The sequence below is a fragment of the Vipera berus genome, assembly GCF_964194415.1.
Source record: "Vipera berus genome assembly, chromosome: 2".
NCBI lineage: Eukaryota > Metazoa > Chordata > Lepidosauria > Squamata > Viperidae > Vipera > Vipera berus.
This window is the reverse complement of record NC_138203.1, coordinates 264,386,220-264,457,632: the sequence shown is the minus strand read 5'-3', so window position 1 is coordinate 264,457,632 and position 71,413 is coordinate 264,386,220. Positions and strand designations below refer to the sequence as shown.

The 71,413-nt window shown below is 43.4% G+C and overlaps 3 protein-coding genes across 6 annotated transcripts; 1 reads left to right on the top strand and 2 right to left on the bottom strand.

The window, feature by feature from the left end:
- Positions 1 to 12,171: 12,171 nt before the first annotated feature.
- Positions 12,172 to 16,155, bottom strand: LOC308664673 (uncharacterized protein). Its single transcript, XM_081322114.1, has 2 exons — positions 15,745 to 16,155; positions 12,172 to 13,445 (listed from the first exon to the last, which is right to left on the bottom strand). Exons 1-2 carry the CDS (start codon positions 15,769 to 15,771, stop codon positions 12,414 to 12,416), a joined length of 1,059 nt encoding a protein of 352 aa, XP_081178240.1. The 5' UTR covers positions 15,772 to 16,155; the 3' UTR covers positions 12,172 to 12,413.
- Positions 16,156 to 21,407: 5,252 nt separating this feature from the next.
- On the bottom strand, positions 21,408 to 24,660 carry TMA7 (translation machinery associated 7 homolog). The gene is made up of 4 exons (XM_081320485.1): positions 24,475 to 24,660; positions 23,895 to 23,950; positions 23,685 to 23,772; positions 21,408 to 21,609 (listed from the first exon to the last, which is right to left on the bottom strand). Exons 1-4 carry the CDS (start codon positions 24,488 to 24,490, stop codon positions 21,575 to 21,577), a joined length of 195 nt encoding a protein of 64 aa, XP_081176611.1. The 5' UTR covers positions 24,491 to 24,660; the 3' UTR covers positions 21,408 to 21,574.
- Positions 24,661 to 24,866: 206 nt separating this feature from the next.
- Positions 24,867 to 60,193, top strand: CCDC51 (coiled-coil domain containing 51). Of its 4 annotated transcripts, none has more exons than XM_081316802.1 (4): positions 24,867 to 25,135; positions 33,098 to 33,424; positions 35,241 to 35,405; positions 59,373 to 60,193. In XM_081316802.1, the coding sequence occupies exons 2-4, from the start codon at positions 33,182 to 33,184 to the stop codon at positions 60,150 to 60,152; spliced, it is 1,188 nt and encodes a 395-aa protein (XP_081172928.1). In that variant the 5' UTR covers positions 24,867 to 25,135; positions 33,098 to 33,181; the 3' UTR covers positions 60,153 to 60,193. The 4 variants fall into 4 exon arrangements, with proteins under 4 accessions (XP_081172928.1, XP_081172927.1, XP_081172925.1 ...); XM_081316801.1 differs by lacking the exon at positions 24,867 to 25,135 and adding an exon at positions 25,520 to 25,605; XM_081316799.1 differs by lacking the exon at positions 24,867 to 25,135 and adding an exon at positions 25,537 to 25,646.
- The last annotated feature ends 11,220 nt before the right edge of the window (positions 60,194 to 71,413 follow it).

The window sequence follows — 71,413 nt, the reverse complement described above, 5'->3', positions numbered from 1 at the left end:
GCCAGCAACTGATCTAATTTCAGATTATTTCCATGAGTGTTTTCTCTCTCCAGGGCCCATCTAAAATCAGGAGTGGAGTACACCCATAAGTGTCTCTCAATGTAATGCAAATATTCTTCAAATTTTTACTGAAGTAGTGTGCTTCCAATATTAATATCTGACCATAAAACTATGCTGTACATGCTGGCTAACCAAGCCAGTGTGGCACGGTGGTTCAAGACAACCTCAGCCATGGAAAATCACTAGTGCAGGGGTCTTCAAACTTGGCCCTTTTATGACTTGTGGACTTCAACTCCCAGAATTCCTCAGCCAGCATGGCTGGTTGAAGAATTCTGGGAGTTGAAGTCCACAAGTCATAAAAGGGCCAAGTTTGAAGACCCCTGCACTAGATGAATTTGAGTTAATTACTTCCTTGACTTACAACCATTTGTTTGTCTCAGTTTTCTAATAGCAGCATTGAAAAGTTCCCCAGCCCCCCCAAATGAAAAAAAAATCTTGAGGTGATCAGGTGGTGGGGAGGCAGTGGTGGATTTCTGTTGGTGTAATATTCCGATAATGAGATTATTCCTTCACTTACAAAACATACAATGCACGGTCCAATCTGTCCTCATGCTTTTGCCTAAAAACTCTTCCTCTCCCGCCATTTTTTTTGTTGCAACTTTTGTGTAATGTTGACTACTATGTGCTGTCCTTCACAATGTGTTTCAAAGTTGTCACCCCGATTGCTGTACATCATGTGAGATGTTACTGGAGCAAAACACTTGCTACTTATGTAATTTGGGACTTTGGGCCTCTGTTTTTTTTCCTGTCTCATTGAAACTCTTGTGCTCCACTTAAGCAGAAGGGAGTCTGCATTCCTTTTGGCAGGAGTTACCGCCAATTCTCATCTCCTTAAATGGCTCTCCCCACCTCTTTCCTCAAATCCTTGCACCCCATGCTGCAGGCTTTTTGATAATACAGGTAGTCCTCGAATTACAACAATTCATTTAGTGACGGTTCAAAGTTACAACAGTACTGAAAAAAGCGACTTATGACCATTTTTTACACTTACAACCCTTGCGGCATCCTCGTAATCATGTGATCAAAATTCAGAGGCTTGGCAACTGACGTGTATTTAGGATGGTTGCAGTATCCCCGAGTCATGGGATCACCTTTTGCGACTTTCTGACAAGCAGAGTCAATGGGGAAGCCAGATTCATTTTACAACCTTGTTACTAACTTAACAACTGCAGTGACTCACTTAACAGTTGTGGCAAGAAATGGGGCAAAACTCCTTTAACAACCATCTTGCTTAGCAGCATAAATTTTGGGCTCAATTGTGGTCCTAAATCAAGGACTACTTTTAATACTGCATTAATAATAATAATTTAACAGACAAATTATTTTTGTTCCTTGCTTTAAAATAACCCATTGAGATTGACTGGAAGTATACAAACTGCCTCTCGTCATTTTCACACCTGCTTCTTGCAAGAACAGTTTCAGGAATGAAGGGATTATTTGGGGAGGCAGTGGCAGCTTTATGAAAATGCCCTTTATGTTATGTCTCCCTGAAATAAGTTTGCATCCACCTCAGTGGGTTAGGACGCTGAGCTTGTCGATCAGAAGGTCGGCAGTTTGGCGGGTCGAATCCCGAGTGCCGCGTAGCAGAGTGAGCGCCTGTTACTCGTCCCAGCTTCTGCCAACCTAGCAGTTCGAAAGCACGTAAAAATGCAAGTTGAAAAATAGGGACCACTACGGTGGGAAGGTAACAGCGTTCCGTGCGCCTTTGGCGTCTAGTCATGCCGGCCACATGACCACGGAGACATCCTCAGACAAGCACTGGCTCTTCAGCTTTGAAACGGAGATGAGCACCGGCCCCTAGAGTCAGAAATGACTAGCACGCATGTGCGGGGGAGCCTTTACCTTTACCTATTTAGAGAATGAAGTTTGGATAAGGAAAGGGAAAACTGTCAAGAATATTTCCCCATCTAAAGTATAAAGCAGGGGTCTTCAAACTTGGCCCTTTTATGACTTGTGGACTTCAACTCCCAGAATTCCTCAGCCCGGCATGCTGGCTGAGGAATTCTGGGAGCTGAAGTCCACAAGTCAAAAAAGGACCAAGTTTGAAGACCCCTGGTATAGTGAATAACAGTTTCTATAACATTCAACTCACACAACTTATGCAGGTGGTCCTTGACTTATCACCATTTGTTTAATAATTGACTGTTTAAAGTTACAACAGTACTGAAAAAAGTGACTTACAACCAGTCCTTGCACTTACAATTGTAAAAGCTTTCCTACAGACACATGATCAAATTCCTGGCACTCAGCAACCAGCATGTATTTACAACAGTTGCCGCATCGCACGATTGTGTGATCACCATTTATGAGTTTTCCAGTTGGCTTCTATTCTAACCTTTAAAGCAGGGGTGTCAAACTGCCGGCTGCAGGCTGGATGTGTCATCCCAAAACCGTGGCCACCCCATTGCCGGCAATGGAGAAAAAGCTCTGATGCGTTGTGCGACATCACGTGACGTAGTGGTTCGACATATCTGCTTTAAAGTCAGTCTGGGAATCTGGATTCATTTAATGATCACATAATTCATTGTACTGCAGTGATTTGCTTAAGAACTGTGGCAAAAAAGATCATAAAACTGGGCAAAATTTGCTTAACAACTGTCTTAGCAATGGAAATTCTGGTCTTAGCTGTGGTTGTAAATCAAGGACTACGTGCATGTAAATTGCAACTTGTTTCTATGCTTCAGTTATTGAGGAAAAGGAGCCTGGGATAAATCGTCTTAGAGATAAAACTAACGTATCAAAGGGGCTCAGAGCTCAGGGAATTTGCCCAGACAGTATTTCATAAAGCCACTGGAGGATATAAATCTGTCACTACATTTCCTGAGGAGCAATTGGCTTCATCACCTTCAGACCACCAACCTATCTATAGCCTGATTAGATCAGACACATTTGCTGAAGCGTTTTGTAGTGGCTGAAGGGCTATGGGAAAGCCTGCAAGCCTAACTATCTGAAGATTATAACCTGGAGCTGCCAGGCCCTATCTTTCATTAGTTTGTTTAATTCTTTCACAGCTAATGGTCACCAGCAGACCATGAAGAAATAACTCCCATGGTTGGATTATAATTCTCCATAAAACAGCATCAGCCAAGGGGTTATAAAACAATGCTACAAATGCAGAGCATAGAAGAGATCTCAAAAAACATTGCCAGTGCTCTAAAAAATGACTTGGATTCAAACCAGAGCCAAATTTAAACAAAAGAACAATGTCATGGATACAAGTAAGCATAACAGCCAAACATCACAATTCTGCTTACCTGCTTATCTTTTTAGAAACCATTTTTCAGGGGTTCCACCAAAAGAACCTTAGATGTATGACAAGATTTTGTTATGGAGTCTAAATTTATTTTTCCAAAATGCATCAGAAAAAGTACAGAACATACTTGCAAGGGTAGAAGTTCCCAGTCCAGAAAAAAAACAATAAAACTTCTGTCTCAGTTCATGCATCAGGATAAATTATGGGTACTTTGCTGATTTTGGCTTGTTGCGCTGAATGCTTAGCTTATTGGAGACCACAGTTTAAATTTCATGCAGTGTGTAAATATAGCGAACTCTGGCTTGTTTAAGTGACTCCCAAGCAAGCATCAGGCTTATTATAAAAATGTTCACTCGGAGAGGGAGAAAAACATTCCAGGTTTGAATATTCTCCTCACAATTGGTCTGATTAAAAACAGCACACAGTGCATATGAAGTTGAACATAGTGTTTGAACATGATTTTGAATACGGAAACAGCCGGTAAGGATTCTTTTGCATGTATTCATCCAAAACAGAAGGACATGGCTTAAGATATTCACCAGACCACCAATTTCCTGAAAGGAATATCAAGAAGTAAAGTGGTCCTCGACTTACAACAGTTCATTTAGTGACACTTCAGTTACAACAGCGCTGAAAAAAGTGACATGATGATACATGAATGTTGCAGCATCTCCATGGTCAGGTGATCAAAATTAAAATGCTTGGCAACTGATTCATATTGATGACAGTGGCAGTGTTCCTTTTGTGACTTTCTGACAAGCAAAGACAACAGGGAAACCAGATTCATTTAACAACCATGTTACTAACTTAACAACAGCAGTGATTCACTTAACAACTGTGGCAATAAAAGTCGTAAAATGGGGCAAAACTCACTTAACCAGTGTCTCACTTAGCAACATAAATTTTGAGCTCCACTGTTGTGGTAAGTCGAGGACTACCTGTATAGCACCACACTCCTTCTCCAAAATAGAAGCATTTTCAAGAACCAGAAGTTAGTGATGAAACCTTTGCTGTAGATCAGGGGTCTTCAAACTTGGCCCTTTTATGACTTGTGGACTTCAACTCCCAGAATTCCTCAGCCAGGCACGCTGGCTGAGGAATTCCGGGAATTGAAGTCTACAAGTCATAAAAGGGCCAAGTTTGAAGACCCCTGCTGTAATGATCACTGAGGCAGAGATAAGATTTATATATTTTACTTTTTTTTTTTAAGTTGGAAACAAAGCATAGAGGAAACCTAAGAATGAGGGGAACAAAGCAAAGCTGGTGTTGGATGTTGTTCTTTTCTGAACAATGATTTCCTCTAATCCTTCCTTTCAAGAATATTTTTATTTCATTATTTCATATTTTGTTAATTTAGATTTCGTTGATCTGACCCTTGTGTCGGCTTCGGCTCTTCTTCCTGTCCCTCAGGGTACAGGCAGCCATCCACTCATGGCCGCAATGGAGCCTGCAGACTGTGGTCACAAGTTGTAACAGCCACTAAGTGAAGTGTCCGCGTGATCACCTCACTTATAAGCCCCATCCCTGTTCTCCCCAATATGGTTGTTAAATGAACACATGGGTCATTAAGTGGAGCATCGGGTGCCTCCAGGAGAGCCCCTGGGAGGCCTAGCATCGGCCCTTCCCAGGCCTCACAAGGCCTCTCCTACTTTGAGGCACCCGGTGCTCAGCTTTGAACCCTACAGGCCTTGGACCCACTTCCCACCCCTCTGGGTCCCACAACCTCCTCCTCATCCCACATCACCCATTACACACTTACCCCTCTCGGGCGCTGGCATTGGGGAAGCCTCTTTGTTTCTGGTTTTTATGGTGTGATCCCAGAAGCAGCTGCTGTTTTGGGGGGCAGCCTCACTGAATTTTGGGTGCTTTAAAAATGGTGGCCACTTCCGAGATCATGCCATGCAACCCAGGGAAGAAGCTCAGCTTCTTTTAACACGAGTTCTGGACTGCTACAAATCTCTGTGGACCTTTCTGGAGCGACCATGAGGTGACTGGGTTGTACGTAACGTGTTTGGGGGTCCTCCCTAATTTTGAACGGTCACTAAATGACTGTGCTACCTGCAATTCCTTCTGCCCACTGCAGAGAGTCATCATGCTGCCCTTTAGCATTGGTGTGATGCAAACACCAGTGTATTGATTTCCAGGTCACTGTCTAAATTCAAGATCTCAGCATAGAATAAGCCAGGGCTTTTCAACCAGTGGTACGGGTACCACCTGTGGTACATTGGCACCTGGCAGGTGGTACACGACCATCCTAGAAAAGTGGTAGCAGGGGAGGGGAATGAGCTGAACCGGTGGCAGCACCGCACAAACCTGAGCGAGAGATGGCTGGAGCTGCAGGGCTGTCAGGGTTCAGCGGAAGCACCAGGATCAGCGCCAGGCTCCAGCTGGAGCCCAGTGCTGATCCTGGTGCTTCTGCTGAGCCCAGAAGCACCGATCAGCTGGAATGTTGCAGCATCTCCAGGGTCTTGTGATTTACATTCAGATGCTTGGCAACTGATTGATATTTATGACAGTCAGTGTCCCAGGGTCATGTGAAGTGACCAAAACCTGCTGCAACCACCCAGCAGACGGGGGGGGGGGGAGGGATAAAAACCAAACACCCCCCCACCCCACCCCCCACTGCCAATCCTCAACAGAAATGCTCACAACAATGAAAACCTCGGACAGGAGGAAGAGCGCCACCAGGCGGGCAGGGAGGTGTCTTGCTCGGTTGTGGCTTGGGGGGCACTTTTTTCAATGCCATTGTACAGTTGCAACAAAAAGTATGTGAACCCTTTGGGATTACGTGGAGTTTTGCATGAATTGGCCATAAAATGCGCTCTAAATGTCATGTAAGTCACAACAATAGAAAAACACAGTCTGCTTAAAATAATACTACACAAACATTAGCTGTTGTCATGTTTTAATTGAACATAAGGTGGAAACATTCACAGTGCAGGGTGGAAAAAGTATGTGAACCTTTGGACTTAATAACTGGTTGACCCTCATTTGGCAGCAATAACCTCAACCAAACATTTCCTGTAGTTGCAGATCAGACCTGCACAACGATCTGGAGTAATTTTGGACCATTCCTCTTCACAAAACTGTTTCAGTTTAGCAATATTCTTGGGATGTCTGATGTGAATCACTCTCTTAAGGTCATGCCACAGCATTTCAATCGGGTTGAGGTCAGGACTCTGACTGGGCCACTCCAGAAGGCGTATTCTGTTCTGTTGAAGCCATTGTTTTGTTGAATTACTTGTATGCTTTGGGTCATTGTCCTGTTGCATCACCCATCCTCTGCGGAGCTTCAGTTGGCGGACAGATGGTCGTACGTTTTCCTGCAAAATGTTCTGATAAACTCTGGAATTCATTTTCCCATCAATGACAACAATCCGTCCAGGCCCTGAGGCAGCAAAGCAGCCCCAAACCATGATGCTCCCTCCGCCATGTTTTACAGTGGGGATGAGGTTTTGATGTTGGTGTGCTGTGCCTTTTTTTCTCCACACATAGTGTTGTGTGTTTTTCCCAAACAACTCAATTTTGGTTTCATCTGTCCACGGTATATTTTGCCAGTAGTGCTGTGGAACATCCAGGTGCTCTTTTGCAAACTTCAAACGTGCTGCAATATTTTTTGGGACAGCAATGGCTTCCTCCGTGGTGTCCTCCCATGTACTCCATTCTTGTTTAATGTTTTCCTTATTGTGTCAACAAAAATGTTAGCATGTGCCAGAGATTTCTGTAGGTCTTTAGCTGACACTCTAGGATTCTTCTTTACCTCATTAAGCATTAGCTGACACTCTAGGATTCTTCTTTACCTCATTAAGCATTATGCGCTGTGCTCTTGCAGTCATTTTTACAGGACGACCACACCTAGGGAGAGTAGCAACAGTGCTAAACTTTCTCCATTTGTAGACAGTCTGTCTTACTGTGGACACATGAACATCAAGGCTTTTGGAGATACTTTTGTAACCCTTTCCAGCTTCATGAAAGTCAACAATTCTTGATCGTAGGTCTTCTGAGAGCTCTTTTCTGCGAGGCATGGTTCACATCAGACAGTGCTTCTTGAGACCAGTAAACCCAAAACATGTGTGTTTTTAAAGGGCAGGACAGCTGTCAGCAACACATCCAATATCATCACACTGATTGGAGTCAAGGTTGGCTCACTCCTGGCTCCAATTAGCTCTTGGAGAAGTCATTAGGCTAGGGGTTCAAAATACTTTTTCCACCCTGCACTGTGAATGTTTCCATCTTATGTTCAATTAAAACATGACAACAGCTAATGTTTGTGTAGTATTATTTTAAGCAGACTGTGTTTTTCTATTGTTGTGACTTACATGACGTTTAGAGCACATTTTATGGCCAATTCATGCAAAACTCCACGTAATCCCAAAGGGTTCACATACTTTTTCCTGCAACTGTAACTTCAAACAGTCACTAAGCAAACTGTTGTAAATTGAGCACTACCTGTACTTCATCACTTTTTTCCTTTTTTTTTGGTCATCAAGTTTTTGACACCTTGCTAGGCAACTGGTGGTACTCGGATGTTGCCATATCCTAAAAGTGGTACAATGGGTGAAAAGGTTGAAAAGCCCTGGAATAAGCTACACATTCTTCAGTTGCATTAGGGGGATCTGGGCCAAAATATGCAAAATTGACTTGCCTTGTTATTTCCATTAGGAAGAAATGGTGCACATGGCATAACTGACTGATGCTGGTGCCCTTGCCTACCATTTCTCTGGGTTGCAAAAAGGACACCATCGTTTCTCCCCTTTGTGTAGTGTTACTTACCCCAAAAGGGAGTAGCATAAAGGTTATGTATGTACGGCTTAATTAACCAAAAAGTGAGCCCCTAGTACATGGGTGGGCAATAAATTTTCCCAAGCGGCCAAATAAGAAATTGGACTGTTAAGGAGGGCCAAATCAAGAGGGCTGTGAAGGTTCGTATGTATGCACACACACAAATACATAAATTGAAAATAAAAAGCAGTCATCTTCAAAATACAGTAAAGGCAATGCAATTGTACTTATTTACATTTAATTTCTAATTTCCAACCGAAATTAGAAGGGGCCAGACAGGGACAGCCAAGGGGCCAGATGTGGCCTAGGGGCTGTAAAATGCCATCTGCCCTAGAAGTAGGATCGGTGGTGGAATTTGGAACAGAAAAGTAGAAAGAGGCAAACAGAACATAATAAGCTGGATTTTATTTTATTTTTTAATTTTCATTCACCAGGGAAATTCTTAGATACTATGCCAAATTAATTATTATAAGTCTCCATTCACTTTAACAGCATGATTGCTTTAAAATTATACATCATTACCTTTTTTTGGGGGGGGGGGAAATGACTCATGTGGACACATACACACACACACCGAGCTGTGTTCTAAATTAACGGTAGTCACTATGGGGAGTAGGTTTCAATACCCACCAATCCAGAGCCCTAGGTCCCCCCACTGTTTACTTGTGAGATCCAGTAAGGTAACCCTCCCGGTGTAGGGAAAGTTATTTCCTGTGTAGAGATGTATTTATACCTGAAATTAATGTGAAATCTTGCCTTGGGAAACAGATGGACAGACTGTGGGAAAACTCAGTGCACTGGGAAAGATATGGACCATAAACACCTCATAGGTGCCCGATGACATAGTTCGTTCAAGTTCCATCATTAAGCTTAGTGTACCAACTATATGTAACACTGTGTGAGTATTGGAGCAAGCAAGAGAGTGGGAGGAAACATTTGGTAATGACCTTGCTGATTCAGACTGAAGACTCATTGAATCTGACAGCTGAGTATCTGCTGAGAATATTGGATTATCTTTGCAGACCAGCCTAGTTAGTAATATAATGCAAAACTTTTATTATGAACCATCTAGAAACTGAGAGATTTTAATTAGTTACGGGATGGAACATAATCACCTCTTTGCCTTCAACATTTGGTATTTAGTTATACTGGCACTGAAGCTGAATTTCTCACAACTAGCAGGCCTTGACTGATCGGTCAGGAATGGAGCATGTCATCTTCCAGACCACAGTTTTCCCCCAATCTTAGCAAATTTATGAAGTCTGGACTTCAATTTCCAGAATTTCCCAGCCATCCCTGATGGCTGGGGAATTCTGGGAGTTGAAGTCCAGACTTCATAAAGTTGACAAGTGGAGAAATGCTACTCTAGACAGAGCAGCGGGGACTGCTACGAACTGGAGACGAACCAAATTTGGAGGGAGAAGAGTTCCCTACCACTGATGCATACCCCGTTTTTTTAAAGAAGTGAACTAGGCCACAATCCGCCTCTGTGAAACTGATCTTCAGGAGGTGGGCCTGGAACCTTTCATAGTTAACTGACCTAGAAAAACCCCATTATTCTTTCAAATGAGCTTCTGGGGATACAAAGGTTCATTGCCTTGGTTATCCAAGAATGCAAAACACAAAAGGAAATGGTGCTCTGGGCACTCAAGACACTCTGCCATTGCAAACATACTTTGGGGTAGAGTTGTGCCAAGTGCTGCAATGACCAACGTAATGAATGTTAGACTGCGGGCAGCACTGCAGTGATATTTCAGAGATTATGTTGGCAGACAAAGCAGCAGAAACATTTGAGGTCAGGTTGTACCAGGCCAACTTAAAAACAAAGAAAACAAACCCACACAAAGAGCGCAAAACCAAAATTCTTACAAATAATGTGAAAACATTCCAAGTGCCCCTGTGTTAACCAAGTTATTGCTCTCTTGAACATAAAAAAAATGCAAACTGAAACAACTGGAATGCTTTGTGGGGGTTTTTTGTTGTTATTCTTTTCCCCCTCGATCTGTAGAACTAGGATCTTACCCCTTTCCTTCTCAGAATCATCAATAAAAACTTAAATGTCTTAATTAACCTGTAGAATCAACTGCTACAACAGGTCAAAGATCCTATCGGATTCTATTAAGTGACAAATATTTTGATAAAGGATATCTACGGAAAGGATAAAAGGTAGCCACAAAAATTATTTCGCTACAGCAAAAAAACATTCTTCTATGGACAGCTAATTCCAAACCTTCCCCACTGTGTTACTTATTTTTCATTTTCTGGCTACTTCTGTTAGATCTAGATATACAGCCCCACCTGACTTCTAAAGTTCAACATTATTTGCCTTCTTTTCATTAATTAATCAAAACAACTCTCACTACATATTCCTGATGGATCTTTTCTTTCTCTCCATTTTTCTTTCTTTCTTTTTTAAATTCAGACAAGAACCCAAGGCACAGAGGGAACAACTCTGCCTGCAAAGTGCCAAGATTCAAACAATATTTTCTCCAGTCTGAGTTACAGGGATTGCTAGATGGATCAGAACTGGTGAGAATATGTATCTGAACATAAGTTGGAGTTAACAAATGGGACCATACACAGAAATTAAGGGATCAGGTGACTGCAGCTCTTCCGGATATCCCAACTATGTCCTGAAGGCTGCGATACTTCAAATAAAATAAAATAAAAAAGCATCAGAAAATCAGGACTCCGGGGTCCACTAAGAAATTTGGTAAGATTCTTCATGGTGGAATAAATGCTATCTATATATGAGCTGCTCACCACAAAAAAGTACAAATATCCCCCGTTTTGTTACATATTGCATTCATATGTTTAGTGGTCCGCTAATCCAGGTGTGCTGAGTTACTTTCAGATCCCACCTTGCTTAGTTTGGTTTTTAACCAGTCTGTGTGTAAATGTGACACACAGCCACACAGACATATATATATACACACACCTCTTCAGTCTCCTGGGTGAGCAACTGATGGAGTCTGTGGCCTGGGGAAGTCCAAGCACAATAGCCACACAGTCTCTTAAAATGCCAACGCACAATTTGTCTTCCTGTCATTAGAGAATTCTGACCATCTTCAGCCGCTGGATGTCCATTCCTAATTGCCAAAATGCTGAGATTGAGAAAGAGCAACAAAGAACAGATCCAAGATTTGGGAAACATAATTTTTAGAGAGGCCTCAAGGGAACTCAACCCACTCAACTCAACCACAACAAGGATTCTGGGGGTGGGGGTGGGGAAGATTAATCTCAGTCCATCAAAACATAGCTTTCACGAACTTGGGCCTCCTAATTTAGCAGATGCCTGTAGAGAGTGCTCAATGGTCAGGAATTATCATTCTCCCCTAAAGCCAAAGATTTATTCAGGCAATTTTATACCTTGCCTAAATTACTCCACCAAGTCTTTGCACAAAGATTGAGAGCCTTCCTATCTCTCTTCACTTATGGCCTAGTCCGTGCAACCCAGCTTCTCTCAGTCCAGTATATCCAGATGTGTGTGATTACAACTCCCATCTTCCCCAAGTTGAAGCAAAGGAGGATGAGAGCCATTATCCAGCATACCTGGAGATCCCTGGCTGAGAGGAAGGATTGTGTAGGTGAGCCAGAAACAAAGAAAATCAAAACAATGGAATTACCAGGAAGTTCACTCATAATTAAATACAATTAGATTATCAATAAATAATTTGATAGTTTTCCATACAAAAACAGAAGTAATATATATATACAGGATTTCAAAGTATGCCCAATATTCCTGTGAAGGATCTATCTGAGAAATAGCCGAATATCGATATTCTGAAAACCCACCTGGAACACTCTGAAGCTCTTACCAAAATTCAGCACGCTTTGAGCATTCAAACTTACCCAGCAGTTTTCTCTGAATCAGTGTGCTCCAGATGTATCGAACTGAACTACAGTCTCATAAATTCCCAGAAAAGCACAACCGCTGAAACTGCAGTTCAACAACCCTAGAGCAATCTTCCTCAACCTTGGCTGCTGGAAGATGTGTGGAGTTCAACTCCCAGAATGCCCCAGTCAGCAAGCTACTTGGGAAATTCTGGGAGTTGAAGTCCATACATCTTCCAGCAGTCGAGGTTGAAGAACGCTGCCCTACAGCATTTCAGGCGGGAAAAGGCTGCTCTGTATCACTTTTGAGCTTACAACATCTTTAGACACTGCTAAGTTATATTCAGCTGAAAGCAAACTTTCTGGGGCAGCCAAAAGATGACTGAAATCAATCGAACATGTCCTACACTCTTCAGAAACAGAAACAAAGGAAGTTCCCCAAGACACAGTTATCTCTATCCTCCCATCCAATGGGAGCAACCTGTTAAAACAACGGGATCGGGTAGGCAAACAGGGGATTCTCTCGGTTATGGATCTTCTCGTGTCTCTTGTGGTGGGAGCTGTGGCTGAAACATTTGCCACAGAACCGGCAAGCATAAGGTTTCTCTCCAGTGTGGATCCGATGGTGCTGGACCAGGGTCGATTTGTCAGTGAAGCAATTCCCACACTCGGAACACACGTACGGCTTTTCACCGGTGTGGATTCTCTGGTGTCGAAAGAGGTTAGAACTGACGTTGAAGCTCTTCTCGCAGATGTTACACTTGTAGGGTTTCTCCCCCGTGTGGATGCGCATGTGCTTGATCAGGTCAGCGTTGTGGCCGAAACTCCGCAGGCACTCTGTACACGTGTTCAGCACTTCCGCTTTCTGTTTCGCTTTGGGCTTCTCGTCAACGGCACTGGCGTTGGCCCTGTCCACCGGGGCGCAAACGTCTTGGGGCTCTTCCACCATCTCCTTCGAATGCTTCTTCTTGTGAGAGCTGCGGCTGTAACTTTTGCCACAGTCAATGCACTCGTAGGGCTTCTCGCCCGTGTGGATCCGCTGGTGCTGAGTAAGGTTGGACTTGTCATTGAATCGCTTGCCGCAGTCAAGACAGATGTACGGCTTTTCCCCGGTGTGGATTCTCTGGTGCCTGTTGAGGCTGGAACGGACAGAAAAGCTTTTCCCGCACTCGGAACACTTGTGTGGCTTATCATCGCTCTGGACAGGCCACGGGCTGATCAGGCTGGAGTTCTGGATGAAGACCTTCCCACATTCAATGCAGATATCCGGGATCTCTTCTGTCTGGGTACCCCGATGCACTAAGAAGGCTTTGCGTTTCTTGATGGTATGCACTGGTTTCACGGGCCATGCCATAGATGGCATTTTCTTGTCCCTTGTTTCAGACCCACGGGCTTGGCTGTGACCAGGGCTTAAGCTTAGCATCTTAAGCAGTTTTCTTTTGGTCACCAGCTGTGAGCGAGCATCCTCAGGACTAAAGTTCTCCTCCATATGGCTCATCCTGTGACCTCCTCTCACCTGGTGGGGAGTCAATATGTTGTAGGTTTAAGGTTGGAGAATTCAAACAACAGGAAAAACATCTACACTTTAAGCCTGCCCCACCCTCCCAAATCTAAGCCCACAGCATTCATAGTTCAGTGTTGTTGTTCTCATATCTGGAAAAGCTGCATTCCTGGAAAATTTTCTCTGTGACCTATTATCTTCTGACTTCCATTTTTTAAAATCATTTCCCACCAATTCACCTACTTTTCTGCTAAAGTCCTTAATTATCTACAGACTTGCAACACAAGCTACCTCTTCAAAAAGTACACACTGAACGACTAGTTGGAGTAAAATCCGCAGGACTCCTACCAATTCTATGCAGGAAAATCTGTGCTACAAGGTTCAAAGAATAACCGTGCTCTATCAATTAAAAATAACCTGAAAAACTTACCTTTGGAGTTCTTGGTGCTCTCTGTTCTTGGTTATTTGCTTACAGACATTTCATTACCCAACTTGGTAACATCACAAGGCACAAGGAGGTTACTGAGTTGCATAATGAAATGTCTGCAAACAAACTACGGTAAGTTCAGAGAGTACCAAGAACTCCACAGTTCAACTCTGAGCTACAGATATTTTCTCTTATTGGATTTTACCTGTCTTTCTATGGTCATTTACATATTTTATCACTAGGAAAACTGCTTGGGAGGCCACAGTATTTTGAAATTTGGAATGCATGTGCTAATTTATATGATCCCCCCTCCCATTATTTTACTATGTTAACTTAAATGTTACTAATAGCACAATATATGTGTGCAAGACATGTCTGGTTCAGTAGGATAGTTGGAAAGTTTGGGTTTTGTTCTACTTTTCTTTTTTACACGTAAAATAATATTCTGAATTTAAAATCCTGCATTGCCTAGAAAGGGTCAACGGGACTGAATGGGTGGTGCAAACATTGGAGGCTGGACTAGCTTCTCATGTCTGCAAGCAGCAATTTGCAGTACTTATAAAGCCAAGAAATTAAAAGACGCTTGCTCCTGGGGAGGAAAGCAATGGCAAATCTAGACAGCACACTAAAAAGCAGAGACATCACCCTGTCAACAAAAGTGCGTATAGTCAAGGCTATGGTCTTCCCAGTTGCAATGTATGGCAGTGAAAGTTGGACCATAAGAAGGGCTGAGCGCCAAAGAATTGAGGCCTTTGAACTGTGGTGCTGGAGAAGACTCCTGCGAGTCCCTTGGACTGCAAGGCGATCAAACCAGTTGGTCCTAGAGGAGATCAACCCTGACTGCTCTTTAGCAGGCCAGATCCTGAAGCTAAAACTCAAATACTTTGGCCACCTAATGAGAAGGAAGGACTCACTGGAGAAGAGCCTAATGCTGGGAAAGATCGAGGGCAATAGAAGAAGGGGACGACAGAGAATGAGGTGGCTGGATGGAGTGACTGAAGCAGTAGGCGTGAGCTTAAATGGACTCCAGAAGATGGCAGAGGACAGGAAGGCCTGGAGGAACGTTGTCCATGGGGTCACAATAGGTCAGACATGACTTCGCAACTAACAACAACAACAAAGCCAGACATATTTCCCTAAGTTTAGATTGGGCAGTCCTTAATGTCCTGTAACAGGAAAAAAAAACTAATAAAATGAGACAATGTCCAATAACAGGAAAAAAAAACTAATAAAATGAGACACTTCCCACTCCCATAGATCTTCTACTAGGAGCCATCCTTTATAAACTCTACTTCATTTCTTCCTCAAACAATCCATCCAGCAAAGCCCATCCTACACCGGACCTTATTCCAAAACATTTCATTTACTCACTACATAGGCAAGGGTCGTTTTCTAATTAAGAAACAGGAAGACACCCAGAATACAAAGGCGTCCACTCACACCTGCTGTCACTAAGAAAAGAGGAAGGCTAAGCCTAGAGTACAGGGGTAGGCAACCTCGGCTCTTTTATGACTCATGGACTTCAACTCCCAGAATTCCTGAGCCAGCACAGCTGGCTCAGGAATTCTGGGAGTTGAAGTCCATGAGTCATAAAAGAGCCGAGGTTGCCTACCCCTGCTATAGTACAATATCATCTACAAGCGACAGTTTGTTTGCATTACGCCTGGAACGGGAGAAGGGAACCCAAGACAGTTCAGAAAGGAAAGGCATTTTGCTTATGCTCAGAGACACTACGCTTCCTCGCTTGCTCGTCCCGACTTCCCACCCTCGGAGGTGGGCGGGGAGGGGGGAGATGATCCCACCCTGGGTAGCAATGCGAAGACCTGCAACTCGAGGCGACGCTCTCCACCCGATTCCACTCCCGGGGGCTTGGCGGGGACACTCTACCTTGTGCTCCCGGACGCCCGAGCTCATAAAGGCGGCAGCGGCGGGCGCCGTGTCCCGCGGAGGGCGCAGACGGGTTGGCGGGGGCGGGGAAGCCGCGGAGCCGCTTTGTGCCACGCGAAGTCGGGGTGCAAAAGGTCCGCGCGCCCGCCTTACATCGCCGCCGGGCTTCGGGGGAAGGACGCGAGAGCAACCCCCCGCGCCTGCAACTCGCCCGCCTCGTCTACAATGGAAGAGCCGAAGGAGGCGGCTGCTTGCAGCCAGGGCTACCTCTGACCCAGGAAACTCAACGCTGCCAAGCGACCCCGTTCAAACAAAGCCAAAAGCCTCCCGATGCAAACGCCAGAGCCCCCTGCTGGATGTCGGGGGATCTCGCAGCGGCCTGCTGGGAACTCCCTGCCTGAAAGGCAGGGCGATGGGGCTTAAGGGCTTCTGAGCTTGTGCAGAGTGTCTTTTGAAGCAGGGGGATTTCCTACCAAAGGCCTTCCAGTGGTGAGAGTCTGTGATCAGACGCAGGGAGGTGCGGTTCCTGAAAATTCCTCTTTGCGTTCACGCATTCCACACAAATTAGTCCATTGTGTGGGAATGCAGACTTTGGAGACAGGGTTATGATTGAATATAAACTGTATAATTAACGTGCGATTGCAGCATCACACATTCCTTACATTTGGGCAAGGAAGCCATTTGTACGTTGTTGTAGGAAGGCCACTGCGGTTGTTGTAAAATGTTTCAGAGTAAACATTGTTTAGCTTCAACTGGTAGAGTTTACACACTGTATGCGATGATTTCTCCTTCCCTGCATCCCTTATTTTTCCCAGGTTGTTGGTTTCTGATTGCCATTAAGTGCAGGGTTATGTATTAATTTGTTTGCATTTTTAATGATTTAAATTATTTTAGCCACTTTAAGTGCTTTTTTTTATTGAAAAGTTTTTCAGTACATTTTATCTTTAACAAAACAAAACCCCTCCCAACCCCCTCCCCTCTTCCCAACCCACCCCAACACCTCCCTCCCTCCCCTTCCCCCCTCCCCGACTTCCCAGAGCTAAATACAAGGTATAAAAGTAAAAAAACAATCATAAACTACCATATGCTAACAACAATAAACTATTAGGTCTATCGCCCTTTAGCTCTTATAAAATGACTACAAGCAATATAAATGTCACATCGATACTTATTCAAATGCTAAATGAAACTTTTTAGTCCCATATTTATTCTGGATGTAATCAATCCATTTTTTTCCACTCCAGGATATATCGTTGTTGCGAATGGTCTTTCAAATACGCCGAGATCTTAGCCATTTCCGCCAGGTTAGAAACTTTTAAAGTCCATTCCTCTATAGTCAGCAGTTCTTCCTTCTTCCAATATTGCCCTACTAAAAGTCTTGCTGCCGTAATTAAGTTCAACATCAGCTTAATGTCCACAACAGTAGTATCAGTAATAATACCCAGTAAAAACAATTGCGGACAAAACTTTATCCTTTTCTTAAATATCTTCTGCATATTCCACCAGATTTTAATCCAAAATGCTTTAACCTTTTTACAGGTCCACCATATGTGAAAATACGTTGCGTCTTCACCACCACACCTCCAACATTTAGGCTGGTAATTCGGATACATACTTGCTAGCTTTTTGGGATCTAAATGCCACCTATAAAACATTTTATAAAAATTCTCTCTTAGATTTTGGGCTTGCGTAAATTTGTGCAGAGTGTCTTTTGAAGCAGGGTGATTTCCTACCAAAGGCCTTCCAGTGGTGAGAGTCTGTGATCAGACGCAGGGAGGTGCGGTTCCTGAAAATTCCTCTTTGCGTTCACGCATTCCACACAAATTAGTCCATTGTGTGGGAATACAGACTTTGGAGACAGGGTATGATTGAATATAAACTGTATAATTAACGTGCGATTGCAGCATCACACATTCCTTACATTTGGGTAAGGAAGCCATTTGTACGTTGTTGTAGGAAGGCCACTGCGGTTGTTGTAAAATGTTTCAGAGTAAACATTGTTTAGCTTCAACTGGTAGATGACCTCTTATTTACTCAGGACATGTCTAGGTGAGTTAATCTGAAAGTAACTTTTCTGGCTTCTAGCTATGGATGAGAAACTAGAACTGCAGTGTCTCCTCAGTTTTTTTTTTAAATGATCTGATGCAGGCAGGAATAAAGTGTGGCTCAGGGTACGGTTGAAAAAGTCAAGATGGTGGCCCCAGCAGCAAACTGAAACTTTGCCTTTGGCCATAACTTGCACACGCCCCAATATTGGCCAAAATGCTGAACCAGCAAACCAGAATTGGTCTCACTATGCTGCTTGATGTGGATTGTACATCAAATTGTTCACCTGTGGTCAGTTTCATATGTGATGTGCAAATATGCAGTCTGCCAATGAATATAGAAAGATTAAAAGTACCGTAATTTCTGAGGGAGATGGGCACTTAAGAAATATGAAATATAAACAACAAATAAATTTCCTGACATAAGAACTCCTTCAATATTTCCAGCAAATGCAACAATTAAAATATGTTCATTTTGCCCTGCTTTAAAAATTGTACATCAAAAAAAAACCCCGCAGCCAAAAGGTAGGTACTATTATTAAAAAGCAGGCTCCTTTTAAGCTGAGCCATGCAGACGACCAAATGCTGCAAGGAAGTGAAACAACTGGCCTCCCTGGGCAGTGCCTCCTAGTGGCTGGACCTCATTTATCCCTCTTACAGATCAGACTTCACACCTGAGGACCAAGTATTTCCCATAGGAAATACCAGGCAGCACAGCCCTAAAAATCAAAGGATACTTTGTGGATTTGAAAGACAATCATTTTAACACAACATTTTTAAGGGTTAAAGAAGACAGTGATGTGATTTTTATTTTCCAGCCCCCTATTTAGACATGCTGAACAGTGATGGGACTGCTAGCAAGCGTTAATTGGAGAATTTGCACTGTTTTGCTTGCAAATGATCGTCAGGATAACATATGGACATTTAAGCATCACGTACTTTCTTTCCTTCCTAACTTTATAATTACATCAAAGTCTTAGCTCTTGATGAACTAATCTCTGAAGTAGCTGAGGAACTCAATATTAACTAGCTACATTTAGTGCTTCAGTTGGTGAAGGAAACGTATTAAAAGATTTTGGTGATTCAAAAGCTAAGTTTGTAAAGCCGCCCTGAGTCTTCGGAGAAGGGCAGGATATAAATGGAATTAAAATAAAATAAAAAATTTGTCCTTGATGTTTTTCAGGTGGGCTGGAATTATGTCTCCTAGAATTCCTGACTAATGTGGGAATTTTTTGCCACCCAACAATACCATGTTGTACTCATGGTACAGAAGAGCGAGACAACAATATGTAATTTATGGAGTCCTTGGTGGTCTATAAGGTTGGTGGTGGTTTGCTTGCAGACGTCTCATTACTCAGTTAGATAACTTGCATGAGTCTATTAATGTCGCCTTACAATAAAGTAGAATTAGTTTATCTTTTTTTTTAATCCCATTTATATCCCGCCCTTCTCCGAAGACTCAGGGCGGCTTACAAGCTTAGCAGTAGCCTTCATTCTATGTATATGCCTGCTTATTAGGGCTTTCACACACACACCCCAAGCGGCATTATTACAAAGTCAGCTTAATTGCCCCCAACAATCTGGGTCCTCATTTTACCTACCTCGGAAGGATGGAAGGCTGAGTCAACCTTGAGCCTGGTGGGACGCGAACCTGCACTAATTGCAGGCAGCTGGTGTTACTTAGGAGGCATTAGCCCACTGCTCCACCAAGGCTTATCTGGTTGTGTTTCCTAATTGGTCTACCTGGTAAGGCTGATATCACTCTTGCAAGTCTGAAACTATCATTCTCTCACCATTTTTTTTACTGCCGGAAGAACTAGGGAGGGCCCCTTTTGAGTGTTTTGCTCCACTCACTATCTCTGAGCTGTGGTCTATGCTCCTTCTTATCTGACCATTCCCTAGGCCAGGGGTCCCCAATCTCCCAGTCTGTGAACCGGTACCAGGCTGCGGCATGCCAGCAACCGGGCCTCACAAATAAGCAAAGCCCCACCTGCGGAGTGCAGGCAGCGCACAAAACCATGTCCCCTCCGGTCCGTGGAGAAACCTCTCTCCATGTAACCAGTCCCTGGTGCCCAACAGGTTGGGGACCTCTGCCCTAGGCAGCACCTCTTCCCCCCCCCCCCCATCTCCCAAGGTCTTTCCCACAAGCCATCACAGGAAGTGCTTTTAGACCTAAAAGATTGTTATTGTAACCTTACAGTAAGGTAGTGTTTAGTATTCATGGTTTCAGTTTCTTGTCTGGACTACCTCAAAGGGCTGACGCATACTGGCTGTGCTTATGGAGCTTCTCTCCCAGGTGAAAGTTTTGGCTACATTCAAGGCACCTGTAGGGTTTTTCATCAGAATCTGTCCGCCAGTGGTTGACCAGGGTTGAGTTCTGGCTGAACGTTTTCCCACATTCAGAAGTTTGGTTTCTCTTCTGCCCAAGTGCCCCGGTGTATGATAAAATTCTTGCATTTCTTGATCCCCCAAACAGTTTTTCCTGGCCTTCATCTTCTCACGCTTTAGCACTGCTGTTGTTCTGCCGTAACTACCTGACATCAAGACTGGTGGTCAGCATCACATCTGAGTTTTCAGAGCCTTTGCAATGAGCCTTCAGTGTCCCAGTGTTTATCCTGTGTGATTTGCTCTTATCTAAGGAAGCAACATTTCCACTAACCTGAATAATTGGAAATACACCTTTAATATACTGTCTAAAATACTGTCCAGCTGCTTTCAACAAGAGAGAAGCCCTCTTTGCATGCTCCCACAAACAGCTTTCTGAAGCTTGATCAGAGGGAGAGGGAGAAGGGGGGGGATAGCTAGTTTGCATGAATTCTTTAAACTTCAGGCCTTTTATTGTTGTTTTCAGGATCTCATTCACTCCAATCACAACTTTTGGGCCTTCCCTTCTCTCTTAGCCCATACTCTTTTCCTTCCTATATTTGTTCCACTATTCAATTCTGATTAATACTCTCATTAAACTACATCAATATTTTTAAATAGTGATTTCAGCTATCTGTCATGGCTTTGGTCTATTGAAGCTTTGACATATTCTATCTTTTTAGTAAGATAAAGTATAGAGTAGGTTACTAGCCTCAGTCATACCTGTTTTGTATGCAACATTCTTTGCTAAAGGTAAGAACAATGCCAGTCAATCAAATCTCAGTTTTATCCCATCCATGCTCATGTTGCTCTATGCAAGCCAGCATTGTTAATCTAGAGATTAGCTTGCAAGCCCACAAATTCTGAGATGCGTGCAGTGTACTGAGATAGATGCCAGATACCTCTAAGTTTATCTAGCTTCAATAAAATGCCTTTTGAATAATTTCCCAATTTACAACTATGCAGGATTTCAAGTATAACCTAAATATCCAAACATCACCAACCATTCCCTTTAAGGTGATAACCTCAGGCAGCGATTGCTAGTAAACACTATCAACACACTGCAATTAATACAATCTCTTTCAAAATATATTAAGACCTGGGGAACCTTATTCTAAAACAAGAAGCTACAAAAGTTTCCCCTCAATTTAGCACTTCCAAATATGCAGTTCCCATCACCCCTTGATCCCCTTTTCATATTCTGCATTTTCTGACTATCAGAAACAACAAAAAAAGAAACCATGGCTAAAAGAGTGAGCAGTCATTAAAACAAACCAATACTTTATTTTGTTTCAACAAAATGTACAAAGGTGCTCATATTAATGTTTCCCGCAACATTAGCTTGGAAATTCTTCCTACTGCTAAGCATCAAGGAAAGGAACTCATTCTCTTTTTTTTGCCACAACAGTCCAAAGAACTCTCTACTTCTTCCCAGATTTTTTAATCCCGCCTCCAGCTGCAAAAAAAAAGGGGGGGAGGGAGATATATATATATCACCAATAGATTTAGACAGACAGCAGTAGACAAAAAAATTATACCTTATTTCTCAGCCTGAACTTTAAAGGGTAAATGCTGCCTCAAATTGAGCTCAATTGCTCACGGGTAAATGGACATTATATAATGTTCTTCAATTTACTTCAGAAGTGATTTGCTGCTGCCTCCTTCTCAGATGGTTTTATGACCTGATAATCTCTACCGAAGATTATTTCTATGAATCCACCTAATTTTTTTTTTAGATTTTTAGAAATGTTGCTATGTTTTCTACTGCCTTTCCTTTTAGGAATGCTGCACATTTGGAAAATATGCCATGTTGTCTATCCAGGTTACATTCAGACAAAACATGCTTCCATCTAAACATGATCAACTTAATACCCTGAACATGCAAAATAAACCAGGAGGTTCTTTAAAAGAATTAAGGAAGTCTTTAAAAGGTAAGAAAATTTTATCAAGATACAATTAGAAAGATTTCTATATTACTTAGCTTTATCATCCAATAAATTCCAATGACCAACCCAATTAAAAAATATATTATTACTCTATCCTAGCTTGGTGCTATCTAGATGTGTTAGTTTACATCATACTTATTGGCAACAATACTGTATGAGCTACACATCTGAAAGGCAAGGATGGGGAAAAAATACTTTATCCTATATATTTTTACATATAAGCTCCATTGACTAAAATAAATATAGTTTCACAAATATGTTAAGAAGCTTGCCTAAGTTAGAAAGGGTCTACCAGCTAAGATGAAATCAAACTTGAAATTCTACTGTAAAAAGTGGCAAGAGGAATATTTTCTTTGTCCCCCCTCAATTAGAATATATATGTGTACTCCACTATTGTTGTTGTTGTTAGTTGCAAAGTTGTGTCCAACCCATGAGACAATTCAGTGATCTGAAAATGTGAGTTCAGCTGGGTCTCAATTCAACATATAATTAAGCATTTTAAAACCATCTTGAATGTTAAAAAACAACAACATTTTCTCTCTTCAAAATAGGACATTAGCCCATCTCCCAAAGTGTACTGGGGTTAGGAGCAGTAGCATAATAGTTGAGGCAACTGCAGTAAAAGCAAAGGTATAGATATGGGCCATGCCAATGTACATTCAATAAATCTTATTCACCAGCAGCATATTATCCCATGCCATACAAAGGACATAAAAATCAAGAATAGTTAAGACCCACAATATATCAGGAGTCTGCGACCTCTTCTGTTGTTGGGTACCATTGTTTGGTGTTACAGGCACACACAAAAAAACCCTTAAATGACCAACATCTCATGTAATTCAGTAATTCATGCTGACAGCTGACATGCTGCAATGCTCACTGTTGCTTCAGGTTTCATGAGATTTAAGCTGTTTAATTTTTAGCAAAATGTTTGTTTCATTTTAAGTTTTCATAGGCTTTTTGGAGTTTTTTTCAAAATGAAAAACTGGTTAATTGAAACATTTTTTATACGCAGAGACTAAAATGATGTGTGTCTGGGTCTTGTGATTCACCATTAATTTCATGACAAATCCCATTTCCTTATTTTTTTATTTTAGATTTATATACCGCCCTTTCCCGAAGGACTCAGGGCGATTTACAGGGTATTTAAAAGAAAATCCAAACAAAAGTTAAAACAATTAAAAAAGATTAAATGAAACCCTGAGAAAATAAAAACCCCAGTTAAAATTAAAAATTCTCAGCCTGGGCCAGAGAGCTCGAAGAGCCAGGTCTTCAGGTCCCGGCGGAATAAACGGAGGTCGGGGGGCAGTCCTAAGCTCCGTGGGCAGCTGGTTCCAAAGGGCAGGTGTGCCCACTGAGAAGGCCCTATCCCTGGGTGTTACCTGCCGGCAATCTTTAACCGGCGGCACCCTAAGAAGACCCTCCCTGTGGGAGCGCGCTGGACGAAGGGAGCTTGATGCTGGCAGCAGGTGTTCCCTCAGATATCCTGGACCCTCGCCACTTAGGGCTTTATAGGTCATCACCAGCAAACTCTTCTGTAGCTACACTGCTAGATTTGCAGGGAATTTAAGAGAAAGCAACTTACTAAGTGGGCCCTTGCCAGCAGCTTTTGCCTTCAGCTCATCCAGTTTCTTTTGCTCCTCCTTCTGCTTCTGCTTGAAAGCTTTATCTTCCTATTAAGATATTTACCAACTAGAGTTAAAAACGGATACTAAGTATTAACCATTTTCTTAAATCATGCAATCTCACCAGAAGCCCCAGCCGCCACCTTCCCTTCCCTCTCACTTTTTCCCACCTCATCTAATTCTTTCGATTGCTTCTTGGGTTGCTTCAAGGGCTTTTTCTTCCCACCTACAGCAAAGGAGAGAGTATTAGACCACAGTGCAACCTGGCCTCCCAACCTGGCATCCTCTTGTCATTGCTGGGATTCCCAGAATATCTTAGTGGCTTAGAATTCTGGGATTTGAAGTCCCAGCATACCTGGAGGAACTGTTAGAGGGTGTTTTTTTTTAAAAAAAGCCTTACACACCCAAACTAAGAACCCTCTCTGTATTTAGTTTCTCCAGGTGGATTCGACTGAACACTCCTATCACACCCGTCCAATATAACAGCTGGGCATGATAGGGCTTGGAGTCAAAGAAATCAGGAAGAAAGAAGCCAGATTATAGAAAGGACTCAATTGAAGCCTTCTCCCCCACGCATGCACCATAGGATTTACAGCAGGTTCCCCCTCTGCCAAATATTAGCACCCCAAAGCCTCTTCCCTCCTCCCCCCCAGAACCCCTCCGCTTCTGCCATCAGATCCCCCGCAATCCTCCCGCCCGCTCTCCAGCTTTCTCTCCATTATAACCCAGCCATCACGAGGCGAGCATTACCTTCGCGTCCCGACATGGCGCTTCCACTGGCAGGCGAAGGCGCTTCTTCTTATCTTCCGCTCGTCTCGCAAGAAAAGCCACCGGGGGATAACCCAGAAACCCACCGCCTGGAAAAGGAGCTCAAACAACGACTTCCGCCAGCATCCGTGACGGCGCAGCCATTGGCACTAAGGGAAAGCGCAATCTTAAGAGATAGAAAAGGTGTAGAGGGACGCAAATTGTTCACTTCCGGAAATGGGTTAGCAAGGTGATCGTCCTCTATAACAAACATATTGGTGAGGAGTGTATATTTCAGTAGTGTGTGTGAAAAAAAGTATGGAGAGAGGGAGCGAGAGAGCATATTTATGTATACGTGACACATTTTATAATATTTTTTTAAATTTTTTATATAATTTATGTGATGTGACACACATGCATGGGATACAGAGTGCGTGTGTATGCATGTATGTATATATACAGAGACCCGCACATTCATATACATATGCACTCTCTGTACCCATGCATGTGAGTCGTATTATATACATATTTATATGTAGATAGATGGATGTAAATAGATATATGGAGTATATCTAAGAACTCGGTAGCAAAGATTACACAGCTAACTCTGAGCTACGTCTATTCTTTCATGTTCTATAGGAAGAACTCGGAAGAACTCCAGCACGTGTGTATAAATTATATTAAAAAAATAAAATAAACATACTATAAAATGATATAAAAATATATAAATTACTGTGGACCATCAGATTAGTGGAAATGACCAATTAAGGATAGCTCCTCAGTAGTTTTTTAAAGCTTTTATGAGAAGCGCCCCCCCACCCCCCCACCTGATTGAATGAAAGGTTCACCGTAATCTAGTGCGGGAGAGTTTTCGTCTCCTCCGTAGATTTACTAAAGTTTTCCTCCATAGATTCACTAAAGTTAGAATGACACCACCCCACTGTCCTAGAAAACGTCCGTGGCTATTGAAGAGTTTTGCTTTCAGTCCTAAATTATCTGTACGCGTTTCCCTACGTTCACAGAGAGCCCTGCATTGTTTCCGCCGCCACTTTTGTCCGCTTCCGGCTCGGCGGCATGTGAACTCGAGGAAGGAAGCGTGCAGCGGACTAGAGGGGGAAACATCGTAGTGAGTGAGTGAATGAATGAATGAAGGGGTTCCTTCGGAGCAGAGAGAAGTAGGTTTCGGGGTTGCTGCGATTCTGGGAAACGTGCACGTGGGAAGGCTTTAGGGAATGGAGGGCAACAAAGCAGCCAAGGGATGGGGGAAGATGGAAGAAATAAGTTCCTGCATGCGTGCAGCTCTAATTTTGGAGATCCAGTGGATCAGCCAAGGAGGCTTAATTCCACTGAAATTGCAATTTTGATTTACACTTCCCTTAAAGGGTGCGTGGTCAGCAATCTATATGTTCGTTTGCAAGTTTCCCAAGTGCCACCCGAACAAAAATTATTAAAAAGCAGGAAGCGGTTACAACACTAAAATTGTATTATAGAATTCAAACATCAGATTCTTTTCCAGAATAGTTGAAACAACAGTGACAGTGATTAAAAGCAAAGGTGGTAAATTAGAAGTTACATTTAAAAACCAACAGGATTATCTGTGAAACACGTCTGAAGATGTTCTTAATAGGAGTATGAAAGGATTTTCATACGGAGATTAACCGAGTTTTCCTCAATGCCTGTGGTAGGCAACCTTGGCTCTTTTATGACTCGTAGACTTCAACTCCCAGAATTCCTGAGCCAGCATGGCTGGCTCAGGAATTCTGGGAGTTGAAATCCACGAGTCATAAAAGAGCCAAGGTTGCCTACCCCTGCAGTGTTTCTCAACCTTAGCTACTTGAAAATGTGTGGACTTGCAACTCCCCGAATTCCCAAGCCAGCCAGAGAATTCTGGGAGTTGAAGTCCACACATCTTCAAGCTGGTAAGGTTGAGAAACATTGTGGTCTATAGTGCTTTGGGAAATGTTGAATTGCAACAGGGAACATATCTGTTGGCTCTCCGGGCAGGGATGAGTGAGAATTTTAACAGTATGGTGCTGATTTTGGGAAAGATGGACTGCAACCAGGATTTTGAAGGTTGTCCAGAAACAAGAAGAAATCATAGGAGTTTGTTTTTTTTGCACTAAAAAATTATTTTACAACTCAGTCAACAATTTTGTTGCCATACTTTTGGACTCAGGGAAGTTCCTAAATTCCTACATCTAGTGATTCTCAATTATAGAATCTGAGCTCTTTGGCCTGGGGACACCATAACTGGTATCCTGAGATTAGCTTGAGGAAATTGCTTTATGCCATAGCTGTGACTTGTACATTTAAATAAAATAAAGCTATAAGACAGGGGTCTTCAAACTTGGCCCTTTTATGACTTGTGGACTTCAACTCCCAGAATTCCTCAGCCAGAGCCTGGCTGAGGAATTCTGGGAGTTGAAGTCCACAAGTCATAAAAGGGCCAAGTTTGAAGACCCCTGCTATAAGAGATAGCAGTGTTTCTAAGGTGTAAATCTGGGCATTAGAATGAAAGAGTTGATATATGTCTTAAAATCTGGGGACTGTGAGAAATAGGTCATATTCTGTGGGTGGCTGCCTTATGGGTAGCTCATTGCTCATATAAAGCATTTTTGGCAGTATTCATTACAGCATATTCATTTTACTTGCTGTCATTTCCTTTCTGATGAACAATATAGCAAGGTTGGCATAAAACACCAGTTTCATTTATATGTATTTGATCAGACATTTTAAAGCACTATTTTCCAAGCTTGCAACTTTACCATATGTAGACTTCACGTACATTCATGTTGGATACATATGCAGCTTACAGTGCTATTTCTACATTATGTTTCTTCCTCCTATCATGTAGCCACCCATCTCATAGAACTAGACTCTGGATTGCATGCAATATAACTACATCATAAAAACTAACCTTGGTGGAGCAGTGGGCTAATGCCTCCTTAAGTAACAACACCAGCTGCCTGCAATTAGTGCAGGTTCGCATCCCACCAGGCTCAAGGTTGACTCAGCCTTCCATCCTTCCGAGGTAGGTAAAATGAGGACCCAGATTGTTGGGGGCAATTAAGCTGACTTTGTAATAATGCCGCTGGGGTGTGTGTGAAAGCCCTAATAAGCAGGCATATACACAGAATGAAGGCTACTGCTAAGCTTGTAAGCCGCCCTGAGTCTTCGGAGAAGGGCGGGATATAAATGGAATTAAAATAAATAAATAAATAAAAAATAACAATTAAGAAGAGCTCCAATCAGAATGACGAGTAGCAGACTAGCTGAGAAAGTTATTATTATAGGCAATATAGCCATCTCAGTGGTGGGATTCAGCCGGTTTGCACCAGTTCGGCAGAACCGGTAGCTAATTTGTTTTGTTGCCCAGGCCCAGAATGGATTTCCGGAAGCAGCATCCACACAGAAAACCGGTTGTTCACCTATTTGAATCCCACCACTGAGCCATGTCACTAATTCACCTCTTCTTTGGGAAGCCTGATGTCACTACCATGTTTTAAGGGACTTCTGGAAAGATGTCAGAGACGGGGCCAGTCTCACCTTATGGGGAAATAATGTTCTACAGGGCAGGAACCACAAGACCAAAGGCCCATCTCCTGTGTCTTGCCAGATATAACTGCTTGATGAACTGGACCCACAGGCTACACCTTCTGTCAGCCCCAATGGTGGAATCTGGCACTGAGTTGAGGGAAGAAGTGAAACACCTAATTAGCTTTGAGTCACTGAAGGGAGATTCTTCCTAAAACTTCACAGTGTTTATATATGTAGTTATGCAGTGCATGCTTTAGTCTGGTGAGATTCCTGTCTGTAAGTGAGCAGAAATAAGTATACTACTGAGATCAGCTCTTCCTCTCATTTTTGGTTCTTTGTGCCTGACACAGGCAGATGTAATTAGCTCGAGGTAGATAAAAGTAGGTCAATCAGAAGGTCGGCAGTTTGGCGGGTCGAATCCCGAGTGCCGCGTAACAGAGTGAGCGCCTGTTACTTGTCCCAGCTTCTGCCAACCTAGCAGTTCGAAAGCACGTAAAAATGCAAGTAGAAAAATAGGGACCACTACGGTGGGAAGGTAACAGCGTTCCGTGCGCCTTTGGTGTCATGCCAGCCACATGACCATGGAGACGGGGGAACCTTTACCTTTACCTTTACTTTAGATAAAAGTAAAGGAGTCTCTCTGGATTTTTCTCTGCTAGTTGTAGCTGACTATAGGGGTGGTGCTCATCTCCGTTTCAATGCCATTGAGCCTGTGCTGTCTGAAGTTCTTTCCTTGGTCATGTGGCCAGCATAATGTCATGGAGTGCTGTTACCTTCCCACCGAAGGGGTACCTATTTATCTACTCGCAGTTGCATGCTTTTGAACTGCTAGGTTGGCAGGAGCTGGGGCGACAATGAGAGCTCATCCCATCACGTGGTCCTTGGGTCTTGAACTTGGGCCGTCAGTTTTCCAGAGTCTTAACCACTGGGCCATTGGCACTGCCTCGGGTGGAGGCAGACCCTCAAATAACTTGGTCCCATGTCATATTATGTAGGGCTCTAAAGGTCCAAAGCAGCACCTTGAATTGGTCCCAGAAGCAAAGTGGCAACCAATGCAGCTTGCAGAGCAGAGGTGTAAAGTGTGCCACTCTAGAGACACATGTAACTGCTCAAGCTACCGTACTTTGTATCAGGTGAAGCTCTTGAATAGACTTCAAGGGCAGCCCCATGCAGAGTACAATTATATGGTAGTAATCCAATCGTGAGGTCATTTGGGCATGAGTACCTGTGAGCAGGACCGCCTTGTCCAGGAACCTGCATAACTAATGCACAACGTGAAGCTGTGCAGAGAAGTATTTTTTTTTAAAAAGCTACTGTGGGTAAGAAAATGTGTTTATCTCTTTGTCTCAGCTTATATGAGCTAAGGTAGAACAGTTTGTGTTTTGATAAGTACATCACAAGATGGTAGACAGACCTGGATGATCAGCGTTGATGACTTTAACTGCAAAAGTCTGGAGTAATTTTTACGACTGATTTTCTGTATACATCCATACCTAATATCTGTAACTTCTTTAGGGACAGGTTTCAGGATAACAACATTATACAAGGTACAGAAAAGGGATATTCATCTATTTCAATATAACTATCACTTCTATGCAAATCTTCCCTCATCCTCTCACTTTATTTTTGTCCCAAATCTTCTCATGATTTGTATTTTAATTTTCAATCATTTTTCTGGAGGCTCCTTGTTTTATCCATTCACTTCCATAGCATTTTTAAAAATGTTTTATCAGAATTGCTCTACATTTTCCCTAGCCTCTTTTATACATCTGTTACTCTCTTTCATTGCTTTGTTTACAAGGTTTTTTCATTATGCACATTACAAAATATCTTTCATTTTCATATTTTTTTCTCTTGCAGTAATCACCCTTCAATGGTGGCTTCATTTAGAGATTAAAAAGCATGAGGAGCAAATAAAGTCTTTAGAAGTCCATAGCAAAATAAAGTAATCTGAAACAATGATTGCTTGCACCATCTGGAATTAGTCAGCAAAGTAGAATGGAACCAGTGGATAATTGTATCCTGCAATCCCTATTTCCCCTCTAGGCAGCTAATCTGAAATCAGTCTCATGGTCAAAAACCACTCAGAGATTTAACTGCTTGCAATATTCTAGTGGCTGTATTAGAAAGAGTCTTAAATAAAAACTCCAAGAATTGCCTAGCACTGAATCTCTATTAAGCACACACACACGCGCACACACACACACACACACACACACACACACACACACACACGGGATCCTTGCTTCAAAATGGAAAATTAGCAACTGGTTCACATTCTGCAAGGTCCAAGACCCATCTTATTTAGAATTAACTTTATAGCCATCTCCTTCTCCAAACTTTCAGTTTTCCACACTTTTAAAAATTAGGGGTATACTTCAAAAAATGTACATATCAATGTGCACAAGAAGAGAATGTGCGCACAAAAATGCATTGTATAAGTGAGAAGTAAGCCCCCCCAAACCTGAATATTTAAAGATGGACAGTATTTAATGTTTATTTGCTATGTATATATAGGAATGTGGGTCTATACATATGTTGTATATAGTATGTTTAGATGTGTGTCATGTATGTGTTTCACTTTGAGAGCGGGCAACTAAATTTCATTTTTGATGTGTGCCATTGTGCCCACAGTAAAAAAATGACAATAAAGGTTATCTTAAAGGAAAATACTGGGATGGGTACATATATATAAAGGCCTACATCAGAATTGCTTCCCAAAATATAACTTTTTGCAAGTTTGAGGGGTGTTTTTTTGCTAAATTTGCAAACTATATAAATCTGCAAGGTAAATAGAAACGGAATTTATTTATTGCATGAAAAAAGAGATTCTGAACACAGCTTATATGGAACTGTCTATAGATCAACCAATTAGCCCTCTATTGGATACCTTTTAAATTAAGAAAATGAAGGGTCTTCAGTGTTTTTTCCTATTTCTCATCCAGAAAAAATATGTATGTGTTGAATTTCAGTTCTTCACCAACAGAGTCACAGAAATATCTGAAAAATATGGCTTGAAGCTTAACATCTCAAAAACCAAGATCATGGTCGTCAGCAAACAGCCCGTTAATTTACCATCAATAAATTTGGAAGGAATACCATTAGAAAAAGTTGAAAGGATCACGGCACCTCGGTTCTAATTTACATGAAAGCTGGGACGTGACCACTGAAGTAAAGACAAGGATAGAGAAAGCTCGAACAGCATTCTTCAAAATGAAAAAGATCTTCTGCAGTCACGACATAAGCCTAAGATTGAAAATCAGGCTTGTCAGATGTTATATTTTTCCTATCCTGCTCTATGGAGTAGAGAGTTGGTCTCTGCCAGAAGGCCACCTGAGGAGACTAGAAGCATTTGAAATGTGGATTTACAGGCAGCTGTTACGTATCAGCTGGGTTGACAAGATCAGAAATGAGGTGATAAGCCGCCTGGGAAAGCCAAGGGAAATCATGAAACAATTAAAAAACGAAAGTTAGAATATTTCGGACATGTGATTCAACACCCAGAAAAATACGGCATACTCCATTTAATCCCTCAGGGAAAGATTGAAGGCAAACAAGGCCCAGGCAGAAGAAGAACATCCTGGATTCAAAATCTAAGGGACTGGTCTGGACAAAACTCAGCAGCACTTTTTCGTGCAGCTGCTGACAAAAACAGGATCGCCAACATGATCGCCAACATCCGACAACGGATATGGCACAAGAAGGAAGAAGTTGAATTTCTCCACCCAACAGAGGGGGATTGAATATAGGGTAGGAGCTGGAAATGGAAAATATGGAGAATGTGGCATTGTGGTTTTTACTTATCAGGAAAAGCTTCCCTCCCCTTTTTTACAGTTTATGTGCCCATGGCTGGAAATACCCCACCCATCCAAGAGACTTAATAAGGATGGGATTCCATCTTCTTCACATAAATCTTCTACTTCAATACAAATGAATGGTGGAAATTTATTTATTTATTTATTAGCATTTGATCCTGCCTTTATTACTTGATAAGTAAAGTCAAGGTGGCAAACTGACCTCATACGCCTTCCTCCTCCTGTTTTCCCCCACAACAACAACCCTGTGAGGTGGATTGGGCTGAGAGACAGAGACTGGCCCAAAGTCACCCAGCCAGCTGGCTTCATTCATTTCTGTAAAGAAAAAAAGAAATGAAACAAGAACCATCAAGCTAAAAATAAGGAGACATTTCCTTACAGTGAGAACAATTAATGATAGCAGCGTTCCAGTAGTTGAGAGGCTGCCACAAAGAAGAGGGGGTCAAATTATTCTCCAAAGCACCAGAGGGCAGGACAAGAAACAATAGTTGGCAACTGACCAAAGGAGAAACTTCCTGACAGTGAGGACAATTAACCAGTGGAACAGCTTACCCCCAGAAATTGTGGGTACTCCATCACTGGAGGTTTTTAAGAAGAGGCTGGACAGTCACTTGTCTGAAATGGTATATGTTCTCCTGCTTGAGCAGGGGGCTGGACTAGAAGACCTCCAAGGTCCCTTCCAGCTTCTATTCCTATTCCTATTCCTATTCCTATTCCTATTATTCTATTCTATTCTATTCTATTCTATTCTATTCTATTCTATTCTATTCTATTCTATTCTATTCTATTCTATTCTATTCTATTCTATTCTATTCTATTCTATTTATTCTATTCACCAGTGGAACGGCTTGCCTTCAGAAGTTGTGGATGCTTCATCATTGGAGGCTTTTGAAAAGAGATTGGATGGCCACTTGTCTAGAATGGTATAGGATCTCGTGATTGAGCAGGGGTTTGGACTTGAAGACCTCTAAGATCTCTTCCAGCTCTGATATTCTGTTAATTTGGGTGTAGCAAATGCATTAACGTGTCATGCCATTGTATGGGAGGCTCCAGATGTAGAGATTCATTTGAGTGTGCGGTCCTTGGTGCTCTCTGAGCTGGGTGGTTGCCTCGCAGACATTTCATTACCAAACTAGGGAACATCATCAGTGCTAGATTAATGCGAACACTCAGTTCAGTGCGGGTTGCTTTTTAAAAACCTTTGTGGATTAATTTTTTGTTAATGAGTTTCTGACATGGTACTCTTGTTTTTCTTCAATTCTGTGTCCTTCCAGGTATTTTTTCTCACAATGGTGGCCTTGTGTGCGCAGGTTCAGTAAAGTGCCCAAGTGCTAGTTCACTTGTCAGAGCATCACAAAATGCAACGTCCCCGTTTGTTATCTTTCATGAGGATGTACTGCTCTCCAGCCTCCAAAAAGTCTGAAGCAGCCAACGCAATGGAAACAGCTAAAGTTTTTCTTTGTCGCCTCTCTGGAGCTGGAAAAGATTTGGGGAGACACTCCATTCAGCGAATCTCTGCAACCACACAAAGCTGGTGGGAGAAATACGAGGAATTGGTTGGCATTAATGAAGTCAGAGAAGCCCAGGGGAAAGTGACAGAGGTAATGGAGGGATAACTGGTCAATTTGGGCATCATGTCTTTGTCTTTGGCGGGAATGCCTGCTTACAGGTAGCCCTTGACTTACAACCACAGCTGAGCCCAAAATTTCTGTTGTTAAGCCATAGTGCCATAGTGCCATAGTGGTTAAGTGAATTACTGCTGCTGCTATATGATTTCATGCGATCGTTAAGTGAACCAAGCTATCCCCCCTTGACTTGGCTTGTTGAAAGCCAGCTGAGAGGATCACATGACCCTGGGACAATTGTCGTATACACAGTTGTCAGGTGCCTGAATTTTGACCATGTGGATGTAAGTATGAAATCTGGTCATAAGTCACTGTTTTTCAGTGCCATTGTAACTTCTAACAGTCACTAAACCAGGGGTAGGCTATGCTGACTCAGGAATTCTGGGAGTTGAAGCCCATGAGCCATAAAAGAGCCAAGGTTGCCTACCCCTGCACTAAAGGAATGTTTGTGAGTTGCAGTTGATAAGTGTCCGATAATCACTTGACCAAAAGTCTTCCCAAAAGGAACAGCCTTCACAGTAAAATGAAAGAAGGTTAAAATGGTAACAACCAAGCCTTCTCCTTGACTTTGACATGCATAATGGATGACACAATGAAATGACTGAGCCCAAAATTTCTGTTGTCAAGCAAGGTTGGTTGGTTAAGTGAGTTCTGCCCATTTTAAGACTTTGCTTGTCACAGTTGTTAAGTGAATCACTGCAATTGTTCAATTAGTGACAGTGGTTATTAAGTGAACCTGACATCCCCATTGACTTTGCTTGCTCAGAGGTTGCACGAGGTGATCACATGACTCTGGGACTCTGCAACCATCATATACATACATGCCACTTGCCAAACGTCCAAATTTCGATCACTCGAGCATGGGGAAGTGGCAACGGTCGCAAATGTGACCACTTTTTTCGGTGCCGTTGTAACTTCAAATGGTCACTAAATGAAAGGTTGTATGTCGGGGACTATCTGTATTAGAAATACAATATTTCTCTGATCGTTTCTGTCCCTTCTTTTATGCAGCATCTCTGCTATTATCTGGTGCTTTGCAGTTGCAAGAATTGGCATTGTCGTTGCCAGAATTCACATGAGCATGGCCAAAATATGTTAGTTGAAGTAAGCTAGAATCCATCACATTCTGATGGATATTAAGGCCAGGGTTGTGGATCTGGGCTGCAAACATCCACACAACCACTAGGTCAGGCATGTCAAACTCGTGACGTCACTAGTCATATTGGGACTTTTCCCCCATTGCTGGCAATGTGGTGGGTGTGGTTTCAGTGCGATGCATCAGGCCCGTGGGCCAGCAGTTTGACATGCCTGCACTAGGTGGACCAAAAGATTCAAAACACTGTTACTTTGTTGCCATCTAGTGGTAATCTGAAGGGACGTGGTGGCTCAGTGGGTTAGGACGCTAAGCTTGTCGATCTGAAGGTTGGCAGTTTGGCAGGTCGAATCTCGAGTGCCGCGTAACAGAGTGAGCGCCTGTTACTTGTCCCAGCTTCTGCCAACCTAGCAGTTCGAAAGCACGTAAAAATGCAAGTAGAAAAATAGGGACCACTCCGGTAGGAAGGTAACAGCGTTCCGTGCGCCTTTGGCGTCTAGACATGCCGGCCACATGACCACGGAGACGTCCTCGGACAAGCGCTGGCTCTTCGGCTTTGAAACGGAGATGAGCACCGGCCCCTAGAGTCGGAAACGACTAGCACGCATGTGCGGGGGAACCTTTGTAGTGGTAATCTGACCCTGTTTAAGCTGTCAGATAAAATATACATTCAACTTTCCCTTTTCTAATGTCTTCCAGGCTGAAAAACAGTTTATGTTTGCTCGAGGAATTGTACGAGAAACCCATGACACGTGGGAGACTCAGCAGCTGAAATTGAAAGAAATTCGGGATCGTTTAGACAGAGTGTCACGTGAGGACGTTCAGTATCTGGAACTGGCAACTTTGGAGCACAAATTATTGCAGGTAAGAATACCCCTAGATGTTGGAGGCACACGAATCAGGCTGATTTCCCTTTTTTAAATTTTATTTATTTTTGGCATTTTATTCCCTCTCCTTTTGGAGCTGCTTCAAGTTGACTTACCGTATGTTAAAACCAGGGTGGGCGACTACTATGCAACTTTACAATCCCTGGACTTCAGCTCCCAAAATTCGTGAGCATACTATGCTGGCTCAAGAATTCTGGGAGTTGGAAGTCCACAGGTCATTAAATTGCCGTGGTTGCCCACCCCTGTGTTACAACATGAAAATAGAATTTCCAATTAAAAAGCTATCATAGTTTCATTGACTAGTTTTGGAATTGTTTCTTTTAGTTAGGAGGGAGCTTAGCCGAACCCTATAGCACTGGAGGTTTTGTTGAAAGAAATGAAGCATTTGATTAATCAGGGAAATGCTAACAATGGGCTGACCTTTTATACACACAGAGCATTTTCAACTAGCTACCAATCCCATTTGGATAATTGGATTTGCTAACTTTATTCTCGGGAGAGAGATTTTTCTTTATTGATTGTTTTGAATAATTGCACTTTCCTTTCGATTTGGTATTTCTTAAAGCAGCTTAGGAAAGGTTAGGCTTGTTGAGGTATGTGAGCTGGGGCACATGCTACATAGCTTTCCTGGTTTCTTTTCCAAAATACAAGTATAGTCTACAAGGTACTGGACAGAGAACGTGCAATCCTGAAACTTAATTTATAAAGGCTCTTAGTTTAATTAATTAGAATTCTTTATTGGCCAAGTGTGATTGGACCTACCCACAAGGAATTTGTCTCTGCTACATAAGCTCTCAGTGTACATACAAGCGACAAAGTGATAAATCATGTTTACAAGTTGTTCTTGGCATATGATTGGTCACTTAGTGTTGGGAATAGTTATAACCCAAATTTAAAGTTACGCTGTTTGTCCTCTCCCTCCCCCCCCCCCCCCACGGTAGTGTGACCAAACTGGGTGCTCAGGTTTTTAGCTAAACCATGTCCATGGCAAATCATTGGTTTACTTAACGACCGTGGCGTTTACTTAACAACAGCGGTGGCCGTTTTACAACTGCCGCATTTGCTTAATGACCCCTGCAAAATAGTTTATAAAATTGGGTGAGGAGGAGTCAGTCACCTAACCAATCTGTTTTACGACCATCATGACTGACAACTGTGAAGTACAGGCTCTGTTACGGTTGTAATTCGAGGACTCCCTGTAGAAAGATCCTTTGATCCTGGTTGAAAGATGTAAGTGGGGTCAGACCCAGTATTGTTGCCAAGAAAAAAATCCATGGATGGATCCATGAAGTATAACAAAATAACAGAGTTGGAAGAGACTTTGGAGGTCTTCTAGTCTAGTCCAACCCCTGCTCAGGCAGGAAACCCTACACCATTTCAGACAAATGATTATCCAGTCTCTTCAAGACCTCCAGTGATGGAGCATCCACAACTTCTGGAGGCAGGTCCTAACTGTCAGGACTTCTTAGTTCTAGGTTGCTTCTCTCCTTGATGAGTTTCCATCCGTTGCTTCTTGTCCTGCCTTCAGGTGCTTTGGAGAATAGGTTGACCCCCTCTTCTTTGTGGCAGCCCCTGAGATATTGGAAGACTGCTATCGTGTCACTCCTTGTCCTTCTTTTCATTAGACTAGCCATACCCAATTCCTGCAACTAGTCATTAAAAAGGAGACTTTAGCAGGTAGGTGGCAGCACTTAATTTTGGTTGATCTTGGAAAGCAATGCAGGATTGAACCTCATTTTCTACTTCTTGCCTTCCTTAAAATATGAAGTAGTGCAATAGTAGTGCATGTTTGCGTGACTTGCTTAGAGGAGCTGGGAGGCTGTTTTCCTCTACTCTCACAAGTGGTTTCCAAAATATAGGTGAAATGTAAGCTCCAGAAAACTTCCTAGTGCTTGTAGGTGCAAGCAGAGCTTTTGATTATCTAAGGCAGTGTTTCCCAACCTTGGCAAGTTTAAGATACCTGGACTTCAACTCCCAGAATTCCTCAGCCACATGGCTGGCTGGGAAATTCTGGGAGTTGAAGTCCACAAGTCTTAAAGTGGCCAAGTTTGGAGACCCCTGCTTTAGATCCTGCAGGCTAAATGAGAGATCGTCAATTCATGTAATACGCAATAGCATTGTGCAAAACTCTTGTCACTGTTCTTAAAGGAAAGAACACGCTCAGCCTTCCCTAGATTCTAGAGCAGGATTTAAAATACTGTCACATGCAGTCCACTAACACCTCTTTTTGTCCGAGTAGTTTTTTTTTTTAAAAATTGTTTTAAGTGAGAATTAGGACTGAGAAATTTTAAGAGACATATTAAGCCTTACAGAGGCTTAAGACCAGGGGTCTTCAAACTTGGCCCTTTTATGACTTGTGGACTTCAACTCTCAGAATTCCTCAGCCAGAGTGCCTGGCTGAGGAATTCTGGGAGTTGAAGTCCACAAGTCATAAAAGGGCCACGTTTGAAGACCCCTGCTTAAGACTCTCATGTGACCCCTTAAAGACCTGGCCCATTCTCCTGAACACACACACACACACACACACACACACACACACACACACACACACTGACATAATTGCATTTCAGATGCTTGGCTACTGGCTCACATTTAAGACTGGTTGTAAGGTTTGTGTGGTCATGTTACTGTGATTTGCAAAAAATTTTGCTGGTTTCCAGCAAAATGCACCCATGTGGGAGAATGGATTCCCTTAATGATCACCTAGTTTCCATAATGACAACAGTGACTTGCTTTATTACTGTTGTAAAAATATTTGTAAAATTGAGTCCAGTCACCTCTCAGATGTTGGAATAATGAGCCAACAGTGATCTGGCTGTCTTCTTAAAACTGAGGATTATGTCCAGAACTTTTCAGGGAAAGCTAATTTTAATTAGAATTGCCTATTTCTAGAGCCCTGGTGGCACAGTGGTTAGAATGCAGTATTCCAGGCTAATTCTGCTCACTGCCAGGAGTTTGATTCATTCGATCCTGACCGGCTCAAGGTTGACTAAGTCTTCTATCCTTCTGAGATTGGTAAAATGAGGACCCAGATAGTTGGGGGCAATATGCTGACTCTGTAAACCAGACATGTCCAACACAAGGCCCGGGGGCTGGATCCGGCCCGCGAAGTGGTTTCATGTGGCCCACGAAGCCACCCTGGAAACAGTGAGGGAACGGCCCCCGCTGCCTTGGCCCTGGCCCAGAGACCCTCCTTCTGCCAGAGACCCTCAGATCTGTCCCACTCCTGCCCAGGCCCCCATAGGCACCCTTGATGCCAATGATGTAGAGCTGGCCATGCTCACCCAGTAGGCCGTATGCACTCTAGCCACGCCCACCCAGTAGGCCACGCCCACGCTGGCCACACCCACCCGCCCCCCTGAGGGCAACCGCAATGCTGATGCGGCCCTCAATGAAATTGAGTTTGACACCCCTGCCGTAAACCATTTAGAGAGGGCTGTAAAGCACTGTGAAGCGGTATATAAGTCCACATGCTTTTGCTATTGCTATTTTTTCTTGATGGAGTATTTTAAAACACTCCCAAGAATTCTTTAATGGGTTCTATGAAAGATCTGATAGACAGAGTGCCTGAAGAACTATGGGCAGAGGTTCGCAACACTGTACAACAGGTAGCAACCAAAACCATCCCAAAGAAAAAGAAATGCAAGAAAGCAAAATGGGTATCTGAGGAAGCTTTGCAAATAGCTGAGGAAAGGAGGGAAGCAAAAGGCAAGGGAGAAAAAGAAAGATACGCCCAATTGAATGCAGAATTCCAGAGAATAGCTAGAAGAGATAAGAATGCCTTCTTAAATGAACAGTGCAAAGAAATAGAAGAAAACAATAGAATAGGGAGGACCAGAGTTCTTTTCAAGAAAATTGAAGAGATGAAGGGAACGTTTCATGCAAAAATGGGCATGATAAAGGACCAAAATGGCAGGGACCTAACAGAGGCAGAAGAGATTAAGAAGAGGTGGCAAAATTACACAGAAGAACTATACAAGAATGAGCTTAATGTCCCTGATAATCACAATGAGGTGGTCACTGACCTCGAGCTAGACATCCTAGAATGTGAAGTGAAGTGGGCCTTAGAAAAGCTGAGCAACAACAAAGCTAGTGGAGGTGACAGTATTCCAGCTGAGCTATTCAAAATCTTAAAAGACAATGCAGTAAAAGTGCTACACTCAATTTGCCAGCAAATTTGGAAAACTCAACAGTGGCCACAGGATTGGAAAAGATCAGTTTACATTCCAATTCCAAAGAAAGGCAGTGCCAAAGAATGTTCAAACTATCTTACCATTGCACTCATTTCTCATCCTAGTAAAGTTATGCTTTACAAGCTAGACTCCAGCAGTATGTGGATCGAGAACTACCAGAAGTACAGGCAGGATTTCGAAGAGGCAGAGGAACTAGAGATCAAATTGCCAACATACGCTGGATCATGGAGAAAGCTAGAGAGTTCCAGAAAAACATCTACTTCTGCTTCATTGTCTATGCTAAAGCCTTTGATTGTGTGGATCATAACAAACTGTGGCAAGTTCTTAAAGAGATGGGTGTACCAGACCATCTTATTTGTCTCTTGAGAAACCTATATGTGGGCCAAGAAGCAACAGTGAGAACTGGACACGGAACCACTGATAGGTTCAAAATTGGGAAAGGAGTCCAGCAAGGCTGTATACTATTTAACTTATATGCAGAGCACATCATGAGAAAGGCAGGGCTAGATGAATCAAAAGTTGGAATTAAGATAGCCGGAAGAAATATCAACAACCTAAGATATGCAGATGATACCACTCTAAATGGCAGAAAGTGAAGAACTAAAGAGCCTCTTGTTGCGGGTGAAGAAGGAGAGTGCAAAAGTTGGGTTGAAACTTAACATTAAGAAAACCAAGATCATGGCATCTGGCCCTCTCAATTCCTGGCAAATAGATGGGGAAGAAATGGAGGTAGTGACAGATTTTATTTTCCTGGGCTCCAAGATCATTGTAGATGGGGACAAGAAATTAAAAGACGCTTGCTCCTGGGGAGGAAAGCAATGGCAAATCTAGACAGCACACTAAAAAGCAGAGACATCACCCTGTCAACAAAAGTGCGTATAGTCAAGGCTATGGTCTTCCCAGTTGCAATGTATGGCAGTGAAAGTTGGACCATAAGAAGGGCTGAGCGCCAAAGAATTGAGGCCTTTGAACTATGGTGCTGGAGAAGACTCCTGCGAGTCCCTTGGACTGCCAGGTGATCAAACCGGTCAGTCCTAGAGGAGATCAACCCTGACTGCTCTTTAGAAGGCCAGATCCTGAAGCTAAAACTCCAGATCCTGAAGCTAAAAGTATTTCTTTAGCCACCTAATGAGAAGGAAGGACTCACTGGAGAAGAGCCTAATGCTGGGAAAGATTGGGGGCAAGAGAAGAAGGGGACGACAGAGAATGAGGTGGCTGGATGGAGTCACTGAAGCAGTAGGCGCGAGCTTAAATGGACTCCAGAAGATGGTAGAGGACAGGAAGGCCTGGAGGAACGTTGTCCATAGGGTCGCGATGGGTCGGACATGACTTTGCAGCTAACAACAACATCAAAGTCCAGTTTGTCAATCTGCTCTTGCATTCCTTCACTTGCCACTTCTGCTTCACTTAGTCCTTCAGATTCTTTCCCCAAGAAAACCATCCCAGGCCCAGGATAGCTTTCCAAAACATTAATTCCATAAAACATCCCTGCAGTCCTTTTTTTTTAGCAAACCTTTTGTCAACTAGCAATCTAGCTGTTTTCCTGGCTGCTCTCCTCCTCCTAATTATTTGTAATATTTTTAGCAGTAAGTTGTTTTTCTTTTTGCCATGGTTCCCATGCCTTGCTGTTTGCCAACCTGCCAGCCATCTTTAAAAAGTACTTCCTTTTGGAAGTACTTTTAAGAAGGTCTGACATTCCTTCAATTCCCAAAAATATGCACGTTTAATTTTGTGGATACAGAAATGGTTGGGTGGGAGGCAAAAGAGTTGAAAACAAAATATTTCATCCAGTTTTGCCGTTCAACAGAGTAAAAGAATGCAACTCTCTTAGCTTCTTTTCCTACTATTATGTACACAGAATTTCAGGGTTACATTCTTTTACATCATCCTTGATGGATGGCTAGGACTTGCTATTCAGGTCAGGTTACACAACAGGTTTCAGTATACAAACGCTATAATGATGGTCAAGAAAATCATTCATTCATTCATTCATTCATTCATTCATTCATTCATTCATTCACAGAAAGCAGCTCTGGGTTGTGCTTTTTGATACATCTCAGGAAGAATATTGACTAATTTCACAGGCTGGAATTCAGGTAGTCTTTGACTTACGACCACTATTGAACCCAAAATTTCTGTTGCTAAGTCAGACACTTGTTAAGTGAATTTTGGCCCATTTATTATTTTCCTTGCCACAGTTGTTAAGTGAATCACTGCAGTTGTTAAGTTAGTAACCTGGTTGTTAAGTGAACTAGACTTCCCCACTGACTTTGGTTGTCAGAAGGTTGCAAAAGGTGATCAGCCTGACCCTGGGACACTGCAACCATCATAAATATGAGCCAGTTTGATCATGTGACCACGGGGATGCTGCAGTGGTCATAATTGAAAAATGGTCATGTCACTTGTTTCAGCACTGTTGTAATTCCGAAAGGTCACTAAAGAAATCATTGTAAGTCGAGGACTACCTTTAATGTTATTTCTTGGAACTCCATTCAGTCAAGCAGGATTCCTATTTAGTCTGGGATCCTCTTCCATGTAGCCATTGGCCAGATGTTCCAAGGAAGCCCAGGATCAAACCATCACGGCTCCTCTGTTTCTCCAGCTGTATTGCTAAGTTCATTCACTTCTCCAGCTGCAGTGCTAAGCATGCTTGCTGGGAGTAAATGAGTGTTGTGAGACACAGTAAGATTTAAGTTCTACTTAAACATAAAGGTAAAGGTTCACCCGCACATGCGTGCTAGTCGTTTCCGACTCTAGGGGCCGGTGCTCATCTCCATTTCAAAGCCGAAGAGCCAGCGCTTGTCCGAGGACGTCTCCGTGGTCATGTGGCCGGCATGACTAGACGCCAAAGGCGCACGGAACGCTGTTGCCTTCCCACCGTAGTGGTCCCTATTTTTCTACTTGCGTTTTTACATGCTTTCGAACTGCTAGGTTGGCAGAAGCTGGGACGAGTAACAGGTGCTCACTCTGCTACGCGGCACTCGGGATTCGACCCGCCAAACTGCCGACCTTCTGATCGACAAGCTCAGTGTCCTAGCTCTCCATTTGGATCCATGTTCCAAAAGTTGAAAAGCACAAAGATACAAACTTAATTTGACTTAATAACTGAAAATGTGTTATAGGTGTTATATGCAGTTTGCATGATTATTTCCCATAAATTTAAGATTCTTTTATCACCTTGCAAAATTACAGTCTGGCAATGAACTGACGAGCTTGGAAGAGCTGGATCTAAGGCTCGGAGGGAAAAGATGGTTTCCTAAATGAATCTGCTCATTCATTCTGGATACAATCCCTCACACCTTCCGGTATCAGACCCAGTTTCTTGTCTTCAGCTGCTTTTTCCCCATGGACTTCCTTGAATGGAGCTCCAGTATTGGGTACCCCCATGGCTGAGGTGGCGCTACGCATCATGAACGTGGCTTAGTTATTGCACTGGTCAGACCCTCTGATCTGCCCCACTGCCCGTTTGACGACAGGATTCAGTCGTGCAACTTCAACAAACAGTCTGGGAAAGTTGGGTCCCGACAATCCCATTGTAAACTGGAGCCTTTGCACTCACTGAATTTCAGCCTGGTTTTTTTTCCCCCTGCTCTTTGCATTCATTGCTGAAGCTGTTTCCATCTTCCCTTTGCTTCCCTCCAAAATGTGCTTCGTGAGGCATGTTAGGCATATGGTGTTAGCCTACAATGTTGGGTTGAAAATATATTAACCATAATGCTATGTCTTTAAGAAGTTAATTGGCCAATGGGTGTGTAAGTGTTCTCATGGCCATAAGAGGAAGCTAGGAATGTAGCTTCTCTCTCTCTCTGAATTCACTGATCTCTACTATTACTGTTTTTGCTCTGCTGTTGGTTTACTACTGTTGTAAACCTGAACTGTGTATTGACCTCTGGACCGGTAAGAAGACTTTGTAGTTTGGATTACTCCTTGGACTGTTGCTATTGTCTATGACCTGGACTGTTTATTTTTGACTGTGCATTTTTGTTTTTACACCACCTCAAAGTAAAATACTTTTTGCTTTTTATAACTCAGTGTATTCTTGTGTGACTTTACTGCTCTCAGTACCATTCCTTGTCTGTGCAAACTCTTTGGTAGCACAAGGAGACCTCTGCACACTACAAATTCCTTAACACTGGTTATGGGCCCAGGCCTGTACTGAGAGTAAGTTCACACAGTATTCCTAGCTGAGTTTGTATTTGGTGTAAAATGGCACAAGAACAGTTGTCAGGCATCTCCTGGATAACCCGGTTGGATGGGACAAACTATGTTTCCTGGTCCACAAAATGCTGCTTGCTTTTGCGCAAGGAAGGACTATGGGCTGTTGTAAATAACCCACCAGATACTACTGCTTGGGATCCAGATGACGAAGAGGATGTAAAGAAGTTAGACGACTTTAAACGAAGCAACGAGAAAGCTCTTTGCATTATTGGACTAACACTGAATGACCAGCAGCTTGTCCATATTCGTGGTGAGGAGTCTGCTGCTAGGTGTTGGGATGTTTTGCGAAGGCTTTATGTTCGTGACAGTGTGGGTGCACATATACACCTTACACGTAAGCTGTTTAGGGCTCGTCTGCAGAAGAATGGAGATATGCTGACCCATTTAAATTACATGAAGGCAACTTTTCAAGAGCTTCATGAAAAGGAGCTGATTTTTTCAGAGTTGCATCAGGTCTACATTATTCTGTCATCTTTGGATGAGAGTTATGATGGGTATGTTTCTTCTTTGGAAGTCCTGACCAGAGAGGAACTGACATTGACTAACATTACTGGGAGACTGCTGGAAGAGTCCAGAAGGAGGCGTGACAGAGACCAGCTGAGAGAGACACAACCACTAGAGGAGCAGCAATTCACCACTGCTTACAACGTCAAGAAATGTTATTCTTGTGGGGCTAGAGGGCATATAGCCAAATTCTGTAGAAAGGGTAAAAAACAGAATGTGAATAGCAGTGGGAAGGCTAAGAAGGGCGTTGGTTTGACTGTTTCTGGTGAATCAACATCCAGAAACAATGAATTGTGGGTTGTTGATAGTGGGGCTTCACAATGCATTACTAAAGTGAAGGATAGGTTTATTAATATGAGAAACAGCAACCAATATGTTTCACTGGCAAACGGTTGGAGGATGAAGGCCTCTGGTGAAGGTAATTCCTATTGTCCATGCATTGATGAACAGTTACCTATGTTATATATACCTAAACTAAGATTCAACCTGTTATCTGTAAGGGAATTGGTTAAAGTTGGGTTTGTGGTAACATTCAGAGGGGAGCAATGCACTATTGAGAGGAGTGGAACCTGTGTAACTGCTAATTTGAAAAATGGTTTATTCGTTCTCACAAGTAACCAGGTTAGTACAGTTAAAGCTAACTCAATATGTGAGAACAAGAAGCCACATGATGAATGTATACATTTATTGCATAGGCGGTTAGGGCATGTAAACTTTAACTCACTACGAAAAACAGTTGAATTAGTAGAAGGAATTAAACTGAAGCCATGTAGTAAGTATTTGAATTGCAATGCTTGTAGTCAGGAAAAGAGCAAGGCAACTCCTGCAAACAGGATAAACAGCTTCAAAACAACTGTACCTTTGGAAGTTGTGTTTGCTGATTTAATTGGACCCATGAAACCAAGTTTAGGAGGATCATGTTATGTTTTAAGTATATTGGACCACTACTCTCGTTATGGTTTTTGTTATCTGCTTAAGTCAAAGGCAGATACTTTCCAACAATTTGCAAACTGGCTGAAGTTCGTGGAGAGAAAAACAAAGAGAAAGGTTCAGTGCATAATTACTGATAATGGTACTGAATTTACAAACAAGCGTTTTGTTGATATGCTACAATCAGCTGGCATTGAGCATAAACGTTCAGCCCCATATAGGCCTCAACATAATGCTTTTGTTGAGAGACGTGGGCAAACGTTACAAGCCATGATGAGAACCATGTTACAAGATTCTGGCTTAACAGATAGACTGTGGGGGGAGGCAGCAAAATGTGCAAACCATGTTCTGAATATAGTTGTTAATACTTCTACTGGTAAAATACCATATACTATATGGCATGGTAGAAGACCAAACCTTGATTACCTGCACACGTTTGGCACCCCAGCTTGGGTCCACATTCCTGCACAACTCAGGAGTAAAGGCCAACATAGGGCTAGGCAATTATACTTTGTAGGTTATGAAGCTAACCACAGATCCTATCGTTTCTGGGAACGAGGCACAACTAATGTATATAACAGTGCGAGTGCAAGATTCCTTGAGCACGTTGGTTGGGATAGGTTAGAGCAAGAAACTGTTAATACTGATCCTCTAGTGTTTGAGGACTCCTCTGATAACGTAACTAGTAATGATAATGCATCTCCTGTAAATATAAAAGATGAAGAGGAGATAGGGGAGATAAAAGATGAATCAGAGGAAGGAAAGGAGCCAGAAATTCAAAGCCCTGTAATTCCTTGGCGTTCAACGCGCATCAGACATCCACCTGATCGCTATGAAGCTAGTATATGTCAAGTTAATGTAGAGCCTTCTAACTATGATGAGATCAGGATGTATCCTGAAAAAGAACAGGCATCATGGAAAGCTGCAATGAACAGGGAGTTGAAGTCTTTGCAGAATCTTAAGGTTTATCAGAAAGCAAAACTGCCACCTGGTGAGCAAGCTATAGGTTGTAAATGGATATATAAGATAAAGAAAGGTGTAGATGGGACTATAACCCATAAGGCACGTTTGGTTGCACAAGGTTTTGCCCAAACTACTGAGGATTATGACGAAGTGTTTGCACCCAGTCTAAGGGCAACTACTTTAAGAGCAGCTTTAGTATGGGCGGCTAAAAACCAATATATAGTTAACCATGTAGATGTTGAAACTGCATATTTACATGCTCCATTGCAACATACTATTTATTTAAGAATACCACCAGGATTGACCAATGATAGAAACCATGATTGTTGGGAATTAAAGAAAAGCCTCTATGGATTGAAACAATCAGGCTATGAGTGGAACAAATGTATAGTTAATGAGTTAAGTGCAATAGGTTTTGTAGCCAGTAATGCTGATCCTTGTTTGTTTAGAAGGGAACACAACGGAGCATTATCTTTTCTTTTATTATTCACAGATGATATTGCAATAATAACAAAAACTGAGTTAGAAGCACAAACTATCATTTCAAGATTGCAAAATAAATTCACAATTAGAAATCTTGGAGAAATTAGCCACTATTTGGGGTTAGATATTGTGAAAACAAATAGGGGTTTTAAGGTGTCACAAGCCAGTAAAATATCCCAGTTATTAAAGAGATACAATATGGAAATGTGTAAACCAGCTAAAACTCCGATGGCTATGGATTTTAAGGACACTAATGTTGAGAGTCCTGTATTTGATAAGGCTATGTACCAATCTTTGATAGGAAGTCTTATGTATCTGAGTAATTGGACTAGACCTGATATTTCTTACTGTGTAAATCAATTGGCTAGGTACAACAATAATCCTACTGTTAGACACTGGCAATCAGCTAAACGAGTATTAAGGTATTTGAAGCAAACTATTCACTACTCGTTATATTTAGAGCCAAATCGTGAGTTAATCCTTACTGCATATGCAGATGCGAGTTTTGCCTCTGATTCAAACAGTCGTAAATCTACCTCAGGGTTGGCTATAATGTTGGGTGATTCTTTAATTGGATGGAAATCTATTAGACAAAAACACATAAGCTTATCTACAATGGAGGCTGAATTTTCATGTTTATCAGTGTTATGTACAGAACTGCTAGTGTACAAACAATTATTGTTAGATATGGGTTTAAATGTAAATGATCCATTCATTGTGTATGAGGACAATCAAGCTGCAATAAAGATGGCTAATAATGCTGCAGTAAGAACAAGATCTAAACATACTGATCTTCGTTATTTAAATGTCAGACAATGTGTCAAAGATAAATTAATACAGCTAGAGTATTGTTCATCTGATGTAAATATTGCAGATCATTTTACGAAGGTACAAAGTGCTGTGAAACACAATGCTAATTGTGAAAGAATGTGCATAAGATTGTAAGAGTTATATATTATTCTACCCAAAGGGGAGAATGTTAGGCATATGGTGTTAGCCTACAATGTTGGGTTGAAAATATATTAACCATAATGCTATGTCTTTAAGAAGTTAATTGGCCAATGGGTGTGTAAGTGTTCTCATGGCCATAAGAGGAAGCTAGGAATGTAGCTTCTCTCTCTCTCTGAATTCACTGATCTCTACTATTACTGTTTTTGCTCTGCTGTTGGTTTACTACTGTTGTAAACCTGAACTGTGTATTGACCTCTGGACCGGTAAGAAGACTTTGTAGTTTGGATTACTCCTTGGACTGTTGCTATTGTCTATGACCTGGACTGTTTATTTTTGACTGTGCATTTTTGTTTTTACACCACCTCAAAGTAAAATACTTTTTGCTTTTTATAACTCAGTGTATTCTTGTGTGACTTTACTGCTCTCAGTACCATTCCTTGTCTGTGCAAACTCTTTGGTAGCACAAGGAGACCTCTGCACACTACAAATTCCTTAACAAGGCATTAAAAAAAAAAAAGCACAGGGCTCTCCTCTGCTCCCGTGGGAGAAACTGGTCATGAGAAAGGAGGACGAGGGGCTTTGCTCCTATCGTCTGGCTGACACGGCTCTCTAGCCAAGCAGAGGGAGGCGTTTCCCAGCGTCCCAGATGTGTTTGCACAAGCGTTCTCTTCCAAAGGGAAAACGCATCTCATAAAGCAGAAGAATCACTGCTCTTTCCCAAAGCAAACGCTACCATCATGGATTATTTGTTGTTGTTGTTAGCTGCGAAGTCGTGTCCGACCCATCGCGACCCTATGGACAACGTTCCTCCAGGCCTTTCCTGTCCTCTACCATCTTCTGGAGTCTATTTAAGCTCACGCCTACTGCTTCAGTGACTCATCATGGATTGTACACAACATTAAAACACACACACACACACACACAACTGTGTGGAATCTAAAACCTAGTTTATATATTATTATTTTTTTGTTACACACTTCTGTGACCAAGAAAGGAAACCTAGCGTAGAACGATGCATTTAAAGCTCGTGTTTTTAGTGGCAACTATAGAAATTTGTAAGATGAGAGAAATTTAGTCATCACAGGGACGAGGCCAAGCACCACCTTATTCCTGACCTCAGCCCTCTGCTCTTGTGCTTCTGTTACATAGCAGATTTAATTGGAGAGCTTTGTGGACTTCCAGGTTTCCTGTTGTTTGCTAGTAATGTTATAATTTTTTAAAAAATAAATGACTTCTTTTAACGACTGTAAGCAATAGCTGATTAATCTGTCCCCTTAAGACTGCCTTCAGAATTCACTGCTGGAATCCGACTTCATTGGTACTTCAATGAGGCATTTGCATGCTGGCTGGGGAATTCTGGGAATTGAAGTCCACAAGACGTAAAGTTGCCAAAGTTGGACACCCCTGCTTGAGAGCATGAAAACTGCATTAAGTTCAGGAGGCATATGCTTATTCAGGAGAACTTAAAATATTGCAGGCTGAAAGGAAACGTGATTTCATCTTGTTTCAGGGGCAGGAATGAGGTGGAGGTTATTTGTAATAAAAGCTTTATGTAAAATAAGCTGATGGTAATTATCATACAGTGGAATCAATTTTCCTTCAGAGTGCTATCTGGAATGTGTCTAGCAGCTGGTCATCCTGTCTGAATAAGGCTGCAGCAGTGAGCTTAATCAGAGTGTAAGAAAACCCAACTAGATCCAAGCAAAGTGCTTTTTGTTCAGTGTTTCCTTCCCATAAGGACCAATCATGTGTCCTGGGAAGCCCACAAATATGTATTGAGGACATAGTCTTCTCCCTCTCATCTTCAAAGCAAGTAGAATGAAGAGCATTCCCACCAGTAGTCCACTTGGCTGTTACGACTGGGAGCCTTTGCTAGCCTGATCTTCTGTTAATTGAATGGTTGTTTATGTGCCATGGAGTCAGTGTTGACCCTTCATGGCCACATAGGTAGATTTTCTGCAGGACAGGTTGATCTGTCCTCAATCAGGTTCTTGAGGCCTTCCAATGGTGTACCCATCACATCTATAACAGAGTCCATTTGTTTGCTCATAGTCATCCCTTTCTTTTTCCTTCCATAGCATGGTAGACTCCTCCAGAGGGTGAGGTCTTTGCCTAATGTGCAGCAAGTATGATAATTTGAACCTGGTTATTTGTACCTTGAGAGACACTCTGGCTTCATTTGTTCAATGGTCCATTTGTTTATTTTCTTAATTGTACATGAGATTCTGGAGAATCTTCTCCAATACCAAAGTTCAAAAACATTGCTGTTCTTTCTCTCTAACTTCCAACTTTCACTTCTAAGACTTTCAGAGGAAAGCCACTCTCTGCACCATTCCAACCGTAGGTATAGACCAGGGGTAGGCAACCTTGGCTCTTTTATGACTCGTGGACTTCAACTTCCACAATTCCTGAGTCAGCTGGCTCAGGAATTCTGGGAGTTGAAGTCCACGAGTCATAAAAGAGCAAAGATTGCCTACCCCTGGTATAGACAGATCCCAGGATTTTTAATATCTTTTGCAAGATCTTCACGGCTACTCTACCAAGCACTAGTCTGTGACATATTTTTGACAGTTGGTTCTTTTACCGCTGATAGTTAATCCAGAGGCTTCCCACACTTCAGTATCTTAACTGTCAGTTCAAAGGCTGGTTGCTACACCAACTGTCATTAATTTGGTCTTTACATTTGATTTCATTCATTTTTTTTCACCATGCTCCTTGTTTATTATTACTAGAGCATGTGGATCATTTGCATTTCCAACTATCAGGTTAGAATTATCAGTGTTGTCCAGGTTATTTATGTTTTTCCTTCAGTTTTGAAACTGTGACTGTAAGGTATTGCCTCTGTATGTGTTATGCACTTGCTTTATGTTAACTGTTTGTTTAATGGCTGATCTACTTTGTGTGTTTGGTAACAGTTGCTGGGCTGAGCTAGACTTGCTGTATCCCGGCAGTTAGAAGGTTTGGGGCGGGGAACTGCTCCTTCAAATCTATTGGTTGCCGCCAAGAGGCCAACCGTATAAATAGCTACGCGGCAGTTATTAGCTTGCTTCTGTTCCTGTTCCGAGTTAAATAAACTTGTTGAACCCTTAGTCTCGCTTAATGCCTGCAAGAACCGAATATTTAACACTGACCATCATCTTCAATTCAACTTTTCTTAATATATATTTTCCATATAGGTCAGACATGTCAAACTCGTGACGTCGCGAGATGTTTTGGGACTGTTTTATTTATTTATTTATTTATTTATTTTGATTTATATACCGCCCTTTCCCGAAGGACTCAGGGCGGTTTACAGGGTATTTAAAACAAGAAATACAAAAGTTAAAAACAATTAAACAAATTACACCAATCCCTGAAAAAAGTAAAACCCCCAATTAAATTAAAATTAAAATTCTCAGCCTGGGCCAGAGAGCTCGAAGAGCCAGGTCTTCAGGTCCCGGCGGAATGAACGGAGGTCGGGGGCAGTCCTCAGCTCCACGGGGAGCTGGTTCCAGAGGGCAGGCGCACCCACTGAGAAGGCCTGCCATTGCCGGCAATGGTGTGGGTGTGGCTTCCAGATTACGCATCCGGCCCGTGGGCCGGCAGTTTGATATCCCTGATATAGGTTGAGTAAATAAAAGGAGAGTATGCCGGTAGGTAATCCTTGACTTACAACTATTTAGTGACCATTCAGAGTTACAATGGCACTGAAAAAAGTGACCTATGACTGTTTTTTTTTTCACACTTGCAGCATCAGCATGGTCACATGGACAAAATTAGGATGCTTGGTAACTGCCATGTATTTATGACAGTTGCAGTGTCCCAGGGTCATGTGATCACCTTTTGCGGCCTTCTGACAAGCAAAGTCAATGGGGAAGCCTAATTCACTTAACAACCATGTTACTGACTTAACAACTGCAGTGATTCACTTAACAACTATGGCAAGAAAACTCATAAAATGGGGCAAATCCCAGTTAACAACTGTCTTGCTTAGCAACAAAAATTTTGGACTCAATTGAGGTTGTAAATTAAGGATTACCTGTATACAACTTTGTTAATCTGGACCTGATCTGTTATGCAAGTTCAGTCTTTACGATGACTTCCTGACCTGTCTATATTACCTCACCCGGTAATCTTCCGGGTGAGGTTCAAGGTGTTAGTAATGACCTACAAAGCCCTACATGGCATGAGTCCGGAATACCTTGGGGAGCACCTGCGGCCGGCGTCAACTTCCCTCCGCCCAGTACGCTCCCACAGAGAGGGCCTCCTCAGGGTGCCACCGGTCAAAGAATGCCGACTGGTGGCCCCCAGGGGGAGGGCGTTCTCTGTGGGTGCACCGGATCTTTGGAACCATCTTCCGGTCGACTCCGGATGGCGCCCGATCTCCGCTCCTTCCGGCGCGATCTTAAAACCCATCTTTTTGAACAAGCTGGCCTGGCCTGATGGGACGGGGTTGGATTTTATAAATGGATTTTAACTGTTAATCTGTATTAATTTATTATGGGCACTGTTTAATTACTTTTTAATAATTTTTAATTTTTGTATCTTGTTTTTATGTATTGCCCTGTTCACCGCCCTGAGTCCTTCGGGAGAAGGGCGGTATACAAATTAAATAAATAAATAAATAAATAAATAAATAAATAAATAAATAAATAAATAAATAAATGTTTTGCACAAGGTCAGCGAGATGATCTGGGATTCTCATTTTTTAAAAAAACATATCCCACCGTTTAACATGTTCAACACCATCAAGGACCTTTCTGTAATCCATGAAGTGTCTTCTTTGGGGTATTCTTTGTCTACCCCAATTATCCAGCATGCCTCAGCAATAATGTCTTGTGTTCCTCAGCCTTTACTAAAGCCAGCTTGAACATCTGGCATCTCCCTTTCCATGTAGGCCTCTAATCTGCATTCTATTAATTACTAGGAGGTAAATCCCATTAGACTTTTTGAAATTTACTCTTGAAGAAATCATGCGGAAGAGCAGATTGCGCTCATCCATGTTAATTAGACAGGCAACCCTTGGTGAAACTGCAGAGAGAGAGCTTGACTAATGGAATTCTGAGGTTCCAGAGTGGCAGTTGGACCCCCCCCCAAAACTCTTTTATCAATGTTGAGTCTCCTGTAAAGTTCATTGGTGCAGTTGTTAAAAGCTCTGAAATGGGCTTTACCACCCAGTTTAAAAACATCCTTCCGATGTATGTGGCTGTGCCTATTTTAAGAGACAAACTTTATAACACTTGCTTAAGGATCCCAGATCCCAGATTGATTCACTAATTTATTTATTTATTTATTTATTTATTTGTTTTTATAAACCGCCCTTCTCCCGAGGGACTCGGGGCGGTGTACAGAGTAAGGTAGGTAAACATAATGAAACAATACTGAAAAAACAATAGTCAAAACAAACTGGGACCCCAATTAGAGCTATCAGGCCAGGCCGGACTGCTGGAAAAGGTAAGTTTTTAAGTCGTGCCGGAAGGTGCGGAGGTCGGGGGCCATCCGGATTTCAGTTGGTAAGCAGTTCCAGAGGGCTGGCGCACCCACTGAGAATGCCCTCCCCCTGGGGGCCACCAGCCGACATTCCTTGAGTGGTGGCACCCTGAGGAGGCCCTCTCTGTGGGAGCGCACAGGACGGTGGGGTGTTGACATTGGCAGAAGGTGCTCCCGTAGGTAGTCCGGACCCATGCCATGTAGGGCTTTGTATGTCATTGTTAGCACCTTGAACTTCACTCGGAAGGCAACCGGAAGCCAGTGCAGCGCACGGAGGAGAGGTGTGATATGGGAGTATCGGGAGGCTCCCAAAAGTGTCCGTGCCGCTGCATTTTGCACCAGTTGAAGCTTCCGAGTGGATCTCAAGGGCAGCCCCATGTAGAGAGCGTTACAGTAGTCTAGGCGAGAGGTCACAAGGGCATGGGTGACTGTACGTAAGGCATCCAGGTCCAGATAAGGCCGTAGTTGGCGCACCAGTCGAACCCGGGAGAAGGCCCCCTTGGTCACAGCTCCTATGTGATCTTCCAGGGATAGCTGCGAGTCTAGGAGGACACCCAGGTTGCGGGCCCTATCGACGGGGTAGTAACTCATCCCCGATGTTAAGGGGTGGGATGCTCTGAGTATCCTGGCTTGCCGGTACGTACAGCCATTCAGTCTTGTCCGGGTTCAGTTGAAGCCTGTTCCTCCCCATCCATTCCCGGACCGCTTTCAGGCAGCGGGACATCACGTCGAGGGCATCACTGATGCTGTTTGGAGTTGAGATGAAAAGCTGGGTGTCATCAGCATACTGATGGTACCCTACTCCAAAGCTACGAATGATCTCACCCAGCGGTTTCATGTAGATGTTGAACAGGAGAGGCGAGAGGACCGACCCCTGAGGGACTCCGCAAACGAGAGGCCTCGGGGTCGACCTCTGTCCCCCTGCCAGCACCGACTGCGAGCGACCCTGGAGAAAGGAGGAGAACCAACGCAGAACCGTGCCTCCCACTCCCAGTCCCCTGAGGCGCCGCAGCAAGATACCATGGTCGATGGTATCGAAAGCCGCCGAAAGGTCTAATAAGACTAGGACAGAGGAATGGCCCCTGTCCCGGGCTCTCCAGAGATCATTCATCAGAGCGACCAATGCCGTCTCCGTGCTGTAGCCCGGCCTGAAGCCCGATTGGCACGGGTCTAGATAAACCGCTTCATCCATGACCTGAGGAAGTTGGTGCGCCACCACGCTCTCAACAACCTTCGCAAGGAAGCGAAGATTGGAAGATTGGAGACTGGACGAAAGTTATTCAATGAGGATGGGTCCAAGGTGGGCTTCTTGAGGAGAGGTCTCACCACCGCCTCCTTCAAGGCGGTGGGGAAGTGACCCTCACTCAGAGAAGCAGAGATGACCGCTAGGAACCAGCCTCGTGTCCCCTCTCGAGCCGCATAAGCCAGCCAGGAAGGGCACGGGTCCAGTAAGCATGTGGAGGAGCTCAACCTCCTCATAATCCTGTCCACTTCCTTAGGAGTCACAGGATCAAATTCCTCCCAGATGACGTCGACAAGACTGTCCATGTCCTGTTCTTCCAACTCTGCCCAGTTGGAGTCCAGGCCGGTTCGGTTAATCTTAATGCCAGGAGCTGTAGCCAGTCAGTACTGGTGATATAGATAGACCAGTGATACAACACCATGTAATGCAGCGGCCTGCATCATTTTGTGAATGTCTAAATTTGCACATGTATCCATTCCCTCTCTTGCGAGAGCTACATTGGTTGATGATTTGCTTCCGAGTGCAATTCCAGGTGCTGGTTATCACCTTTAAAGCCCTACATGGTTTGGGACCAGGTTATTTGAAGGGCTGTCTTTTCCCAGTTACAGCTGCCCAAGCCACCAAACCAGGGAGACAGGGAATGTTATGGGTTCCTCCTCTTAAGGGGTCCCCAACTCCTAGGCTGCAGCCCACTATGAGGCTGTGAGCCATTTGGAACCAGGCCGCGGAAACGTTCCCACTTGTGCGAGCAATGGAGCTGTGTGCTCAGGCTTTCTGGCCACTCATGCGGAACCATCCGCTCCCCCCCCAAAAAAAGATGGAAAGGTTGGCGAACTCTGATCTAGTGGGGCCAAGAAGAAGGGCCTTCTTCACAGTGGCTCCCTCCCTGTGGAACACCATCCCCATGGAGATAACATTGGTCCCCACCTAGGTACTCTTTTGAAAGGCCATGGTTTTGCCAGTAGGCCTGGGGACCCCAGGGTGATATGGAGCCCATCAAGTGGTTGGTTTGGGTAGGAATTTATTGGGTTTTGTATTTGGGGCTTTATTTCTGTAAGCTGCCTGGAGTACCATGAGTGAATTGGGCACCATATAAATTGTCTGTCTGTCTGTCTGAATGAATGAATGAATGAATGAATCTTTTTCTGTATATTTTGGTGCTTCTGATTCTGAAAAACCAAGTGAATTTGGCAATGTGGTTGGGGAGATTCCAGTTTGCTACCTAGAACATATGATGGATGTTTGCTGCTGAAATAATAGATCAGTCTAACTCAGTATTGCTATACCAACTGACGGCATACCGTCAAGGCCAGAAGCTATAAGCATCTGTTGTGATTCAGGGTCAGCCTGTGGGTTCGGCAGTTGGGTTGGACGACTCAGAGGAGGAGGGGGGTGTTGAAGACCTTGCTGAGGGGGTTGAAGATCTTGCTGATGAGAGCCCTCAGCCAGGCCCCTCCCACTTGGTCACCACGGAGACCCAGCTGTGTGAGCCTGACAGTGTGGATGAAGATGACCCACAGCTGGCCCTGTTCAATGACGCCCGACGCAGGAGGCAGTCAATTAGGAGTAAACAGAGGAAGGCAATGGGGCTTCTCGGAAGGAGGCAGAGAGAAGCCACGCCCTGAACTCTATATAAGGGGAATGTCTGGGAGGGCTGGTTTGCTGAAGGCAACCGCTCGGATGGTTCATGTTTCTTAAAGCTCCTGTTTCTTGGTTCTGTCTTGTTTGTTTTTGTAGCTATAAATTTGGCAGGCATAGTTCCAGCCTCTTGCCGTTTGTGGAGGGGTTGTCCCTGCCTTTTCTGCAGGGCCGGTAGCAGGCTGGTACAGAACAGCATCTCTCCCTGGGTTCCGGCAGAGTTCTTAGAAGTGAGGATGCTAAGGATTCAGTTTAATTCTTTACAGCGTGCACATCAAACAAATGTTTCTTGACGAAGAACATTTGATAAATCCTACAATCCGATATCAGTTTTATGTCTACTTCATGCAATATGATCTGTTCCAGCTTAGGACAGAGCAGTGATGGCGAACCTTTTAGAGACCGAATGCCCAAACTGCAACCCAAAACCCACTTATTTATCGCCGGGTGCCAGGTGGGACGTGACCCACTGGGTGGGCGTGACTGTGGTGGTCATGGCGGACTGGGTGGGTGTGGCCAAAGTGGGCGTGGTCACCTCGATGTTGCTCGTGGGGAGGGATACCTTTGGGGGCCAGGCAGGGTTGGGGGAGATCCAGGGGGTCTCTGGCAGGTGGGGTGGTTGGCCAGAGGCTCGTCCTGTGGGGTGAGGCAGGGTGGGTATGCCAATTGCTGCGGGGCAAGGCAAGGTGAGGTAGGGGCCAGGGCAGCTACTGCCTGACAGCCCTCACACACAGAGGCCAGCAAGCACATGGAGGCCAACGGTGTCCGTCAGCAGCCACAGCCTGCCGGCTCCTCAACCGGCGCACTCTGGACAGCTAGCCGACAGCTGAGGAGGCAATGCAGTGGGTCATGCTTGGGAAAAGGAGAGCATGCGAGGCCAGGAGGGATGGGACGGGGGGGAGGGAAACCAGCTGTGCCGGGATGCATCCGGCCACGTGGGACCTCAGGCAGCTGGTTGAAGAGGGACAATTGCCATCTCTGGGACATGACACGCGTGCCCACAAAGAGGGCTCTGAGTGCCACCTCTGGCACGCGTGCCATAGGTTCGCCACCACTGGGATAGAGTTTGAATGTAGCTTCTTGTCATTTATTTAAACAAACTTTAGTTAAGAAAATATGTGAACCGCTGTCAGTGTATAGAACATTTCTGGCAGGAGTTTGTGATTTGATTCCTATTGATTTATTGGATTTTGTGTCCTGCCTTTTCTCCCAATCATTTCTGGACATTTTCTTCAAAGCCATAAACATTATTGTCTCTCCAATAGTGACTTCTTTTTCTCCCCACCAAAACCAGAACATTAAACACATTTTTCAACTGCTCATCTCCCTTACAGAGGGACTCTGCCACTCGTGATTACAACTGGTCCTTGCAGTTGCAGCCTTCCCATCACTTCCATGGTCATGCAATCATGATCTAGGTCTTTGCACTTATGACTGGTTGCAGTGCTCGGCAATCACATTTCCCATCTGCATAGTTCCCTGCTGGCTTCCCCAGAAAGTCTATGGGAAAGCCGGCAGGGAATGTTGCAGATCACTGGAGTCAGTGTCCCCCAACTGCTTAATCACCCGATACCTCTGCTCTTCTGCCACTGTGGTCACTTGTGCATCCCCACGGATCCTCCTTGACTTGTGGTACACCCTCACATGTCCTCCCTTACCCACACCGCATTTCCTATGCAACTACACACCCCCTCCTAAGCCACACTGCATCTCTTTTGCACTTCGTGCACCCCCTCCAACCCTGATTATGTCATTTGCACACTCTCGTGCCCTCTCTGACCCCTGCCATGTGCCTCTCGTGTACTCTCTTACAATCTCATGCACCTGATCACATTGCAGCTTGCACATCTTCCCCAATCCACTTGCACCCCCCGCAAACAGTACCACGTCTCTCTCGTCTTCTCACCCCCCTCTGACTCTCGCCATTTATTTATTTTTATGCATTTATTTATCACATTTTTCAACTGCTCATCTCCCTTAAAGAGGGACTCTGCCATTCGTGCACCCCCTTGCCCACCATTTGCTCACCCTCTCCACACCTCTCACACCCTCCCTCACACCCTTACATACCTTCCCCGATTTTCATGCTGCACCATCATCCTACCTGACCCATGCTACGCCTTCCCTAAAACTCCTTGCAACCTTTGCACCATCCCCAACTTGCACCACATCCTCGCACAGCTTCCCTGATTCATTTCACGTCCCTGTGTGCCCTCTCTTCAACTCCATCACTTAGTGACAGAAATTCCAGACTGAATTGTAATTTGAGGACTATCTGTCAAACCACAGAATGCATTTACTTTTAAAGTTTTAAGCCAAGATTGCACACTGATGACCCCCGACAGCAAATCTGCAGGCAGATCAGCATTCCTTAGAGGTTGGAAAAAAGTAAAATAAAAAAGCAAATGGTCCCACTTGTGTGTTTCTCAGCACCTTGACTTGCAGAAACCGGCAGTCTTTCCTGCTTCCAACTATCAAATAGAGGTAAAGGTAAAGGTTCCCCTGCACATGCGTGCTAGTCATTTCCAACTCTAGGGGCCGGTGCTCATCTCCGTTTCAAAGCCGAAGAGCCAGCGCTTGTCCAAAGATGTCTCCGTGGTCATGTGGCCGGCATGACTAGACACCAAAGGCGCACGGAACGCTGTTACCTTCCCATCGGAGTGGTCCCTATTTTTCTACTTGCATTTTTACGTGCTTTCGAACTGCTAGGTTGGCAGAAGCTGGGACGAGTAACAGGCGCTCACTCTGCTACGCGGCATTCAGATTCGACCCGCCAAACTGCTGATCTTCTGATCAATAAGGGACGCGGTGGCTCAGTGGGTTAAGACGCTGAGCTTGTCGATCAGATGGTCGGCAGTTTGGCAGGTCGAATCCCGAGTGCCGCGTAACAGAGTGAGCGCCTGTTACTCGTCCCAGCTTCTGCCAACCTAGCAGTTCGAAAGCACGTAAAAATGCAAGTAGAAAAATAGGGACCACTCCGGTGGGAAGGTAACAGCGTTCCGTGCGCCTTTGGCGTCTAGTCATGCCGGCCACATGACCACGGAGACGTCCTCGTACAAGCGCTGGCTCTTCGGCTTTGAAACGGAGATGAGCACCGGCCCCTAGAGTTGGAAACGACTGGCATGCATGTGCGGGGGAACCTTTACCTTTAACTATCAAATACTTGATATTGAATACTTAGCAAATACTTGAAAAAGGCACGTGAGCAGGGAGTGGTAAAACGGGGCCGACTTCATTCCATCTTGTCTGATGCATTGGGTTTCTTTTATTCTGTTTCTTCAGGCTTTTAACATAACTGCTGACTTGTGGTGGGGGCGATGGCTTTTCATAAGAGCTGTTGGCTTTCTTACAGGAAGAGAAAAGGCATCGGATCAACTACCTAACAGCCGAAGAATCTGAGCGGGAAGCCTTCTCTCTCTTCTCTGCTGCTGTGAGGGAAAGTCATGAAAAAGAGAGAACGAGAGCCGAGAAGACAAAGAACTGGTCCATTATTGGCTCGGTGTTGGGGGCCGTGATTGGGGTCTTGGGTTCCACTTACATCAACCGAGTTAGGTTGCAAGAATTAAAAGCCTTAGTTTTCGAAGCCCAGAAGGGCCCGGCAAGCCTTCAGGAAGCCATCCGAGATCAAGCCACTGCCTATCACTCCCAACAACAGGATCTGGGTGACCTCATTGCCAGTCTGAAGAACATCCTGCAACTTGCCGCGGTGACGTCGCAGGAAGGAGAAGGGGCTTCCTTGACTAAAGACAGATCGAGCACCTCACTAAAAATAGACCCTCTTTTGGTTTCTGTGCAGGAGCAGCTGGTCTACTCTAAACAAATCAGCTCATTCCTCGGAAGCTTGCAAGAGCAGCTTAGTAATTTGGAAAAAAACTTAGGGCAGATGGTTCGTGAAGGACCGAACATTAAAGTTATACCTCAGTCTGTACCTGAGGAAAGGGGATTACTTGGCCTTCCCTCAGAAGCGAGGAGCCAGGCTTTAGAGGCGGAAGAGGTGGTTCTTGAATTGTGCAATACCGAGAGGAGGTTGCAAGCCCAAATGAAGAAGCACTCCATCTACAGTACAGCCTTCACCTGTGCCATGCTGGCTGTCACCTTCCCCATGCTCTATATATTGTTGAAGGGAAATTAGCCTAGAGTTTAGCCCTTCTCCTCAAAGTCTTAAAAGAATAATAAAAGGGTGTTCCTTGAACATAAATGCTTCCTCAAAGTCATTTTGCCGAATCGCCCAGTGGGCTACCGTGTTTCCCCCAAAATAAGACCGGGTTTTTTGTTCTTTGTTTTTTGCCTCCAAAAGAGGCACCAGGTCTTATTTTCGGGGCATGTCTTTTCCACTCACCTCTGGCACCGACAGCCCCAGCCAGCCAGCCAGCCCACTTCTTCTGCGGCTGAAGGAGCAGCTTCATTCTGCAACTGAGAACGGAGCTCCGGCCTACGTTTCGCCATCAGAGGCCTTTCCGGAAGGCCTGTGCAGCCGAGAACTGAGCAATGGGCTGCAAAAGCCTTGGAGAACCGAGTTATGGATTGGTTTCTCGACTGCAGAGGCCTTCTGGAAAGGCCTGACTGTGAAATGCAGGCCTGTGGACACGGGAGAAGAAGTGGGCCGGCGAGGAGAGGCCTGGCTACAAGGTAAGTGGGTGCAAGGCACGTGGGACAGCTCCACACCCCCACCTTCGCCCTAGCTTGATTTTTAGGGGTGTGCCTCACCCCAAAGCTAGGGCTTATTTTTGGGGTAGGGCTTATATTAGGCCCAACCCCACCCCCACCCCCAAAATCAAGATGGGGCTTATTTTCAGGGTAGGTCTTACTTTCAGGGAAACGCAGTAGTAGCCTGCGTCAGTACAAATGCACTCTGCTCTATGAGTCTTTGGCAAGTTCCACTTCTATGCAGACAGGCAATAAATGATGTCTTTCTGTACCGTTGGTGCTCCTTACCTTTGGAATCTGATAGGAAACCTTGGTGTCCTTGAGTTCTTGATGAATGAGCGAAACCATTCAGATGGTCAAGTTGCCCCCCCCTTTTTAGATAATTTTATTAGAGGTTTCAGATAAAGAGATAAACACAATTAAGGCAGGGGTCCCCAACCCCCGGTCTGTAGACCAGTACCGGGCCACAGCATGCCAGCAACAGTCTGCAGAAATAAGCGGGATGCAGGCAGCACACAAAACCACACACTCTCCTGTCGGCAGAAAAATCTCTCTCAATGGAAACGGTCCCTGGTGCCCAAAAGGCTGGGGACCTCTGAATTAAGGAAAAAGAAAGAAACAGGTACAGAATAAAAAAAACAGGCGAAGCCAAAAGTGCAGAAAGAAAAAAGAAAAACAAAGGTAGAGGAGTGATTCTGACTTTTCTTTGCAGCAGATATGAATATAAATTTACACTGAAGTCTTTACAACACAGCTTTCGTTTTTCTATGATCTACCACAGTGGTTCTCAAACTGTGGTCCATGGACCCTTGCGGGGGGGTGGGGCACGGTGTCATCACAGTGGCTCTGTGAAGGCTTGAAATGTTATGATTTAAATGTTGAGTTAAGTCTTGGGGGTCCTTGGCCACGAAAAGTATTTATAGGGAGGTCCTTGGTGAAGACAAAGTTTGAAAAACCACTGATCTACCATTTCATCTAATTCAAATCTTTCTTTAGCGTCTTGTAACACTTTATATGTAACTCGTGGTTTTTAGCTTGCCACACAAATTTAGAGATGTGTTTCTGCCACTGTTTAATAATAATAATCTTTATTGTCAAAGTACAACATGTGTACATTGAGATTAGCTGAGCCTCCCCCCCCCTGCTCTCTCCCCCCAACACACAGTTTAAATAGTACATCAGTTGTCAAAACAGTATTATTTGAAACAAAAATAACATTCTAGGTAAAACGTTAATCATAGAAATTTTCCCCAAAGAATTTGTAATTTTCCCCTTCTTGGTATACCTTTTTAACTTCATTCCATGTCTAAACATAAATACTTTGAAAACTCATATTTGTTGAATTAATACCCCAATATTTTAACTTTTCCACAATCTTCAAACCCGTTTTATTGATCAATTCTTTTTGACTTGTTGTATCTTCATATTGCCAGTATCTTTTCTCTTCTGTTTATTAATTTTAAAAATAGCTAAAATAGCTAAAGCACTAATTCTTTTAATTTCTTCATTAATGTTGTAGACCCCTTCAAAGAAGCGGTGCCAAATGGTCTGCAAAAGCTCCATCTCCTGTTTTTTTTTACACCCAGTATCCTCTCAGTTTGCTTTGTATCTCTATTCAATACTTCAAGAACCAAAATAAACAAAAGGGGGAATGATGGTCAGTCTTGTCTTGTTCCTTTTGTACCCTACAAAGTTTTGTTAAATCTTGATTTACAATAATTTGTAAAATCAATTTTACCCATTTTATATAATTCCCTCCAATGTTCTGATCTTCTAAAACTTTAAACGTAAAGGGCCAGTTCAAATTGTCAAAGGCTTTCTCACATATAAAACAGTAATGCTGATTGCTTTTCATTATGCTATTCCAAATATTCAATAATATCTCATATGATCATGATATCTCTTAATTTTTTTAAGGTAAAATATCCACATGGATCTTCATGAATAAATTGTTGCAAAATTACTTTCACTCTATCTGCTAAAATCTTTGTAAATAACTTACAATCACTGTTCAATAATGAATATTGGTCTACAGGTACTCCTTGACTTTAAAGTTATGACTGACTTACCTTGTGGCCAATTATGACAACAATTCAAAGTTTCAGTGGTTACCCCTCCCTGTGGTCACATGGCAAAATCTTCAGTGCTTGGCAACATGGCTGCATTTACAGCCTTTTTCTGCATCTCACAATCATATGACCATGTTTCACTGAAAATCAGCACTTATGTGTTTTGGCTAAACCAGACCCATATCAAATCATTAGTTCGGCTTAATGACCACAGTGTTTACTTCACAACCGTGGATTTGCTTAACAATCACTGCAGAAAAGGTTAAAAAATGTCACGTGACATACCCATTTTGTAGTCATCACGGCTCACAGCCATGATGGGCAGGCTCCATTATGGTTGTAAATTGAGGACTACCTATATAGGTTTTTGTGTAAGTTAAATGTTGTCCTTTTTTCAGTATTCAGTATTTTTCTACATTCCGTATTAGCCTCTTTCTAGGACTTTGGCTTTTATCTCCTCCTAAGATAAAGAGTTCATATTTTGGAGGGTTTGTAAAAGTTCATCCTCAAAGCATTCGTAATAAGAGCCTGGTAATCCATCTGGTCCCTGGTAGTTTTCCTCGTTTAATCTTTTTTATAGCTTCAGAGACTTTCTTCCATCTCCAATTAAATTGCCTTTTCTCTAGTCTAGTTTGAAAGAACAAACAAGCAGGTAGTGTGATGTTTCTGGTTCTGTCTGTGGACCCTTTCTGAAATGAAATCTGTCAGCTACTTAATTTCGGATTGTGCTACGTGTTCTCTTTTTAAGGTTGTCTTGACATGGGTATTGTCCTAAGTTGGCATCTAGCTGGAAACAGACGGAATCTCCTTGCCTTCACAAGCTTCTTGGCTGTGCTTGCATTTGAAGAGACGTGGTTTCAACATGAAATCACTTAGGGGAAAATGCGTAGGAGGGTGTAAACAGATACACTCATGCGATGAATGGCATATACCTTCCTTTAGGCCTTACCCTGGCATTAGGTGATTTTCAGCCCAGCCTTGGAAAGCTTCCTCAAAAGGATCTTAATTATTCTCTTGAACCTCAACAGGAGTGATGGACTTATGTAATTGCCCTCCCTACCCAGCAGAAGCAGCCATAGACACTGGGCTTTTAACACTGTCAACCCACTGGCCAGCTGCGTGCAGGAAGTGGGCGGAAGACACCGAGGTGCATAAGAGCTGGAAAGCAAAGACTTAATCTAAAGCAGGGGTGTCAAACACAATTTCACTGAGGGCCGCATCAGCATTGCGGTTGCCCTCAGGGGGCCGGGTGGATGTGGCCTGGGTGGGCATGGCCTACTGGGTGGGCATGGCTAAAGTGTGTATGGCCTACTGGTGGGCGTGGCTAGAGTGCGTATGGCCTACTGGGTGGGCATGGCCAGCTCTACATCGTTCGCATCAAGGGTGCCTATGGGGGCCTGGGCAGGAGTGGGACAGATCTGAGGGTCTCTGGCAGACGGAGGGTCTCTGGGCCAGGGCCAAGGCAGTGGGGGCCGTTCCCTCACTGTTTCCAGGATGGCTTCACGGGCCACATGAAACCACTTCGCGGGCCGGATCTGGCCCCCGGGCCTTGTGTTTGACACGTCTGATCTAAAGTTTGTGCTGATCTCTTTCTTCTATTGCAATTGGTGACATCGTTGGAAAAATTATTCCTCTCTTCTACCATTCCCCATTCCAACAGCTTTGATTCTGCATCTTTTATCTCTCTTTCTGTGCAGGATAGAGCTGTAGGTTCCTTTCCTTTCTCCTTCCTCTTCCTTTATATAGGCGAGTCTTCATATAGGCGAGTCTTCGACTTACGACCACAATTGAGTTTAATGTTACCGTTGCTGAGCAAGACAGGTAAGTGGGTTTTACTCCATTTTATAACCTTTCTTGCCACAGTTCTTAAGCGAATTGCTGCGGTTGTTCAAGTTAGTAAGATGGTTGTTAAGCGAATGTGGCTTCCCCATAGACTTTGCTTGTCAGCAGGTCGCAAAAGGTGAGTGATTGCACGATCCCTGGACACTGCTACTATCATAAACGCATGGTAGTTGCCAAGCATCCAAATTTTGATCAATCACTACGGGGATGCTGTAATAGTGGTCAGCGTGAAAAATGACCCTATGTCACTTTTTCCCAGTGCTATTGTAACTTTGAATGGTCACTAAATGAATGGAAAGAGCCATGGTGGTGCAGTGCTTAGGATGCAGTACTGCAGGCTAACTCTTCCAACTGCCAGCAGTTCAATCCTGACCAGCTTCCATCCTTCCAAGGTGGGTGAAATGAGGACCCAGATAGTTGGGGGCAATATGCTGACTCTGTAAACTGCTGAGAGAGAGCTGTAAAGAAAGCACTATGCAGCGGGATATAAGTCTTAAGTGCTATTGCTACCATATTGTAAGTTAGCCCTCAACTTGTAATGTGCACCATCCTGAACGCCCATGAAGATTATGGATGTATCCTTGTGGAATACTTAATTCCTAAAGTCCTTTTAAAGCCAGTATTTTATTTCCCTTTATATAGGCTTCTCCAGGGCTTTTTTTCTCATAGAACGCTCAGAACGGAGTTCCGGCACCTTTTTTGGATGGAACCTTGTAGGGTAGGCAAGGCGGGTTGTATGACATGTGTGAGTTCCGGCACCTTTTTCTTTTACAAAAAAAGCACTGGGATTCTCTATATTTAATGGCAGTACGAAAAGTGGATATTCAAAAGGCAATGTTTCTTTCATATTTCCATGTAGGCCAGATGAGTTTTCAGTGAGTTACTAAACAAGTTTCTCCTCTTTTAGCTGGAAATATTTTTTTTTCAAAAAAGAACTAGCCATCCCATTTCTTTAATTATCCCTCTTTCTCTTCAACAAGTGTTTTTCACATCGTGCACTGGAAAAAAAAACCTGGGTGGTTTCAGAAAAACCCTTTGGTTGAAACTATGAGCAAACGCAAGGGACAAAGAAGCCTTTTTTTAAAACTCCCAAGTTGCTCTTGCAAAGAAGATGGGCCAACACAAGTTTTTAGCATTTGCCTTTAGTTCCAGGGTGTTCTCTAAATTTCCTGAGCACTTTCTAGAAAGAAATGTGTTACCCCTCATGGTTAATTTAACGGGCTGTTTTTTTCAGTCCTTGCAACCCTCTGGAGAAACTCAAAGCAATTGCCCAACAAGAGCCGGCAGCCAGCAGTCTAACAGAGCAGTTCACAAGCTCTGAGGAGTCTTTCAGACGTTACAAGGGGGAGGTGGCCGTACATGGACACAGTCCAGAAGTGCAAATGGGGTCTCCAGATGGGGAAGGACAACCCGAACAGTGCAGCAACTCTGCTGACCCACCTACCACACTGGACCTTGGGTTGGGCCGAGCAGGAATGGCCAGCCTAAGGAACTCGAGTCAGTTCGACTCACTTGAACCGAAGAGTCCCGGTCTACTCAGCCTGGCAGGCAAGCAGGTAGACCAGGAGTCGCCCGGAACCCCCAGGCCTTCTGAATGGTCTCGCAGAACACCGAAATATCTCCAAGACTATGTTATTAAATAATGTGTGTACATTCTAGAGGGGAGGGGTGTAATGTATTGGGATTTTTACTTGTACTGATTCACGTGTCTGTTTAAATACTGCTTAAAGGTTGCTCAATGGTGTGTCTGTGTAATGGTCACTAAGCCAGACTTGTCTCCAAGAAGATCATTGGTAGATTTGGGGTGGGAATGGGTTCCTTTAAACCTAGCGGGTGCCGCCTAGTGGCCAACCATATAAGTAGCTGCGTAGCAGCCACTGTTTCAGTTCTGTTCCTGTTTTATTTCAATAAAGCATGTCCCTGTTTGCAACCCTCCGTCTCGCTTATTGCCTGTAAAGAACTGGCATTGTATGTATGTGTGTGTGTATCTCTGTGTGTGTCTTTTAGAGGATTTTTTTTTGACCAGAGGGTTACTGAGCTGTTTTTTAGGCTGCTAAGTCATGGTTGCCTGGTGATGGATCAATATCAGCCAATTCCTAAGAATGGTGTGCTTTACTCTCCAAAGACCCATGCTCTAGTGTGTGTGTGTGTGTGTGTGTGTGTGTGTTTAACAGAGTCCTAGTTCTGATCCTCCAGCTGAAACAAGACCCCCCCCAAAGAATCCCCAGTGAGTTTTGGATGGATGTGACTTTTCTTTTGCCCAGCAGCTTTGTAAAAAAAAAGAATAAAAAGCACCCTATAGAGGGGATTAAAGGGTTCTCTGGTTCCCAGGTGCTTATAATGAGGGAACTGACTAATTTCTGTATTTAATTTTGGAGAACAAGCTGGGGGAGCTTTTGTGTCTTTTGGAAAGCTGCCTGGCCCTGGAAGATATTCAGCAATCCCCACTTTGCCTCTTCGTAGAGACCAAGCCAAAAATCTTCGCCACTGTCCCAGATTCATCTTGTGAACCAGCAGGGGGAATCCATGTCACAGAAGCTGGCCATTGCTGGGAAGAAATCACACTTCCCCCCCCCCCCATCCAGCCTAAAATAGGCAATAGGATCCGAATGAAGATGCTAACGTTTCAAGGTTCTTCTGGGCAAATAGAGACCGTTGCTGCTTGCAGTTAAATCCTGCTTTTTCAAAAGTTGGAAAGCTGCTCCAACTTTCCCTCGCAGGAATTGGGCAGATCGGTTTTATTTATTTTATTTATTATATTTGTATACTGCCCTTCTCCCGAAGGACTCAGGGCAGTGAACAGGGCACATATAAAAATACAGAATACAAAAATTAAAAAAGAATTAAATAGGAGCCCGAGCTAAAACAATAGATGGTAATAAAAAATCCACAATAATAACCCCAACACATCCCCCATCAGGCCAGGCCGGCTTGTTCAAATAGATAGGTCTTCAGACCGCGTCGAAAGGAGCAAAGGTCAGGTGCCATCCAGAGCTCAACTGGCAGCTGATTCCATAAAGCCGGGGCGCCCACAGAGAAGTCCCCATTCCCAACAGTATTAAGATCTAGATTACAACTGGAGGCAAGTGTGGCAAAGGTTATTGTATGGTTCTCCATACGAAACAATTCTGCTAAGCCCCAAGGGTGGTTAGACTTAGTTCTCTTGTGACTATGTAGGGATTCTACGTTGATCCCCCTTTTTACTCCACCCCCTTTTCACTCCATCCTCAGGTTCTGCCGTCCCTTCTCCTACAAATTATTTTTTAAATGTAATTATCACCCACTGTACCTTTCACATTTCTTTTCGCTCCAAATTCTTTACTAAGGATTTTCACTAGGCTGAGTCTCTAAGCCTGGCAGAGGAACATCGAATTGCTTGGAAGCAAACCAGATTGGGGTCACCATTGTAACTTTGGTCTTGCCCTCTCTTAATGTCCCCTAGGTAATGAGCAGAAGAGAATGGTGCACCTAGGAATTCTGTCAGGTGTGAAAGACTAGGTCAATAGGTGAAGTTCAATTAAAATTATTTATTGCCAGAAGCCTATTCTCAGGAATCTTTTCTACTAAGACCTGAGGGCAATTGGACTTAATTCTCTTATGACTACATAGGGATTCTAGGCTGATCCCCCTTTTCATTTCACCCCTAGGTTCTGTCATCCCTTCTGCTGCAAATTATTTTTTAAATGTAATTATCACCCACTGTACCTTTCACACTTCTTTTTCCTCCAAATTAATTTCTAATGATTTCCCCCAAATAATTGGGTGGCAAATATGCGAATGCAGGCACAGTCACATACATGCATGCAAACTCAATGGAGAGGACTACAGTCTAGCCAACCCTGATGCCAGAATAAATTCTCTTCATTATCCCTGGGATCAAGAGAGTCTTACTTGTTTAAGAGTTAATCTCTAATATTTGAAACAGGTTCCTGCCCTAGAGCTTGGTCAAATGAAGCCTAACTCAGATTTTTGTGTATATGAAATTCATCTCTGATATATTCTTTCTTTCTAATTTTTCCTTCTGTAATCAACTTTCTCAGATTTTTAATAAGGCTTTAACTGCAGCTCTGTCTATATGTATGCCTAAAGACCTTCAAAGGTATTGAATTACAGTTCCCATAAACCCTTGACAGTATCCACACAGGCTTGGTGTGACAAGCACTGCAGTCCAGCACATCTAGGAGCACTGAACTGGGGAATGTTGGAAACTTTATCGTCATAGTTATGGGCATGCTGGAGAAGGTTTCTGGTTTTAAAGGCCTAGGGAGCAGGACAAATTGGTTGCTACTGTATTTATTTACTTCAAATAATAAATCATAGAATTGGAAAAGATCATTGAGATCAGTGCTTCTCAACCTTGGCCACTTTAAGAGGTGTGGACTTCAACTCTAACATAAATAAATAAAAGAAAGTTCCAGAATTCCCCAGCCAGCATGTGTGGCTAGGGAATTCTGGGAGTTGAAGTCCAGACCTCTTAAAGTGATCACAATTGAGGAGCACTGCTTTAAACTATGGACTCCAACTCCCTTCTCAGTATAGGAATCTAGATTAAAACATCCCTGACAAATAGCTGTCTAGCCTCCCATTTCAACACATATGGTGAAGGGAGAGCAAGACGTCATTTGGGGTGCTTCATTCCACTATCAAAATGTTAGGAAGTGTTTTCCCCCTCCAGCATTCAGTGAGAAAATGCCTTCCGTTATGTTATGTCCTGCACTTGGGAATGAGAGAGAATAAGTCTTGGACTTTTTTTTTTACTGAGACATGCTTTCAATTATTTAAAGAATATTATCCTATTATATTCCCCCATTGTTTTCTTTTGTCAAGATGTAACATGCCTACTACTGCACAGAGCTTTCTAGCTCTCTAGCGTTATCATTTCTGTTGTTTTTCTCTGAACCTGTTCCAATTTCTTTGAGTCCTTCTGAAACTGTAGTACCCAGAATTGTGTGTAATACTCAAGATAAGGTCTGACAAATGCAGAGTAAAAAAAGAACAATAGCATCTTACGATGTGAAAATTACATTTCTGCTGATGCAAATTAAAACTGCATTGACCTCTTTCACAGCTAGATCTCACATTAATTTTGCAAATAGCTACTATTATATGATTGTTATATTGTGTACACACACACACACACACATTGTCTGGAGTTGTGTACTTTAGGTGGGTGGCTATATAAATTGAAATAATAAATTAATTAAGCAGATAAATACTGTTCTAGAATTTTTTTTTTCATAAGCACCATTACTGTGCCAAATAACCTCATTCTATTTACCTGTGTTTGAATTTTGTTTCCTAAGGACCTGATCTCTTGTATTTTGTTCAATTTCATTCTATTACTTTTAGCCCGTTCACTCAAAACAAACATGGTTTCAAATTTCCTTTCGGTATCCTGGAATAGCAATTGTTCCACCTCGCTTTGATAAGAATTCCCTCCCCTCCTTCATTCAGTTATGAATGAAAATATTTTTAGGACCCAGGATTGATCTTTGTGGGTCTGGATCTGTAAGACCAGGGCTTTTTTTTTCTCATTGGACGCTCAGAACGGAGTTCCGGCACCTTTTTTGGATGGAACCTTGTAGGGTAGGCAAGGCAGGTTGTATGACATGTGTGAGTTCCGGCACCTTTTTCTTTTACAAAAAAAGCACTGTGTAAGACTAGCTTTGAATGGTAAGTTTCCTATTTGGACTTTGCTGTGGGGACCTATTGTGATCCCTTCCCTTCCCTTTTTTTATTTCGTTTTAATGGCAAGATTGTTAACAGTTCAGAGCCTTCAGGACTGACTGGGACACAAATGAAATGAAATGAACGGCGTCCCCATCCCCACCACTTCCCTCTTAATTTTTACTCTGACCCACCCTGCCTCAAATTCAACAGGAAGGCTGACAAGTTGCTTTCCTTCCCTTTGATCTTTACAACAGTCCTGTCAGGAGGGAATCTTTCACGCCTGGCTCCTTAGTCCAGCACTAACCACTCTACTACCCTGCCTCCCTCAGCTCTCCGTCCTCCTTCCTTCCTTTCTGCCTGCCTCTTCCCTGCTTTGCTCCTTTTGTCAGCCTCTTGCAGTTTCCTCTGGGGTGAAGCTGCCCTCGGCATCCAGGCCTGGCAACTTATGAATGGCTTCTACGGTTTGTAAATGAATGCTCCAAGCTATGACAGGCGGGCATCCGTCCTCAGTGAAAGCCCTGTCTTCACACTGCTCCAAAGATACCAAACATACCCAGTTCTCCACTCCAGACCAAGATTGGGACAGGAAGGAAAGTCTACTTTTTTCTTCCCCAACCTTTCTTTTTAATTTTTTTTTCCTCCCCCTCCCTTCCCCACCCTGTTCTTTAAATGAAGCTTGCAAGAAAACTCTGTGCCAGGCTGAATGGGCTGCAGGCAAGAATTGGCTCCGGAGGAGAGAGACACAGAGGATTAGTGTTTAGAAGTCCTGAATGGATCAGAAAGTCTGTTTTTTTGGCTTGTCTCCTGGTTACCAGTTTGGGATCTGGGGGTGGGAGAAATTCTGCTTTGAGTTTCCAGCGTCTGAAGCAGAGAAAATGTTTGTGTGACCGTGGCAAAGGGAGAAAGTCCTTTGCTGTGACATCAGGATGTATAACTTGGATCGTCTTTCTGTCTGAAAAGAGGGGAACTAAGGAAAAAGCCTGAATGTTCCCCCCCCCCCACCTTGTCTAGGTTCAGAAGTGTAACTAATGGGAACGGACATGGGCCCTGCTGCAAACCTTCAAGTGTTTCATTGAAGGCCACATCAGAATAAAGCCATGTGTTTGGCTTGAGCAGTGCTGTATAAACAGATCTACCTCTGTATTTTTTTTTGATAGAGATGGTC

Excerpts from the sequence above, each read along its gene's own strand:
- LOC308664673 (XM_081322114.1), bottom strand. The coding sequence starts at position 15,771 with ATGAGCTCGGGCGTCCGGGAGCACAAG. Across the intron at positions 13,446-15,744 it reads CGGGCGTCCGGGAGCACAAG|GTGAGAGGAGGTCACAGGAT; the intron begins GTAGAGTGTCCC and ends ACTCCCCACCAG.
- CCDC51 (XM_081316802.1), top strand. The coding sequence starts at position 33,182 with ATGCAACGTCCCCGTTTGTTATCTTTCATGAGGATGTACTGCTCTCCA. Across the intron at positions 33,425-35,240 it reads CCCAGGGGAAAGTGACAGAG|GCTGAAAAACAGTTTATGTT; the intron begins GTAATGGAGGGA and ends AATGTCTTCCAG. Across the intron at positions 35,406-59,372 it reads TGGAGCACAAATTATTGCAG|GAAGAGAAAAGGCATCGGAT; the intron begins GTAAGAATACCC and ends GCTTTCTTACAG.
- TMA7 (XM_081320485.1), bottom strand. Across the intron at positions 23,773-23,894 it reads AATCGAAAGAATTAGATGAG|GAAGATAAAGCTTTCAAGCA; the intron begins GTGGGAAAAAGT and ends ATATCTTAATAG. Across the intron at positions 21,610-23,684 it reads TGCTGGCAAGGGCCCACTTA|CTGGAGGCGGGATTAAAAAA; the intron begins GTAAGTTGCTTT and ends TTTTTTTTGCAG.